Raw genomic sequence first — 70,306 nt, forward strand, 5'->3', positions numbered from 1 at the left:
TCCCCTGGTTCAGAGGCTTTCAGATTTGAACTGAGCCATGCTCCCAGCAGCCCCAGGTCTCCAGGCGGCCTGTCGTAGGACTGCGCAGGCCTCCATAATCACGTGGAGCCAATTCTCCTAATAAATCCCTTCTCATCTATCTGTCTCCTATCTATCTCTATCTATCTATCTATCTATCTATCTATCTATCTATCTATCTATCTGCATGCTATAGGTTCTGTCTCTCTGGAGAACCCTAATACAGTTAGGATGCAAATTGGAAGGGACACCACCTGTTAAATAGTCCTGCTGAAAGAATCAATCCTAAATCTTATCAAGACTTGAGATCCAGGCGGGGTGCAGTGGCTCAGGCCTGTAATCCCGGCACTTTGGGAGGCTGAGGCAGGCAGATCACTTGAGGTCAGGAGTTCAAGACCAGCCTGGACAACATGGTGAAACCCCGTCTCTACTAAAATACAAAAACTCGCTGGGCACGTTGGCTCATGCCTATAATCCCAGCACTTTGGGAGGTGGCTGGATCACCTGAGGTCAGGAGTTCGAGACCAGCCTGGCCTACTAAAAATACAAAAATTAGCCGGGCGTGGTGGTGTGCACTTGTAATCCCAGCTACTCAAGAGGCTGAGGCAAGAGAATTGCCTGAACCTGGGAGGCGGAGGTTGCAGTGAGCCGAGATGGTGCCATTGCACTCCAGCCTGGGCAACTAGAGCAAAGACTTCATCTCAAAAAAATAAAAAATAAAAATACAAAAATTAGGCAGGGCATGGTGGCTCATGCCTGTAATCCCAGCACTTTGGGAGGCCGAGGTGGGCAGATCATGAGGTCAGGAGTTCAAGACCAGCCTAGTCAACATGGTGAAACCCCGTCTCTACTAAAAATACAAAAATTAGCCAGGTGTGGTGGCGCACACCTGTAATCCCAGCTACTCGGGGCTGAGGCAGGAGAACTGCTTGAACCCGGGAGGCAGGGGTTGCAGTAAGCCGAGATCGCACCATTGCACTCCAGCTGTGGGCGACAGAGCAAGACTCCATCTCGAAAAAAATAATAATACAAAATTAGCCAGGCATGGTGGTGTGCGCCTGTGGTCCAGATGAGGCAGGAGAATCGCCTGAACCCAGGAGGTGGAGGCTGCAGTGAGTTGAGATTGTGCCACTGCACTCCAGTCTGGGCAACAGAGTGAGACCCTGTCTCAAAAAAAAAAAAAAAAAAAAAGAGTTCAGAACAGTGTGGATACTGTGCTGCCTTTTATATCAGAGTGGGAAAAACTATATATTTGCTTTTGTTTATTTCACATAAAGAAACACAAGAAACTAAGCCTGGTAGGAGAATGGGTACGATGGGAAAGTGCACAGTGGAAAACAGAGGTGGATACAAGCCTTTCGAATGTGTTCCTTTTCATACTTTTTGAATTTTTGAAATGTGATTGTATATAGATTCACATTTTAATTTTAAATGTAATTAAAATTTAAAATTCATTACGGCACTATTCTCTCATCCTGTACTATGGGCTCTACCCTTTTTGTTTGTTTGCTTTTGTTTTGTTTTGAGGAGACAGAGTCTCGCCGTGTTCCCCAGGCTGGTCTAGAACTCCTGGGCTCGAGCGCCCCGCCTGGGCCTCCCAGAATGCAGGACTACAGGCGCCGCCACCACCCGGCCTCTACTCTAAATGCATAGAGGCCAGGATGACCCAAGGTCACCATCGGCCCATGCTGCCTGGCAGGGTATTGAGGCCGGAAGGGGACCCTGCGGACAGGAGAGACCATTTGTGATCTGTGGGAAGCAACTAAACCAGCGTATTCGCGACAGGGGAGCTCTGTGCCGTCCCGCGGCCCCACCCCGCTCCGCCATGGGAAGCCGTAGCTTGGCGCTGCCCACAGTGACGCGAGGGACCCCGAGGGCACCCGGGCCGGGGTGGACACGGGGGTGGGACTGGGCGCGGCCGGCAGGGGGCAGCAGCGCCGCGCCGCCCGCTCAGTTCCACAGGTGCGCCGAGCCTGGGGCCATCGGCTCGCGCCGGCCGCCGTCCCCAGCGAATCGCCGCCTGCGTTCTGCCGTTTCTCCGCCACCGCAGCCAACCGGGGATCGGGGGGCCGCAGCCATCCGCAAGCCGCGGGGCGGCGGGACCGGGCGGGCCGCTAGGGACGCCGGACGCAGGGAGCCCGCGGGCGGGGCTTGGGCGCCTACATCTTTGCTCCCAGGGAGGGAAGGGACAGGAAACTGAGGCTGTTTCCGGGGCTCACCCCAGGCCAGAGAGAGCAGGGCTTGGGAGAGTTGGCGTGGCCCGGAGGCGGCGCCCCCTGGAGGCCGGTGCGCTCTGGCTCTGCAGCCGGGGAGATTAGGGGTGGAGGCCGACCGACCCCACTCGGCCAGGACTGGTCGGCGCCGGGAGCTCACCGGGAGGCAGGTGCCGACCCCCGAAACCCACTCCAGACAAGCGAAGAAAACAGCTCTGTGTCCCAGGACGAGCACATACCTACTGTCACCCACTGTGCGACCTGGAAGAGTTACTGACCCTCTCTGGGCCTTAATCAGTCATCAGAAACACAAACGCGTAGATAAGATGGTCTGTAGGCCTCTCCCAGCTCTGCTATTCTGTGAATCTAAGAAACTCTAGTCACTCCACCAGTCCCCACCCCGGGCTGGCTTAGCTTTAGGGAGGCCTGGCTGAGCTGGGGCCCTCATCCAAGGTCTTTGCACGGTTCTTCAGCAAAGGTGTTTTGGAAGGCCGGGTCCCACCCCTTCCCGGCAGAGGAAGAGGCTATTGGCTAAAAAGCCTGGACAAATTCAAAACCAGCAGCTCGGCCCTGGTTTTTTCGGAGCACAGCCAAACCCAAATCACACCTCTGCACCCACCTAGCTCCAGAGATCTCGGCAGCATTTACAGCCCCTAAATGTTATTTTTACACCCTTTCCAGGCAGGGAAGGACAGAGGAGGGTAAGCTATTTTTAGGATGACTGCTATTTAAAGTAACATACTGGCCTGGCAAGGTGGCTCTGAGGGCCTGTAATCCCAGTGCCTTGGGAGGTACAGGCAGGAGAATCACTTGAGGCCGAGAGTTCAATACTAGCCTGGGCAACAAAAGGAGACCCCATCTCTATTAAATAAACAGCCGGGCGTGGTGGCGCGCGCCTGTCGTCCCAACTACTGGAGAGGCTGAGGCGGGAGGGTCCCTTGAGCCCAGGAGTTCAAGATTATAGTGAGCTATGATCACACCACTGCCCTCCAGGCTGGGCAGTGAGACCCTATCTCAAAACAATAAATTAAGTAACCTAGACTATGTATGTGAAAATCATATTTCCAACCCTAGCATGCTGACTTCATCTGAGCTTACAGATGCATTTTCATACAGTCCTCCCCACGGGCTCAATTCCTGTGACAGCCAAGGATGGCACCAGTCATTGAAATCCTGACCATGGGAAAGGGTCATTTGGGATTCCGGAATGGGTGGCTGAAGCAGTTTACAGAATTGCGTTCTGGTGAGCTTTAAGAATGGAACAGGCTCCGGGTGCAGTGGCTCACGGCTGTAATCCCAGCACTTTGGGAGGCCGAGGCAGCCAGATCACTTGAGGTCAGGAGGTCAAGATCAGCCTGGCCAACATGGTGAAGCCCCGACTTTACTAAAAATACAAAAATTAGCCGGGTGTGGTGGCGCGCGCCTGTAATCCCAGCTATTAGGGAGGCTGAGGCAGGAGAATCACTTGAACTGGGATGGTGGAGGCTGCAGTGAGCCAAGATCGTGCTACTACACTCCAGCCTAGGCAACAGAGGGAGACTCAGTCTCAAAAAAAAAAGAAAAGAAAAAGAAACAGGGACATCTTCCTGAGGAAGGCTCGGCCGCTCTTCCTGAAGGTGAGGCTGGTTGCATAGTCTTTCAAGGTCGCTCGCAAGCTGAGGCTCCTGTAAGTTTTCTCTTTTCAGCTAGTCTTTTCAAACGAACACACCTCCACCTCGCTTTCTTCCTTCCAAATGAAGAGCTGATCTAGAGCAGGCGTAGATTCAGATTTTGGGGCAGTCCTGAGGTTTATACATATTTGAAGGGTCTTCTTAAGGAAAAAAGAATAAAATCTGACAAATACACATTTCCTCTGAAATGGCAGCTTCAGTAGCGCTGCTGAGTTAGCCGAGCCCTCCATTCCAGTGGTCACTTCCAGTCTAACAATTCCATCATTTTCTCTTCTTTTTTCAACTCTTTCCCTCTTCCTGCCCATTTTGTTGTTGTTGTTGTTTTGTTTTGGATGTTTGTTTGTTTGTTTTTGAGACGGAGTCTCACCCAGGCTGGAGTGCAGTGGCATGATCTTGGCTCACTGCAAACTCCACCTCCTGTGTTTAAGCGATTCTCCTGCCTCAGCCTCTTGAGTAGCTGGGATTACAGGTGTCCGCCACCATGTCTGGCTAATTTTTTTATTTTTAGTAGGGATGGGGTTTCAACATGTTGGCCAGGCTGGTTTCGAACTCCTAACCTCAAGTGATCCACCCGCCTCAGCCTCCCAAAGTGCTAGGATTACAGGGATGAGCTACCATGCCTGGCCATAATATTCCCATTTTAATATGCATAAATTGTATTTTTGTGTCTACACACACACACATACATACTCCAGTAACAATGGGCACATCTAGTGCCTAGATCAGGGCTACTAAATATTATTCTCTACTGAAAGGAGCAGAGCTCCCTGGAGAAATGGCTGAGCTCAGGCATGACACAGGGAAACTATAAAATGAACCTAGAACATTTTATTGCATAAGAAAGTAAGGAAGAATGGCCAGACGCAGTGGTTCACACCTATAATCCCAGCACTTCGGGAGGCTGAGGTGGGCAGATTGCTTGAGCTCAGGAGTTTGAGACCAGCCTGGGCAACATGGCAAAACCCCATCTCTACAAAAAATACAAAAATTAGCCAGATGTGGTGGTACATGCTTGTAGTCCCAGCTACTAGGGAGGGTGAGGTAGGAGGATCTCTTGAGCCTGTGGGGTCAAGGCTGCAATAAGCTGTGATGGTGCCACTGTACTCCAGCCTGGGGAATGGAGCAAAAAAAAAAAAAAGGAAAAAGTAAGAAAGTTCTCAATTATAGAACTTTATCAGCAGCCAACTTAACAGGGCTTCCATGCCAGATCTGGAATAGTGTAAGCATCACAATAAATAGTGCTAGTAATGGATTATAGCCCATTGAATACAACCTGAATCCCTGAGTCGTACTGCTAGAAGGAAAAAAGGGGCCAGGCACAGTGGCTCATGCCTATAATCCCAGCGCTTTGGGAGGCCGAGGCGTGCGGATCGCCTGAGGTCAGGAGTTCGAGACCAGCCTGGCCAACATGGTGAAACCCCATCTCTACTAAAAATACAAAAATTAGCCAGGCGTGGTGGTAGGCGCCTGAAGTCTCAGCTACTTGGGAGGCTGACACAGGAGAATCGCTTGAACCCGGGAGGTGGAGGTTGCAGTGAGCCGAGACTGCACCATTGCACTCTAGCTTGGGCAACAAGAGCGAAACTCTGTCTCAAAAAAAAAAAAAGGGAAAAAGGAAGGCAGGAGGGAAGGAATTGTTCCTTCTTGCAGCAAAATGGCAACTAACAAATATGGAAGAAATTGTAGAATTCGAAAACCACCATTTTGGCCAGGCACAGTGGATCATGCCTGTAATCCCAACGCTTTGGGAGGCTGAGGTGAGAGGATTGCTTGAGCCCAGGAGTTTGAACCATATTGGGCAGTATAGTGAGACTTTGTTTGTATAAAAAAATGTTTTTAATTAGCTGGTTGCAGTGATGCACACCTGTAGTCCCAGCTACTTGAGACGCTGAGGCTGGAGGATTACTTGAGCCCAAAAGGTCAAAGCTGCAGTGAGTTGTGATCATACCACTGCACTCTATCCTGAGTGACAGAGCAAGACCCAGAAAAAGAAAAAAAAAAAGCAAGAAAGAAGGAAGGAAGGAAGGGAAAAAAAATCACCATTTGATGGTTGTATTTTCCAAAATATTTTCCAATGACTTCTCTTATCCTATATATTCTTTTTTATATTGTGACTTTGACAATCTTCTATCAAAAGTTGGGATCTCTGTCTCCTCCGCTTAAAACCAGGAGGTGTTTTTTGTCACTGTTGGAACCAACAAAGTATGGCAGAAATGATGCCATGTGACTTCCAGAATCTTCCATTTATTCCGTGGAATACTTACCCCAGAAGTTGAGGCCAATGGGAAGAAGCCCAAACTAGCCATAGGAGAGCACCAGCTGAGCCCTGGGGCTGTGCAGAGAGGTGACCCCTGGCGGCCCGTCAGCTCCAGCTCCGCCTCCAACTGTGACAAGGACCTCACGAGAGACCCCAAGCAGAACTGCCCAGCTGGGCTCTGCCCAAACTCCTGACCCACAGACACTGGGAGAGATCATAAATTTGTTTGTTTGTTTTGGGTTTGGTTTCGAGATGGAGTTTCGCTCTTGTTGTCCAGGCTGGAGTGCAATGGCACCATCTCGGCTCACTGCAACCTCTGCCTCCCGGGTTCAAGCTATTCTCCTGCCTCAGCCTCCCAAGTAGCTATGATTACAGGCATGCGCCACCATACCTGGCTAATTTTGTATTTTTAGTAGAGACGGGGTTTCCCCATGTTGGTCAGGCTGGTCCCGAACTTCTGACCTCAGGTGATCCCCCGCCTCGGCCTCCCAAAGTGCTGGGATTAAAGGTGTGAGCCACCACGCCTGGCCCCATACATTTTTATTTTTGTTTCAAACCACCACGTTTTGGGATAATTTGCTACACAGCAATAAACGGAACAGCAATCATGATAGTAATAGCAGATTCAGACAAAAGTCCTCAGTGGATGCAAGCACTAATGGTAAAGTTTTAAGGAGGAGTGAAGACTTTTACATAAAGTGTCTCCTCTCCAAATATGTGTTAATTACTAAGGGAAAAATGGTAACTTCACAATGGCAAATTCTGGCAGAAATCAACTTAAGTGATCAAAGTCAGTATCATATTGAGACAAATTAACATTGTATGCATCAGTATGCTGGCAAATGTGTAACAGCTGGCTGGTGGGGACATGGATTTGTAACATTTGCTGATTTTTGTGGCACAAAAACTCCCACAAGCCTGGTGTCGTGGCTCATGCCTGTAATCCCAGCACTTTGGGAAGCCGAGGCGGGAGGATGGCTTGAGGCCAGGAATTTGAGACAGGCTAGACAGTATAGCATGATCCCATCTCTACAAAAAGTAAAAAGATAAAGGAAACTTAGCCGAGGTGGTGATGCACGCCTGTAGTCCCAACTACTTTGGATGCTGGGCAGGAGGATTGCTTGAGCCCAGGAGGTTGTGGCTACAATGAGCAGTGATCCTGCCACTGCACTCTAGCCTAGGCAATGGAGTGAGACCCATCTCAAAAAAAAATTCCCATCAAGACCAATTTCAGACTCCTAAAGGTTTAACAACAAGCTGGAAGTATAACACTTGGCCCCATTCATGTGTCCCTGGTGTGTACACTGAAAAGGACAAAGCCTCGCTGCTAAGGTGCTCCTCTCAAAAATGTATCCCCTGAGCCTCTTCCTAGGGAAACATTAGATGAACCTGAAATGAGGGATAGTCTATGAAATAACTGGCCTGTACTCTTCAAACATGAGGTTCCAAAACACAAAGGAAGACTAAGAAGCTGTTTCAGACTGAACGAGACTAGAGATTTGACAGCTAAATGTAGCTTGTGATCCTGGATTGGGTTCTGGACCAAGAACAAAACAAAACAAAACAAAACAAAGCTCAGCAGGGCCAGAGCCAGATATTAGCATCTTTTCAATGTTAATACTTTTCTGATTTGGTTGGATGTACTGTGGCTCCATAGGAGAATGTCATTGTCTTTAGGAAATACACACTGGAGAATCTAGGAATAAAAGGCATAATATCTGCAACTTAGTCTCAAGTGGTTAGAAAAAAATAGGATAGAGAGAGAGAGAGAGCAATTAGACAGAGAAAGAATGATATATCGAATCAAATGTTGTAAAATGTTAATAACTGGGGGAACCTGGGCAAAGAGAATGTTAGAGGTTTGTGTTGTTGTTGTTATTTTTGTTTGTTTTTTTGAGACAGGGTCTCGCTTTATTGGCCAGGCTGGAGTGGAGTGGTGCGATCTCAGTTCACTACAACCTCCTCTTCCTGGGCTCAAGCGATCCTCCCACCTCAGCCTTCTGAGTAGCTAGGACCACAGGCATGTCCCACCATGCCCAGCTAATTTTTGTATTTTTAGTAGAGATGAGGTCTGGCCATGTTGTCCAAGCTGGTCTCGAACTCCTGGGCTGAAGCAATCCACTCGCCTCGGCCTCCCAAAGTGCTGGGGTTACAGGCGTGACCCCCTGTGCCTGGCCTGGTAAGAGTTTTTTGTACTATTCTTGCAACTTGTTTGAAATTATTTCAAAATAATCAGATAAATGCTCCATGGACATTTAGTTCAACAGGACTAGGCCTATGCAATGAGGAATAAAGTCAAGAAGGAAGAACCAGCAAGCTTTGTAAGTTGAATTTAAAAGCTTAAAGACTGGATGTGGTGGCTAGTGCCTGTAATCCCAGGTATCCGGGAGGCTGAGGCAGGAGGATAACTTGAGGCCATAGTTTGAGATCAGCTGACCAGCCTGGGTAACATAGTGAGACACTGTCTCTTAAAAAAAAAACAAACAAACAAAGGCCGGGTGCAGTGGCTCATGCCTGTAATCTCAGCACTTTGGGAGGCAAGGTGGGCGGATCATGAGGTCAGGAGTTCGAGACCAGCCTGGCCAACATGGTGAAACCCCGTCTCTACTGAAAATACAAAAATCAGCCAGGCGTGATGGCGGGTGCCTGTAAACCCAGCTACTTAAGAGGCTGAGGCAGGAGAATCGCTTGAACCCGGGAGGCAGAGGTTGCAGTGAGCCGAGGTTGCGCCACTGCCCTCCAGCCTGGGTGACAGAGTGAGACTCTGTCTCAAAAAAAAAAAGAAGGAAGAACTGGACACAAAGGCAAGACTATTGCTGGCTCATTTTGCCAAATCAGAGATCACAGCAAGTCCAGGTCAGAGGCTGTCTGCGTCTGCCTGTGTTGGAGGTCCCCTGCGGAGTTGGGACCTAAAAGAGATCTTCAGGGATTGGGTAAGGCACTGAATCACCTGCAGAGTTAGACAGGACCCTAGAGGTTGTCTTCTTCCATCCAGGCACAGCTTGTGGTTGCTGACTCCTGGTCGCAAGGCTTTTCCCAGTTCCAGGAACCAAATGGTGATAAACTAGGAATGGGGAGAGGGCTTGCTGCTGTCTGAGAGCTCAGGTACGGGTCATGGAAGATGGATGAGAGGACATTCGCATCTGCCTGGGGCTTTTAAGGAATTCTTTGATTCCCTGCCATCCTTGAGTTGGGTGAGGACAGAGCTGGCTTCTTGAACCCTTCTTCCAAGGCCAGGTGAGGAGCTGGACTCTGATCACATGAGGTCTTTTATTTGGGGGGGCTCTGCTCTACTCCCCTCTGCCTTGGCAGCTGGCTGAACAGACACAGTGACAGCCACTCATTCAATGCATTGTTTATTGAGTACATTCAATGCATTGTTTATTGAGTACTAACTAGCTTTGGGCCCAGGCTCTGGGTTAGCAGCATGCGTGAAACAATCAGAAACAATCATGAGCACCTGCCCACATGCGGCTTACAGTCTGGCAGGGCGAAACTGTAGACACAGAAATAAATATCCGATTATAAATTGTGATTAGAGGCATGATGGAAAAGAGCAAGGCTCCCTGAGAGAAACAGGGCGGGCATAGGAAAACCTCTCTGAGACAGTGACATGAACCTGAAACTTGAAGGGTAAACAGGAGTGGGCAAGACAAAAGGCGAAAGAAGGAATGTTCCAGGCAGAGAGAAGGAGAAAAGACCCAGGCACAATATAGAGCCGAGGACATTTGAGGAAGAAAGGGCCGCTGGGGTTGGGGCCGTCGGGGTGACTGGGAGAGGAAGGCGCTGGAATGGATCCAGATTAAATCGGATGCTGTTTGCCCTGTGGAGACATGGGGTGTGCCTCTAAATGCACTGGGTTGTAAGCAAAGGAATGACCTGGTTTAATCTGATATTTTAAAAGTCATTCTAGGCCAGGCGGGGTGGCTCACGCCTGTAATCCCAGTGCTTTGGGAGTCCGAGGCAGGTGGATCACGAGGTCAGGTGTTCAAGACCAGCCTGGCCAACATAGTGAAACCCCATCTCTACTAAAAATACAAAAATTATCTGGGCATGGTGGTGCATGCCTGTAATCCCAGCTACTCGGGAGACTGAGGCACGAGAATCCGCTTGAACCCAGGAGGCGGAGCTTGCAGTGAGCAGAGATCGCGCCGCTGCACTCCACCCTGGGCAACAGAGCGAGACTCCGTCTCAAACAAAACAAAACAAACAAACAAAATGTCATTCTACACTGTGAAAAATGAGCTGGAGGAGGCAAAGGGAAGAAAGGGGAGATCAGTGAGGAGGCTGTTGTCATAGCTCAGGCAGGAGCGTGGTGGCTTGGACTTGGCAGCAGCACGCAGGTAGAGCGCCACTGTTGGAGTCCGGATGCGGGATGCGTTCTGATGTAGGGAGTGGGGGACAGCGCAGCATCAAGATGCCACCGTTGGAGTCCGGATGCAGGATGCGTTCTGATGTAGGGAGTGGGGGACAGTGCAGCATCAAGACGCCACTGTTGGAGTCCAGATGTGGGATGCATTCTGATGTAGGGAGTGGGGGACAGCACAGCATCAAGACTTGCACTGAAAATTTCTGCTTTGAGCAACTGGGTGGAATGGATGGAGGTGTCCTTCACCAGCTATGGGAAAGGCCAGGGAAAGGTTTAAAGGGCTGAGTGTGGTGGCTCATGTCAGTAATCCCAGCACTTCGGGAGATTGCGGCAGGAGGATCACTTGAAGCCAGGAGTTGGAAATCAGCCTGGGCAACGTAGCAAGACGCTCTTTAGAAAAATTAAAGTAGAGAAAAAGAAAGGTTTAAAGGGAAGAGACTGAGGGTTCAGAATTGCACCTCGTCAGTTTCTGAGACGCCTGTGAACTCTCCAAGTGCATAAATAAATGTGGGAATCATTAACAAATAAATGGTAAGAAAAAGCAAAGGAATGGATGAGACCACCCAGGAAAAGTGTAGAGAGAGAAGAGAAATAAAGAGGAGAGAGTTAAAGAGACCAGAATAGGCCAGGCATGGTGGCTCATGCCTGTAATTCCAGCACTTTGGGAGCCCAGGGCGAGTGGATCACCTGAGGTCAAGAGTTCGATACCAGCCTCGCCAACATGGTGAAAACTTGTCTCTACTGAAAATGCAAAAATCAGCTGGGTGTGGTGGCGCATGCCTATAATTCCAGCTACTCAGGAGGCTGAGGCAGGAGAATTGCCTGAACCCGGGAGGCGGAGGTTGCACTGAGCTGAGATCGCACCATTGTACTCCAGCCTGGGCAACAAGAGCAAAATTCCACCTCGAAAACATAAAAAAATAAAGAGACCAGAATAGAAGACAGCCCAGGACTGAGTCCTGAGGAAACAGCACAGAGATCAGAGAAAGGAGGAGACTCTGAAATAGGGAAACTGGAAGAAATGGCCAGAGAGAGGAGAAAACCAAGAGGGTCAATGTCACTGAGGCTGAGAGAGAATATTTCCAGAGGATGAATTTGGTCAGCCAGTCAAGTGCTTCTGACAGGGTTGCTCCATAGAGAGGCCATTGATTTGATGGGGACATGGAGCTGATTCAAGAACGAGTGAGAGGAAGTGACAGAGTGTGTGAGAACACAGCTTGTAGAGGGCTGGCTAGCTTCTCCTCACTTTGTAGCCACATCCGCTATGAACTTATCCCATCTCTTCTTCCAGATTTCCATGAAAGTATTTTTCTCAATCTCCAACAAGGCACTGTACCTGCAGGAAGAGGAGGAGCCCAGCTCAGCCTCAGGGCAGGGGTTGGGGAACGGGGCAGGGAGCCTGAGGGGACATTAGAGCCTTGCAGAGCACTCTCCCCGGGCCAGCAGCAAGGACTAAACAGCCATGATGAGAAGGAACCCCGAGGAACCATCGAGGCATCTGCCTCAAGCCTCCAGAGAGGCAAACACAAGTTGCGGGCTGGAAGGAGGCGGGGGACCCGGGAGGACACGGGACACTCACTTGATAGAGTTCATGGCCAGCTGTTTGAGGGTCCTCAGGTCAGCCTTCATCCCCACAATGCCCATGAAGACCTCATAGAAATCGTAGGACAAGCCTTTGGCACCAAAGATAGCTGGGTCATCAGAGCTGATCACCATGGGGTGCCCAGTGGCCATCAGAGTGGCTACAGGGTGGTTCCTCAAGTCAGATACCAGTTTCAGCACCTGCCCAATAGGAGGCAAGGGAGAAAGATGAGCTCTGATCCCTAAAAAGAGTAGTCACAAGTGAGGTGAGACCTTGAGCTCCATCAGCTCCCTTCATCTTCCCATCACTATCTCCCCAGTATGGGGATGACTTCTGGGCAGAGTCACGAGGAGGCACAAGGAACAGAGCCAGTCCTCGTGCTCCTCCTCATGTTTCATCAGCACCGCAAACATCTGGTCACTTCTTTTCCTGCTCAGAGAAGCGCTAACTGAACACAGACACAAAGGACCCCAAGAAACCGTGGGGAGCAGCATCCCATGGCCCGTCCCACTTCACTGGCCTCCCGCCGTGTCCTTTTTGCTTTGTCTACAGTTTTGCCCAAAATTCCACCCTACTGGGGACCCTCACTGCTGCCTCATTCTTATTGGTGGCTTAGGCAAAAGGCCCCTCCTGAATAACTTTACTAACAGGGGTAGGAGAGTGGAGGGATGTAGGTAACAAGAGAGTTAAGGAGAGATAAGTTATACAGGAAAAAGTTGAAGAGAGCAGAGGTTGTGGTTAGGGGAGATCATATGGGATTAGCCGCATGGGCCACACATACCTGGTTAGAGATGGGACAGACTTCTATGGGGATGTCCTTTTTCCAGGAGTAAGCCCTGACTGCGGGGTGTTTGCTCAAAGCAAATCCATGGCCGATTCTGGTAGTGTTCAGCATCAGAGCATCCAGAATGTTCCTGTCTATGGAAGTGCCCTGCCAGTCTGAAGACAGGGGAATGGTCTTCCATGGGGGATGGATGGGTCTGACCCACCCGCCCCGCTGACCATCATCAAATAAACAGCCCCCCAAGCACAAAAATGAAAAGAAACTAACATTAACACAAATACACACACACAGTTTCCTTTTAACAATGCTAAAAAGAGGTATGATATGGCTTTATTAAATTAATCATCTAATTTATTAATTTATCAATTTATCATTCTAATGAGAAAGTTGAAACTTAATAGCTTCTATAAATTGACCAAGGATGTTCACATAGTAAGTAGCAAAACGGAGTTTTTTTTGTTTTTTTTTTGAGACAGAGTCTTGCTCTGTCGCCAGGCTGGAGTGCAGTGGCATGATCTCAGCTCACTGCAACCTCCACCTCCCAGGTTCAAACAATTTTCCTGCCTCAGCCTCCCGAGTAGCTGGGACTACAGGCGCACGCCACCACGCTCAGATAATTTTTTGTATTTTTAGTAGAGACAAGGTTTCACCATGTTGGCCAGGATGGTCTCGATTTCTTGACTTCGTGATCCACCTGCCTCGGCCTCCCAAACTGCTGGGATTACAGGCGTGAGCCACTGCACCCGGCCTGCAAAACCAAGTTTTAAACCTTGGTCTCTCTGACCCCACAGTCTGCTTTCCTTCTTCCTCTTTTGTGGCACTTTTTTTTTCTTTTCTTTCTTTTTTTTTTTTTGAGACGGAGTCTTGCTCTGTCGCCCAGGCTGGAATGCAGTGGCGTGATCTCGGCTCACTGCAAGCTCCACCTCCCGGGTTCAAGTGGATTCTCCTGCCTCAGCCTCCTGAGTAGCTGGGATTACAGGTGCCCACCGCCACGCCCGGCTATTTTTTGTATTTTTAGTAGAGACGGGGTTTCACCATGTTGGCCAGGCCGGTCTCAAACTCCTGACCTCAGGGGATCCACCCGCCTAAGCCTCCCAAAGTGCTGTGATTACAGGCGTGAGCCACCGCGCCAGGCTCTGGGACTCTTATGCTTATGATCTTTACAACAATGTGTTACAGGTTCTCTTATTTACAACATCAGTATAACTACCTGTATGTGCTCACTTTAATTTATATATTTAATAGTACTGTCAAGACGTTATCACTTGCTAGGTGACCGCAGACATTCTTGTGGACTCCCTTCTCCCCTGCCGTCCCCATCATACCTTCCTTCCTTCCTTTCTTTCTTCCTTCCTTCCTTCCTTTCCTTTCCCTTTCCTTCCTTCCTTTCTTCCTCCTTCCTTCCTTTCTTTCTTCCTTCCTTCCTTTCCTTTCCCTTTCCTTCCTTCCTTTCTTCCTCCTTCCTTCCTTTCTTTCTTTCTTTCCTTCCTTCCTTCCTTCCTCCTTCCTTCCTTCCTTCCTCCTTCCTTCCTTCCTTCCCCCTTCCTTCCTTCCTCCTTCCTTCCTTCCTCCTTCCTTCCTTCCTTCCTTCCTCCTTCCTTCCTTCCTCCTTCCTTCCTTCCTCCTTCCTTCCTTCCTTTCCTTTCCTTTCCCTTTCCTTCCTTCCTTTCTTTCTTTTTTTTTTTTTTTTTTGAGATGGAGTCTCGCTCTGTCACCCAGGCTGGAGTGCAATGGTGCAATCTCGGCTCACTGCAAGCTCCACTTCCCGGGGTTCATGCCATTCTCCTGCCTCAACCTCCCAAGTAGCTGGGACTACAGGCGCCTGCCACCACACCCGGCTAATTTTTTTTTTTTTGGTATTTTTAGTAGAGACGGGGTTTCACTGTGTTAGCCAGGATGGTCTCGATCTCCTGACCTTGTGATCCGCCTGCCTCAGCCTCCCAAAGTGCTGGGATTACAGGCGTGAGCCACCGCGCCCGGCCCCATCACACCTTTCTTGCAGCTAGGGCCTTCGGTAGAGGATGAAAGGTCAGATGTGCCTTTCTCAGTCTCCCTTACAGCTAAAATAGCCTTAACACTGGACTGGGAGGTTATTTGTTGGGGAGCTTTGGGGGATTCCTCCCTGATAAAAGGAGATCCACTGGGAGGCTGTCTCCTATTTTGTTTCACTGGATGTGGGTCACCCCAAATGTGATTCACCATCTGACAACCAAGTGGGGCAGAATCACCCACGCAATGGGCATAGCACAGATTGCTTCTTACGTGAGATAACAAATGTCCTTATTGTAAAATCGGTGGGATGCATGTACTCTATTCTTGCAGCCATAAGCATTCTAATGGATTCACATATAAAATATGAACTTCCAGCTGGGTGCGGTGGCTCACACCTATAATCGCAGCACTTTGGGAGGCTGAGGCAGGAGGATTGCTTGAGCCCAGGAGTTCAAGGCCAGCCTGGGCAACATAGAGACACCCTGTCTCTACAAAAAATACAAAAATTAGCCAGGCATGGTGGCATGTGGCTGCAGTCCCAGCTACTTGGGAGGCTGAGGTAGAAGGATAACCTGAACCCAGGAGGTGTAGTGAGCTGTGATCACGCCACCACACTCTAGCCTGGGTGACAGAGGTGGAGGCTGTAGTGAGCTGTCATCACTCTACCGCACTCTAGCCTGGGTGACAGAGTGCCCATGTCAAAAAAAATATATATATGAAAACTCCACTTTTCTAATAGAAATAAAACTCAAGAATTTCCATTGCTACGTAGCACATGTATTTTGGTGGATTTTCACTGGATTTTAAAGACTTCTTCTTCTTTTTAAAAATAAGGATGTTGGCCAGGCGTGGTGGCTCACACCTGTAATCCCAGCACTTTGGGAGGCCGAGGTGGGCGGATCACAAGGTCAGGAGTTCCGGACCAGCCTGACCAACATGGTGAAACTAAAAATACAAAAAATATTAGCTGGGCGTGGTGGCAGGCACCCGAGTAGTCCCAGCTACTCGGGAGGCTGAGGCAGGAGAATGACGAGAACCTGGGAGGCGGAGCTTGCAGTGAGTTGAGATCGCATCACTGCGCTCCGGCCTGGGGACAGAGCGAGACTCTGTCTCAAAAAAATAAAATAAAATTAAATTAAATTAAAAAATAAAAATAAGGACATTACTTTTAGGTATTAGATACCCAAGTCCTGGCAAAATCATCTCCAAGGACCATACATCTTGGAACCTGTTAGGTCCTGTGCTGCGATGTTTTGTAGGGTCAGAATTATTTCACACACATAAGTATGATTTTCCCCAACCAGACCACAAGCTCTTCAAGGTTAACAACACCCTCGCCCAACCCCCTCCCCCTCAAACAATTCTTCTGCTCTCCTAGAGCAGACTTTGATCTAAATTGGATCTAAATTGACTCGAAATGTCAGGAAAAAGAGATTAATGCACAAGGTCCCTTCCTCTGAGAGATGGTGTGATAGAGCAGAGCTTAAGCCTGGGTGGGAAATGAAGCTGCCCACCACTCTCTCCACCCCTCCTTGGTCTTCCGAGGGTGACAGGTGGGATGCTGAAGAGAGCTGCCCGCCTGGTCCCGGCCTCCATGTAAACAGCCTCCTCCCAAATCTTCCTTTGGATCTGAAATTGCAGCCGTGATCTTGCTTAGTTAGGGTTTACACATTTTAAGGACTGGAATACAGGAGGGGCTGAGATGACTGAGTGAGCCCAAGGATGGAGTTCTGGGGAAGAAAGATGTGGCTGGGCTAATGGCATTTCAGGAGGAACAGCACCAGGGCCTGCATGGGGCACGGCAGGGTTTCCTCTCCTACAATAATGAGGGACAGAACATCCTAAAGACAAGGAGCAGACCTGGTTCTCCTCCCTCTTCTGCCAATTTCCAGCTGTGTGGCTTTAGGCAGATCAGTTAACCTCTCAAGCACAATTCACTCGGAGGATGGAGAGGGTCAGAATGGGTTCCAATTCATACACATTGTATACAGGCATCAAGATATCACATGAGGCCGGGTAATCTCAGCACTTTGGGAGGCCGAGGCGGGCGAATTGTTTGAGGTTGGGAGTTCAAGACCAGCCTGGCCAACATGGTGAAACCCCATCTCTATTAAAAATACAAAAATTAGCTGGGTGTGGTGGCAGACGCCTGTAATCCCAGCTACTCGGGAGGCTGAGGCACGAGAATCACTTGAACCCGGCAGCCAGAGGTTGCAATGAGCCGAGATCACACCACTGCACTCCAGCCTGGGCGATACAGTGAGACTCAGTCTCAAAAGAATTTTTTTCCGTGGCTCAAGCCTGTAATCCCAGCATTTTGGGAGGCTGAGGTGGGTGGATCACTTGAGGTCAAGACCAGCCTGACCAACATGGTGAAACCCCATCTCTACTAAAAATACAAAAATTATCTAGGCATGGTGGTGCATGCCTGTAATCCCAGCTTCTCCAGAGGCTGAAGCAGGAGAATCACTTGAACCCGGGAGGCAGAGGTTGCAGTGAGCCAAGATCGCACCACTGCACTCCAGCCTGGGTGACAGAGTGAGACTCCATCTCAAAAAACAAAAAAATTGACCAGGCGCAATGGCTCACACCTGTAATCCCAGCACTTTGGGAGGCCGAGACAGGTGGATCACAAGGTCAGGAGATCGAGACCATCCTGGCTAACACAGCGAAATTTCATCTCTACTAAAAATACAAAAAATTAGCCGGGCGTGGTGGCGGGCACCCTGTAGTCCCAGCTACTCAGGAGGCTGAGGCAGGAAAATGCGTGAACCCAGGAGGCGGAGCTTGCAGTGAGCCGAGATCATGCCACTGCACTCCAGCCTGGGCCACAGAGCGAGACTCCATCTCAAAAAAAAAAAAAAAAAAAAAAAAAATTTTTTTCCTTTTTGTGTAGAATGGGATCTTACTATGTTGCCCAGACTGGTCTCAAACTCCTGGGCTCAAGTGATCCTCCTGCCTCTGCCTCCCTAAGTGCTAGAATTACAGATGTGAGCCACTGTACCAGGCTAAAACAATTTTTTTTTTGAGACAGGGTCTAGCTCTGTCACCCAGGCTGGAGTGCAGTGAGCCTGGGCTCAGGCAATCCTCCCACCTCAGCCTCTGAGTAGGTGGGACCACAGGTGTGTACCATCATGCCTGGCTAATTTTTGTATTTTTTTGTAGAGACAAAGTTTTGCCATGTTGCCCTGGCTGGCCTCAAACTCCTGGGTTTAAAGAGATCCACCCACATCAGCCTCCAAAGTGGTAGGATTACAGGCATGAGCCACTGTGCCTGTGCCCAGCCTAAAACAAATTTTTATAGCCAAAGTAGGATGATGTGAGTTTGCAAGATTATGCCCCTACCATGAAAAATTAAAAAAATAAAAAAAAGAAGAAGAAGGATTCAAATTCAGACACCACTGCATACCAGCTCTTTAACCCTGGATCACTATGTTTGGAGCCTTGGGCTCTTCATCTATCAAATGGAGATTAAAAACCAGGGAAACAATTAGAAATACATTAGAAAAGGCCAGGCATGGTGGCTCACCCTTGTAATTGCAGCACTTTGGGAGGCTGAGGCGGGCAGATCATGAGGTCAGGAGATCAAGACCATCCTGGCTAACACGGTGAAACCCCGTCTCTACTAAAAATACAAAAAATTAGCCAGGCGTGGTGGCAGGTGCCTGTAGTACCAGCTACTTGGAAGGCTGAGGCAGAAGATTCTCTTGAACCTGGGAAGCCGAAGTTGCAGTGAGCTGGGTGACAGAGGGAGACTCTGTAAAAAAAAAAAAAAAAAAGAAGAAGAAGAAGAAGAAAAGAAAAAAGGAAGGAAGGAAGAAAGAGAAATTAGAAATAATACATGTAAAGTGGCTGATTCTATTATCCTTGTTATTCCTTCTCCATGGGGCTGTTGTCAGGATTAAATGAGACAGAGCACAGGAAAGGGCTCTGGAAACGCCTGTAGGCTCTAACCCTGAGGCATGGGCCCATGGCCAGGAGCTCTCCCATTGACCACCTCCGCTGCCCCTGCTCGCATCCCGCAGGCTCACCTGTTTCTCCAGCGTGGAAGAAGTAAGGCAGCTTAACGCCACTCTTGGCGGGGATCATCAGAGCTTCCTTGTAGTCCTGCAAGGAGTGGCCAGTGTCCTCATGCCCCACCTGCAGGACAGAGAGGGACAGGGAGGCGTCTGCAGGGCATGTGCCTCACTTGCTGATGGCGTGCCCTGCAGCCTGTGCACACCCTTCCTTGTACCCTGCCACCACTGCCGGGACCTTTGTCACGCGGCCTTTTTAGAATGACCAGGAGCAGGCCGGGCGCGGTGGCTCACACCTGTAATCCCAGCACTTTGGGAGGCCGAGGCGGGCAGATCACGAGGTCAGGAGATCGAGACCATCCTGGCTAACATGGTGAAACCCCGTCTCTACTAAAAATACAAAAAATTATCCAGGTGAGGTAGCGGGCACCTGTAGTCCCAGCTACTCGGGAGGCTGAGGCAGGAGAATGGCATGAACCCAGGAGGCGGAACTTGCAGTGAGCCGAGATCGCACCAATGCACTACAGCCTGGCCAACAAGAGCAAAAAATATATATATATACTTTTTAGAGACGGGGTCTCACCGATTTGCTCAGGCTGGTCTAGAACTCCTGGACTCAGGTGACCCTCCCACCTTGGCCCCTCAAGGTGCTGGGATTACAGGCATAAGCCACGGCCCTGGCCTAATCTAGATTCTTTTTTTTTTTTTTTTTTTGAGATGGAGTCCTGCTCTGTCACCCAGGCTGGAGTGCAATGGTGCAATCTCAGCTCACTGCAACCTCTGCCTCCTGAGTTCAAGCGATTCTGCCTCAGCCTCCCAAGTAGCTGGGATTACAGGTGCAGGCCACCACGCCTGGCTAATTTTTGTGTTTTTAGTAGAGATGCAGTTTCTCCATGTTGGCCACGCTGGTCTTGGACTCCAGACCTCAGGTGATTCACCTGTCTCGCCCTCCCAAAGTGCTGGGATTACAGGCGTGAGCCACTGCGCCCGGCCTAGATTCTTTATGAGATTGCCAAGCTGTCACCTAAGAAATGTCCTGGTTGTGCTTTGATTTGGTGGGGAGGTATGGGACAATGACAACACCTACGAATGTGTAGCTTCAAAAACTGGTGTGGCCAGGCATGATGGCTGGAGAGGGAGGGACAAATATCACTACCTTGAGGATTTGCAAAGGGCTGGCTCCATCCTGGACTCTATTTCCAGACATTACCCCCCAATCCCCACCCCGCGTGCTACAGGGGCTGGTGAGGGTTTTAAGAGCCACACCTAGGTGAGCAGTGTGGGATAGAAAAAAGGGCACGGGCAGGGCCATGGGGAATGAGCCCATAACTGTGGTCCAAACTCCCTGAATGCCATCCTTATTCTGGAACTTTCCTTGTTAGCTTGTTAGACAGAACTGGCTGTCTGCTCTCCCTTCTCCAGTGATGGCTGTCTCCTGTAGGTCTCTGAAGAGGGTCAGTGCTGAGCTCTGAGCAGCCCTGCAGGGTCAGCAGCCTGAGCCTGCCCTGGGATTTCAGGGTACCAACAGGAACATTACGCTCCCTTCCCGGGGAGTTGCTGCTCCACCCAGACAGGCATCCTCACATGTCCCCTTAACAGGCAGCCCTTCTGTTCACAGCATGGGTTACCAGGTCAAACCCTGCCACCACCGTGGGGAACTTGGTTCGGAGCCCCATGGCCGTTCGGATGGATTCTGCGATGACAGCCACATCTTTGGATCTGTGAGAGAGACAGAGAAGCCAGGAGACAGTGCCCAGCACAGACAGAGCACAAACCCCAGAGCACTCCCTCCGTGCAGGGCTGGGCCGGCCCCAAGTGTGCAGGACCCATTTCCCAAACCTGAGGCACCCCTGCCCTCCTGACCCCACCCCGACCAGGCCATTGTGACCCCTGAGAGATATGTAGCCCAAATCCATTCTTATCAAAGACGCTTGCTGGCTCTGGGGGCACCTGTAGTCTCTGAAAAGTAGGTGGGGTCAGAGGACCCACGGGAACAGTTTTATTTGTCTGCGTTTAGAGGAGGCCAGGTGGCCTTGTTCCCAGCTCTCCCTGCATCTCTGTTGGGGGAGTAGACATGGATGCAGCTCAGGGGCAGCTCTCTGTCCACTGGACACCTGCAAAGGGCCACAGGTCACCCAAGTCCCTGATGGGTCGGCTAGACCCAGTAACCATCTGGCGTCCTGCTGATTAAGTCAGCAAGACCCTGGGCACTGCAGAACCCTACAGGGGCAAGGCAGGCAGCATGACAACAAAAGCCCCAAAACACAGGGTCTGGCGCAAGCCCATGACAGGCTCAAGGTCTTTGCCCTCCCACTGGCTCTCCTGCTCTAATCCTTGGCTCTGTGGGGACAAAGCCTTCCTGGCCTGCCCCACCCATGTCCTCTCCCCAGAGCCTAGGCGAACCTGGGGGTGCTGATGTACTCAGCTCAGCCCTCACACCTCCTGCCACTGGCCCTGGGAAAGGGAACCTAGCACCAGGAAGCCTCTGAGCAGAACGTGGGCCCATCCCGCAAGCTCCCTCCTAGGGGGACCGGCACAAAGCCAGAGCTCAGCTCCTCCAGGCCCCAGGCCCCATGGAAGGGAAGGGGACTCAGGAAGACTGGGCATGGGAGGAGGCTCCTGGGGAGTCAGTGCCCTCCAGAGCCCAGGCTCGCGGGTGAGCTGAGCAGAGGGAGCCGCTGCCGGATCCCTTCGGTGCCCGCCCGGTGCCTGACTCCGAGGGACCCCACTGGCTGCTGCCCTTGCAGCTGCGACCATGGACGGGTCCCAGCCTTAGACTGGCTGCTCTTTAAAGTGACGGGAGGGGTCTTGTCTGGTAAAGTCAGAAGGACAATTAAGCTGCAAAGCTTTCTGTGCTTCCCTGGGAAAAAGAGTGGGTCTTTCAGCCACGTGCCAGGCCACGCACATGGTACTACTGGAGGTCCCCACACGCAGACTTGAGCCAGTGCCACTCAGGGTGTCTCCCTGATCAAGGACTCACACACAACCACACACAGAACCCAGAGGCAAATTGAAACCAAAAACGGGCCAATTATCCAAACATTCGGGCAAAACCATTACGCTCATAAACGAGTCACCAGGCCAATGTGGGGTCACAGCTGAGAATTATCTGGGCAATTCACACATTCTTCATTTCAGTTTGGGGGTGAAGACCTGAACTAGAAGTGGCTTCAGGCAGCAATTCATTGCTGGGTCACTGCACTTACCTACTACTGTGCTCACACACAGAGGCACAGCACAGCTCCTTGGCACCACTGCTGGGCCTCTCCCGGCCTCCCAGCCCCGCTTCTCACCCCTCCCCTCCCAGCCTAGCAGCACTGCCTGCATCCCAGTCTCCCAACCCGAGCTCTTCAGCAATATTGTCTCTCACCTGTGATCCGAATAAATGATTTTGATTCCAATAAACTCAGGGTGAGTTTCCACAAACTTCTGAGCTACTTCCTGGTAAGTCTTCACTGACCACTCTTCGTCATGGTGCTCTCCACTGAGCTCATACACCTGGGAAGAAAGCACAACCAGGAGCTGTCAGATGAGCAGCGAGAGACACCCTTCCCAGCCACCCCCTTTCCAGCCACCCCTGCCCAGCCACCTTTACCCAGCCACCCCTGCCCAGCCACCCCTGCCCAGCCACCCCCTTCCCAGCCACCCCTTCCCAGCCACCTTTGCCCAGCCACCCCTGCCCAGCCACCCTTGCCCAGCCACCTCCTTCCCAGCCACCGGCTCTCAGCCACCTCCTTCCCAGTCAACTCCTTCCCAGCTATCAACAAGCTCTGGGAAAAGTAGATGGGGTCAGGGGACCCACAAAACAGTTTTATTTGTGTTTGGATTAGGCCAAGTGGCCTTGTTCCCAAATGTCCAGCCAGGCTGGACTTGTGCTTCCCTTGTTCAGGTCCTCTACGGCCTTGGGCATTGTCTCTGCTGCTGCATGGGGAATTCCTAGCTGGCTCTGGGATAACCCTGATGCTGATGCCCGCCTGTCTCCTTCATTGCTGGGTCACCGCACTTAAAACAGCGCCTGGCACACATGAGGGTAGGTGGCCATTAAGCATGTGCATAATGGTTGAAGAACAGGTCACGGGGGGAGAGGATGAAAGCTGGAAAGAGTGATCTGAGAATGACGTCATTCCCCACTACCTGCTCACCTCCCCACTGCTTCCCTAACTCCAGGTGCAGCAGCTGCAAGGCGGCCACCGCCACCAGGGACAACAAGGGGGACACAGTGAGAGCAGAGTGGGGAGAGCTGGGAGTGGGCAGGTGACAAGGAAGCTAAGGGAAGGGAGGTGTGTAATGGGGAAAGGTGGCTCACACCTGTAATCATAGCACTTTGGGAGGCCGAGGCAGGGGGATCACTTGAGGTCAGGAGTTCGAGACCAGCCTGGCCAACATGGTGAAACCCCCATCTCTACCAAAAATACAAGATTAGCTGGGCATGGTGGCACGTGCCTGTTAATCCCAGCTACTGGGGAGGCTGAGGCAGGAGAATCGCTTGAACCCGGGAGGCAGAGGTTGCAGTGAGTCAAGATCATACCACTGCACTCCAGCCTGGGTGACAAAGCAAGACTCTGTCTCGAAAAAAAAAAAGTGGGGGGGCCCTCTCTCTTCCTCGGCGCTGCCTACAGAGGTGGCAGCCATCTCCTCCTTGGCATCATGGCCACCCTCAGACCACTTGTGAAGCCTGATTGTCAAAAAGAGAACCAAAAAGTTCATCTGGCACCAGTCTGACCGATATGTCAAAATTAACCATAACTGGCGGAAACCCAGAGGTATTCACAGCAGGGTTCGTAGAAGGTTCAAGGGCCAGATCTTGATGCCCAACAGTGGTTATGGGAGCAACAAAAAAAACAAAGCACATGCTGCCCAGTGGCTTCCAGAAGTTCCTGGTCCACAACGTCAAGGAGCTGGAAGTGCTGCCGATGTGCAACAAATCTCCCTGTGCTGACATCGCTCACAACGTTTCCTCCAAGAACCGCAAAGCCATCGTGGAAAGAGTTGCCTAGCTGGTCATCAGAGTCACCAACCCCAATGCCAGGCTGCGCAGCAAAGAAAATGAGTAGACAGCTCATGTGCACGTTTTGTGTTTAAATAAAACCGTAAAAACTGCAAAAAAAAAAAAAAAGGACTGAGCGCGGTGGCTCACGCCTGTAATCCCAGCACTTTGGGCGGTCGAGGTGGGCAGATCACGAGGTCAGGAGTTCGAGACCAGCCTGGCCAATATGGTGAAACCTCATCTCTACTAAAAATACAAAAATTAGCCGGATGTGGTGGTGTGTGCCTGTAGTAGTCCCAGCTACTCAAGAGGCTGAGGCAGGAGAATCACTTGAACCCAGGAGGCAGAGGTTGCAGTGAGCCAAGATCGCGCCATTGCACTCCAGCCTGGGCGACACAGCGAGACTTCGCCTTAAAAAAAACTAAAAAAAAAAAAAAAAGATGTGGGAATTTCTGCAGAGACTGTGGGGTGAAGGAGATAGGGAGCAATAATATGGAGATGTCGATTACTTCTATGGCATCAATTAAGTCCTTACGATGTAAAAGGAACAGGGCTGGGCTTTAGAAGGGATGAAAAAATGCTAATAGACAAGATAGCTGCCCTCAGGAGCGACAATATGGTCAGAGAGATAGACTTGACCCACTAAAAAGAGCTCACGCCTGTAATCCCAGCACTTTGGGAGGCCGAGGCAGGAGGATCACTTGAGCCCAGGAGGTCAAGACCAGCCTGGGCAATGAGTGAGTTCCTGTCTGTAAAAAGGAATGAAAAAAAACAAAAAACAATAGAATAAGTGCTAAAGAGAAGCACATGACCTCTCAGAAGAAGAAGCAGTTTGTTGTGACTGGATGGGTCAGAGAAGGTTGCTAGTCCTGACCAAGGGAACGGTGGCTCCACACAGAGCCAAGAGCTGCCTGGGGGTGGGGGTTCAAGGAGCCGAGGTTGAGAGCTGCAGTGGGAGCCAGGAGCTGTCCCCTCACTAAGGGAGAAATGCCCTTCCTCCTCCCGGGAGTCGGCTCTTGCCTCTGTGGCATCTCAGGAAATGGGCCCTTGGGAGTCCACCTTCTCTGTTTATTTCCCACCAGCCCCTTGCCTCACTCCTGTCTCCCCAGCCTTGGGGCCTCCCACACCCCTCCAGGCTGCGGCCATTGTGTGTCCTTTGTCTCTGGGCAGTCCCTCAGATCCCCGTGTTCCCCCAGGTCTGCAGAACAGCACTGCTGCTCTCTCATCTCCAGGGTGCTGCCCCGCTGCCTAGGCAGGGGCAGTGGGGGAGCAGGCAGTGAGGCTCTCCACTGGTCTTTGCTCTTCTGTTTCCTCTGCTGCCCCCATGAAGCCTGGCACGTCACACAGCCCCCCCACACCCTGCACCTGGCCAGGCCACTCACTCTGCTCGGGCAGTTTCCCTGACTGCCTTACCTGGCACAGCCAGGCTCAGGGCTACTGAACTCTAAGGCTGCCAGAGCGTGCCAGAGGGAAGAACCTTAGGTACTGTTCATTCAGGATCTAGTATTGTCCATTATTATTATTATTATTATTATTATTTACTGAAGGGGGTCAGAATACGTCACCCCAAATAGGCCACTTTAGCAGAAGGAATATTTTTAGCTGAAGGCAATTAAGAAGCAGCAAATGAAGAAAGAGCTCTTTGCCCACCTCATCTGCCTAAATTTCCCTTTGTGAAGGTGTCGCCCTCCCCTCTCCCATACCAGGAAAATCACCCTTACCACTGGAAACAGAAAGTTGTTACCAAGATGAGTCTGCACAAACCAGCCTTATAAAATTGCCCTTATCTTCCATTAGTTTCCCCCATATGTTTACCTGCCCACAATTTACTGTCCCTAGAAGCCCAAATCCCTTTTCCTTCATCTTGTCACTTCTTCACAATTTATTACCAGTTGTTAAAATGGAATATAAGCCCCCAGTCTAACTTCTTTGGTGCTTCACATCTTTTCAAGGAAGGCCACCATCTATCTGTGCACAGAACAAATTTTTAGTCCGTGTGCGGTGGCTCACGTCTGTAATCCCAGCACTTTGGGAGGTGGAGGCAGATCACCTCGGGCAAATCACCCGAGATCAGGAGTTGGAGACTATCCTGGCCAACATGGTGAAGCCCCATCTCTACTAAAAATACAAAAATTAGCCGGGCGTGGTGGTGGGCGCCTGTAATCCCAGCTACTTGGGATGCTGAGGCAGGAGAATCTCTTGAACCCGGGAGTTGGAGGTTGCAGTGAGCTGAGATCATGCCACTGCACTCCAGCCTGGGCGACAGAGCAAGACTCCATCTCAAAAAAAACAAAACAAAACAAAACAAATTTTTTTAACTTTTTTTTTTTGCAACAGTCTTGCCATGTCGTCCAGGCTGGAGTGCAGTGGCACAATCTTGGTTCACTGTCTGTTTCACTCTTATTCTCTCATGGATATACAGTAGAATTTTCCTGAAGCTGCAGCATGTGTGATATCATTCTGACCGATAATGCCGATAATAGATTATGTGTTTGTATTTAGAATAATTTCTTTCTTTTTTTTTTTTTTGAGACGGAGTGTCGCTGTGTCACCCAGGCTTGAGTGCAGTGGTGCAATCTCGGCTCACTTTAACCTCCACCTCCTGGGTTCAAGCAAGTCTCCTGAGTAGCTGGGATTACAGGCACATGCCACCACACCCAGCTATTTTTTTGTATTTCTAGTAGAGACAGGGTTTCACCATGTTGGTCAGGCTGGTCTTGAACTCCTGACCTCATGATCTGCTCGCCTCAGCCTCCCAAAGCGCTGGGATTACAGGCGTGAGTCACCGCGCCCGGCTAGAAAATTTCTTAATTTTGGCTGGGTGCAATAGCTCACACCTGTAATCCCAGCAATTTGGGGGGCCAAGGCGAGTGGATCACCTGATGTCAGGAGTTCAAGACCAGCCTGGCCAACACGGTGAAACCCCCTCTCTACTAAAAATACAAAAATTTGCTGTAATCCCAGCTACTCGGGAGGCTGATACAGGAGAATCACTTGAACCCAGGAAGCGGAGGTTGCAGTGAGCCAAGATTGTGTGCCATTGTACTCCAGCCTAGGCAACAAAAGCGAAACTCCATCTCAAAAAAAAAAAAAAAAAGAAAGAAAGAAAATTTCTTAATTTTAACATCTAATACAGGATATATCAATAGATATAATCCACATAAATAAAAGGCGTTTGAAATTATCAAAAATTTTTAAGAATATAAAGAGGTTCTGGTACCAGAAAGTTGGAGAACCGCTGCGTTAACCCAACCCACAATTGTTACCTGCAGTTGTCTTGGACTCATCCAGCTGGTTCACAGCAGGGAAGAATAGGGTTCTGTCCTGGCCTTGACCACCCTGTCATTACTGAGTCTCCTGCCCACACCCCGCAGCTAGACTGGAGGCTCCTCCAGGGTAGAGTCCTTGCAGTTTTACTCTCCCCACCTCCTCTCCTATGGCACCAGAGCAGCAGCTCCATAAATAAATATTAATTCAAGGAGAGTGCTGTCCACAGGAGTTTTAAAAGTACTAAGGCCCAGGCAGCAAGGGCAAATAGACAGATGTTGGAGGAGCGATGGGTGGTAGCAGAATAGAAGGAAGACAAAAGAAATAACCTTTAAAAAATATTAACAAATGACAGCTCTGCTTAAAAGAAGATCTCTGAGGCCTGGCATGGTGGCTCATGCCTGTAATCCCAGCACTTTAGGAGGCCGAGGCAGGCGAATCACCTGAGGTCAGGAGTTCAAGACCAGCCTGGCCAACATGGCGAAACCCCGTCTCTACTAAAAATACAAAAATTAGCCGGGCGTGGTGGCAGGCGCCTGTAATCCCAACTACTCGGGAGGCTGAGGCAGGAGAATCACTTGAACCCGGGAGGCAGAGGTTGCAGTGAGCCAAGATCGCACCACTGCACTCCAGCCTGGGTGACAGAGTGGTTCATGGGGAAATTTGGGAGCAGAGTGCTGTAAAGGTCATACAACTGGTTTGTATCAGAACAGAAACAAGGACTCGGAATTTCTTTTTTTCTTTTCTTTTTTTTTTCTGAGACAGGGTCTCACTCTGCCTCCCAGGCTGCGGTGCAGTGGCATGATCTTGAACAGCCTTGAACTCCCAGGCTCAGGTGATCCTCCCACCTCAGCCTCTTGAGTAGCTGGGACCACAGGTGCATACCACCATACCTGGCTAATTTTGTTTTGTCTTGTTTTGTAGAGACAATGGTTTTGCCATGTTGCCTAGGCTGGTCTCGAACTCCTGAGCTTAAGGGATTCACCTGCCACCATCTCCCAAAGTGCTGGGACTACAGGCATGAGCTACTGCACCTGGCCAGTGCTGGCAGTTTCACTGAGCTTTCACTACCAGAGTATCATTCACTTAAGAAGTGTTGAGCTTCTACTACATACCAGGCATATGCAGGGGGCTTTATGCCATAATCTCATTTAACCCTCAAAACTACACTATGAGGTAGGTCTCATTTTACAGATAAGGATTTTGAGGCTTTAAAAGTTTGAGAAGGCTGAGCATGGTGGCTCACGCCTATAATCCCAGCACTTTGGGAGGCCAAGGCGGGCGGATCACCTGAGGTCACGAGTTTGAGACCAGCCTGACCAACATGGAGAAACCCCATCTCTACTAAAAATAGAAAATTAGCCGGGTGTGGTGGCACATGCCAGTATTCCCAGCTACTCGGGAGGCTGAGGCAGGAGAATCGCTTGAAACCGGGAGGCAGAGGTTGCGGTGAGCCGAGATTGCACCATTGCACTCCAGTCTGGGCAACAAGAACGAAACTCCGTCTCAAAAAAAAAAAAAAAAAATTGAGAAACTCAGCCCCCCTGCATAATTAGTGGGTCTGGAGGCCGACCACATTTCAGAATTTTGCTTGCCCTGAGTCATCTCCTGTCATCAGGAGGCCCCTGCCCCCTCCTGTAGAAAGGTGACAGTCACTAGAGTGACATCTCAGCCTTGGCGGCACATTGGCATCACTCAAGGAGAGGAAAAATGCCTGTGTCCCACCCCACAGCAACCAAATCAGAATCTGTGGGGTAGAAGCTTGGTGTCTGTAATCTCCCAGGTGGTGCTAGGGTGCGATATACAGCTGGGGTGAAGATCTGCCACTGTTCCAATCTGACAGACAAGTAAATAGCACAATGACAGCATAGTCGGATGAGTCCTGTCAAAAAGGGAGCAGTTAAGACGGTGCGTGTTCTCGTAAAGCGATACCAGCAACATGACACAGGGTTCGCTTCATATAGCAAGGAGCCAAATGGAATTTTGAATGAAGGGTCTGCTAAGAATCCAGGCAAAAGCATGGGGACTGGGGAGCACGGGTACGGGGAGCACTAGAAATGCTTACTGTATGAATGACAACGTCTTAGAAAACGTCTGGGAACGACTGTCACAGGTTCTCTGCCACCGACGTGTCTCCCATAAGCTCTCCCCTCCATAAGTGCCAGCAGGGCCATCCCCCGTGGATAACCCTCCGGGGTCTTGGAGGAGCCCCATGCTAAACACTCAGGGGACCCAGTCTGGGCCTCAGACTCTGCCGTGGGGGGAGGGGCCGGAGCCCAGGAGATAAGACCCGCCTAGCGACTGTTGCTACCGGCGAGCAGCCTTTGTTACTGAGCATTAGGAACACAATGGGAGGCTCAGCGGCCAGGATGGTCCGTCCACAGCAGCCCCGGCCGGAATTAGCCCGCGACCAGGCAGGGGGAGGCGAGGCGGCTCAGCAAAAGGATTCCAGTGAAGACTGTTTTTAGTTGTTAATGTGTTGGTGGCTCCCCCACTCTGGCTAATGGGGGGCATTAAGACCTAGACTCTCCGTGTCAAAAGCCTTTGTTCCAGGGTCAGACCCGAACAAATGGTCACATCCCCTCCCCCTCCCCCTCCACCAGAATCCCAAATCCTAGCAGCCCAGCACCTTCTCCAAAGGCTGGCTGGGGGACGGGCGGAGGCGGGCAGAGTGAGGACAGAGGACTTGAGCTGGGCAGGCCCCCAAGTCTCTCCACCTCCGGCTCTGGAAGGAGAAAATGGCCACCTGCAGAACAAGGGGGAAGATGGAACAGGAAGCCAGTGCTCTGGCCCTTCTCTTCCTCCCTCCGATCCAACCGCTCAGCAACTTCTCCCACGTGCCTCCCCACCAGGCTCAAGATGAAAGTCTCTGTCTCAGCGCCTCCTCCCTCCCCTCCTCTATCCTCTTCCCCTCCACCCACGAAGATCCCAGGGTTCTGCAAGGGTCGGAGTTCCCTACGCACTCCCACACCAAGACAGTTGTCAGGATTTGCCCAACAGGAAGTTCTCCCCTACCAGGGCCCAGTTCCATTCCAGGGAATCCATCTCCCCTCTGGAAAAAGGAAAATTGAAGCCAGATGCCCTCTGGGATCGCCATTTGAGGTGGGCGTGGCTATTAAGACGCTCAGAGAGCCCAGCGCGGTGAGGAAAGCGACGAACTTAGGAGCCCTGGTCTGGGTCTAGTCACCCCTTGCTACCTGTGTGACCTTCATCAAGCTCTTTGACCTTTCCAAGCTTTAGTTTCGATATCAATAAGATGAATTAGTAGCTGGGCATGGCTCGCGTCTGTAATCCTAGTACTTTGGGAGGCCGACGTGGGTGTATTGCCTGAGCTCAGGAGTTCGAGACCAGCCTGGGCAATATGGTGAAACCCCATCTCGCCAGGCGCGGTGGCTCACGCCTATAATCCCAGCACTTTAGGAGGCCGAGGCAGGCAGATCACCTGAGGTCGGGAGTTCGAGACCAGCCTGACCAACATGGAGAAACCTCATCTCTACTAAAAATACAAAATTAGCCAGGCGTGGTGGTGCATGCCTGTAATCCCAGCTACTTGGAAGGCTGAGACAGGAGAATTGCTTGAACCCGGGAGGCAGAGGTTGCGGTGAGCCGAGATCACACCATTGCACTCCAGCCTGGACAACAAGAGTGAAACTCTGTCTCAAAAAAAAAAAAAAAAAAAAAAGTCAAGGTGAAGCAGTTCCTTCCTCAAAGTGTGGTCTGGGTCAGGCCACCTGCATTAGAATCCACAGGAAGGGGGCTGGGAGAGGGGTGCTAGTTATTTTTACAGCTTTCTGATCCTACCAAACAGCACAGAATTAGAACCTGGGAGGTCAGCGTCCAACAGCTGATTTTAAACAGCACCTCCAAATTCTTCATACGCACTCCAATGTTTGAGAACCTCCATCCACATGCATGATGACCACTACTGGGGCCTGCTGAGGATACCAGGCTATGTAAGATCTGGGTTGGTCTGAAATAAGTCACAATTTACCTGGGAAATCAAGGCTTATACATTATGGCATAAATAACACAAAGCAATGCATTCAGGCTACTGAACAGAACTACATTACAGGGAACAAAGGAAGGAGTGAAGTGGAAAACCATGGTCCCAGAAAGGATGAAGGAGGGGCTGCTGACCTGCCAGCTGGGTGGGGCTGAAACTGCTCAGGAGAGAAGGGTGAGCCTCAGCGGACTGGAGTCCAACCCTGAAGAGAGGCTTCCAAATAGAAATTAGCCAGGCGCAGTGGCTCACGCTTGTAATCCCAGCACTTTGGGATGCCAAGGTGGGTGGATCACTTGAGGTCGCGAGTTGGAAACCAGCCTGGCCAACATGGTGAAATCTCATCTCTTCTAAAAATACAAAAATTAGCTGAATGCGGTGGTGTACACCTGTAATCCCAGCTACTCGGGAGGCTGAGGCAGGAGAATCACTTGAACCCGGGAGGCGGAGGTTACAATGAACCAAGATCACGCCACTTTACTCCAGCCTGGGCAACAGAGAATGTCTCAAAAACAAACAAACAAACAAACAACACAAGAATCACCTGCTCTGGGAAATGCAGTTTCTTCCGGCCTACCTAGGCCAGGAGCAAAGTCAGCTCATCAATTTTTGCCAGCGCCTCCCTTTTCAGAAATTCTTTTCTCAATGAAAGATGAGACCCTCTCTTTTCTTTTAAAAGGATGATTTGTGTCCTGTGTCTTATCTGTCTGCTCTGTCCACAAAACTGATGAAAGCTCCACTGCAAGGCAAAGTTAATGTTCCTCTCCCACTTCTCAAGAACTCAGAAATGGAAATATAACTCTGCACTCAGAGAGTTAAAATAGAAAACAAGCAACAGATCCAAGTGGCGACATGCAGATCACACAAGAGATCGGACTCTCCAGGATCCAGCCTTGCCGCTAAACTCACCAAGGGTATTAACATATCTAAGGAAAAGTCCAGGCATGGTGGCTCGTAATCTTTGGGAGGCCGAGGTGGGTGGATCACCTGAGGTCAGGAGTGCAAGACCAGCCTGGCCAACATGGTAAAACCCTGTCTCTACTAATAATACAAAAATTAGCTAGGTGTGGTGCATGCCTATAATCCCAGCTATTCCAGAGGCTGAGGCAGGAGGTTCCCTTGAACCCAGGAGGCAGAGGTTGCAGTAAGCCAAGATGGTGCCATTGCACTCCAGCCTGGGCAACAAGAGCAAAACTCTGCCTCAAAAAAAAAAAAACAAAAACAAACAAACAAACAAACAAAAAAACCCCCGTATCTAAGGAAAAAGGTGGGTCAGTCCAGGATGTCAAGCAAAGGGAGAGTTGAGACCCACAAACTGGAATAACTTGAATAACGAGTGGATCAGCTGAGGTCAGGAGTTCAAGACCAACCTGGCCAACATGGTGAAACCCCGTCTACTGAAAATACAAAAAATTAGCCAGGCATGGTGGTGTGCACCTGTAGTCCCAGCTACTCGGGAGGCTGAGGCACGAGAATCGCTTGAACCTGGGAGGTGGAGGTTGCAGTGAGCCAAGATCATGCCACTACATTCCAGCCTGGGCGACAGAGAGAAACTCTGTCAAAAAAAAAAAAAAAAAAGAAGAAGAAGAAGAAAGAAAACAAAAGAGAGTTTCCTGATGAAGCATAAGTGTCTGGTCCGAATGATAACAGCATTCTGACTTTCTTGTTTACACATCTATCCCTTATGAATTTGTTCAGTGTGTATTGATCCTGCGGAGCCCTATCACTTCTGGGTCTACAAACAATAAACTTCAGAGCCTATAAAAGACTACACAATATGCTAACAAAACTAAAATACTGCCACCATGTGGGCCTCTCCACAAGCTTAACAGTCAGTCCCCAAGGCATTTGTGTATCCGATCAATATGTAAATGAACGAGCAGACTCTCTTGGATACGATGTGGAGAAGACTCTACCAAAGGTCACTTTCCCCAAGCCACTGAAAACCTTTAACCAGCTCAAACCCTTCTGAGCTCACCACATAGAACACCCAGGGATCCTGCCCACTCCCACAATACCCTATCTCCCTCAGCCCAACAAAAACATCCTCAGGAAAGTTCTCTCCAATCAACTCACTGAAATAAAACTCTAGCAGTATTTGAGCACCTAGGGCTGCTCTCCTCGAAAGATCCCTCCCCCACCAACACGGAGCCTGGGGTCAGTCCATCTCAGAGTACCTAACCTCAGTTATCCTTTGCTTCTGGCCAAAATGCAAGACCCAAAAATCAGATTTTTTTGATGACGCTCCCTTCTTTTGGTCTCTTTCTACTCCTTTCCATTTCACTCTCTCCAAACTTCCTTCCTTAAAATCAAAATTTTTTTTTCTTTTTTCTTTCTTTTTTTTTTTTTGAGACAGAGTCTCGCTCTGTCATCCAGGCTGAAGAGCAATGGCGGTATCTCTGCTCACTGCAAGCTCCTCCCCCTGGGTTCAAGTGATTCTCCCGCCTCAGCCTCCCGAGTAGCTGGGATTACAGGCGCACACCACCATGCCAGCTAATTTTTTTTTTTGAGACAGAGTCTCACTCTGTCACTCAGGCTAGAGTGCAATGATGCAATCTCTGCTTACTGCAACCTCCGCCTCCCAGGTTCAAGCAATTCTCCTTCCTCAGCCTCCCAAGTAGCTAGAAGTACAGGCATGCGCCATCATGCCCAGCTAATTTTTGCATTTTTAGTAGAGACAGGGTTTCACCACGTTGGCCAGGATGGTCTCGATCTCTTGACCTCGTGATCCTCCTGCCTCAGCCTCCCAAAGTGCTGAGATTGCAGGCATGAGCCACCTCGCCCGGCCACCAGCTAATTTTTGTATTTTTAGTAGAGATGGAATTTCGCCATGTTGGCCAGGCTGGTTTCGAACTCCTGGCCTCAAGTGATCCACTAGCCTTAGCCTCCCAAAGTGCTGGGATTACAGGCGTGAGCCAGTGCGCCTGGCCTCCCCTCTCTTTTTAACCTCTCCACACTTCTTCCTTCTGTATGCAAAAACAAGTCTCTCCATCCTAAAAAGAAACCTGTGGACCCTGTGGTTCCCTCCAGCTATCTCGACGTTCTTTCTCTCAAATCACAGTCAGAGCCTTTAATCAGCCAAACCTGGCTCCAATTCATCACCTGCATTTCATTTTTCTTTCTCTTTTCCTTTCTTTGTGTGTTTGTGTGTGTGTGTGTGTGTGTTTTGAGACAACATCTCGCTCTGTCACCCAGGCTGCAGTGCAGTGGCGCGATCTTGGCTCACTGTAATCTCTGCTTCCCAGGTTCAAGTGTTCTCCTGCCTCAGCCTCCCAAGTAGCTGGGACTACAGGCTCCTGCTACCACGCCCGGCTAATTTTTTGTATTTTTAGTAGAGACAGTGTTTCACCATATTGTCCAGGCTGGTCTCAAACTCCTGACCTTGTGATCCACCCGTCTCGGCCTCCCAAAGTGCTGGGATTGCAGGTGTGAGCCACCGTGCCCGGCCGTGTGTTTCATTTTTCTACTCCCAGAAATGGGGTTTCTCTTCTCAGCATGTTACTGAAACTGTTCAAAGGTGACCTTGTAATTTCCAAATCCCATGGACAATTATCTATCTGCATGTCTCTTGCCCTCACCCTGCCATGTGGTTCCCTTTATTTTTGAAACCCCTTCTTTTGGCCCCTGAGATGGCTCTATCCCAGTTCTCCTCCTTCTCAGCTCGTGTCACGAGGCCCTGAGTATCATGGCAGAGGGGAGAACGGGGAACCATGAGAAACAGGGGGGAAAAGGGCAGCGCGGAATGTGTTCCCAGTTTTGCTGGAGCCTGCCCAGTCCATTTCAGGTTTCCTTGCTCATGGCGGCCCCTGGAAAGGCACATGATCCCTTGCACCAGAGACCTAGGTGGTCAATTCATGAGAATTCAGTCTTCTACCAGCTAAGATCTGAGTCAGGCCAGAGCAAAGGAGGTGGGAGGGACGGAGAGGAGAGCTGGGCTCACCGGCAGCAGCCTGGCTCTGATCTCCATGTAGAGCACGTTGTCCTCGTAGAACTCCTGCATGCTCTGGAAGACATAGTCTCTGAACACTGGTGCGTAATGGATGAGACCAGAGATGGTGAAGAAGATGGTTTCAAATTTCGACCAGACAACATTTTGGTTTGTGTAAATCACCTCTGGGTGCTGGGTCACCAGAGTGAAATTCCTCAGCAAGCTGTCCAAGACACAAAGTGGGGAGTGGCAGAGGCATGATCCAGGACACTGCCCCCAGGCACCCATAGGACTGCTACCCACCTTGCATATCCCAGCTAGCAGCTCACAGGATGTACCCTAGAGTGGAGATAAGGAAGGGGCAAAGGGGAGCATTCCCAGGCTCACGATATAAGTGTGGGTCCTGTGGCCAGGCAGCCCACTGCCTGCTTAAACCCTAACCCCAAACACAGGAGACTGCTTAAGAGGAGAGCTCACCAGCCAGTCTCTCCTGGCTCCTTGTTCTCCCTCTGTATGCTTGGCCAGTCTGACCCCACTGTACTTTCTAGACCAAAAAGCTCTCTCTCTCTCTTTTTTTTTCTTCCTATACCCACTGACAGGAAACTAGACCAAGCTCTTTTGGGGGGATGTTATGGACTAACTTGTGTCCCCAAGCCCCCAAATTCAAATATTGAAGCCCTAGCCCTCATTTGGAGAAGGGAATTTTAAAGAGATGATTAAGACTAAATGAGGTTGTAAGGATGGGGCTCCACTCTAATAGGATGGGTGTCCTCGTAAGAAGAGGAGGCCAGGCGCGGTGGCTCATGCCTGTAATCCCAACACTTTGGGAGGCCAAGATGGGTGGATCATTTGAGGTCAGGAGTTCGAGATCAGCCTGGCCAACATAGTGAAACCCCGTCTCTACTAAAATACAAAAATTAGCCAGGCGTGGTGGTTCGTGCCTGTAATCCCAGTTACTAGGGAGGCAAGAGAATTGCTTGAACCCTGGAAGCGGAGGTTGCAGTGAGCTGAGATCGCACCACTGCACTCCAGCCTGGGCGACACAGCAAGACTCATCTCAAAAAAGAAGAAGAAGAAGAAAAGACAGCAGGAGTGCACACACAGAGGAAAGGCCATGTGAGGACACAGCCAGAGGCAGCCTTCTGCACGCCAAGGAGAGAGGACTCAGGAGGAACCACCCCTGCCCTGGCACCTTGATCTTGGACTTCCAGCCTCCAGAACCATGAGAAAATCAATTCCTTTTTTTTTTTTTTTTTTTTTTGAAACAGGGTCTCACTCTGTTGCCCAGGCTGGAGTGCAGTGTCACAATCACAGCTCACTGCAGCCTCAATCTCCCAGGCTCAAGCAATCCTCTTATGTCAGCCCCCTGGGATAGCTGAGACTATAGGTGTGCACCACCACATCTGGTTAATTTTTTATTTTTTTGTTGAGATGGGGATCTCACTATGTTGCCCAGACTAGTCTTTCTTTCTTTCTTTTTTTTGTTTTTAAAAACAGAGTCTTGCTCTGTCTCCCAGGCTGGAGTGCAGTGGCATGATCTCAGCTTGCTGCAACCTCTGCCTCCCAGGTTGAAGTGATTCTCCTGCCTTGGCCTCCCGAGTAGCTGGGATTACAGGTGCCTGCCAGCATAGACAGCTAATTTTTTTGTATTTTTAGTAGAGACAGAGTTTTGCCATGTTGGCCAGGCTGGTTTTGAACTCCTGACCTCAAGTGATCCGCCCACCTCGGTCTCCCAAAGTGTTAGGATTACAAGCATGAGCCACCACGCCTGGCCACCCGGCTGGTCTTGAACTCCTGGGTGCAAGTGATCCTCCCACCTCAGCCTTCCGAAGTGCTAGGATTACAGGCATGACCCAGTGTGCCCGGCTTGAGAAAATCAATTCCTATTGTTTAAGCCCCCCAGCCTGTGGTATTCTGTTATGGCAGCTCAAGCAGGTTAATGAAGGGAGTGGAATGGAAATAACTCGAATCAGCACCCAGGTTTGTATCCCTGACTGGCCATTTACCAGCTGTGTGTCCTTGCATAAGATAGTTAACCTTGCTGAGCTTCACGTTTCTCATTTCACAAAGGGAAGTAACCTCAGGGGAGCACTCTGTAGACATTTCTGTGATCAAACTAATTGTCACTTATAATATTACTATACAAGGCCAGGCACAATGGCTCGGCTCATGCCCGTAGTCCTAGCACTTTGGGAGGCCAAGGCGAGAGGATGGCTTGAGCCCCAGAGTTCAAGACCAGCCTGGGCAACACGGCAAAACCCCATCTCACAAAAAAATACAAAAAATTAGCTGGGCATGATGGTGCACACCTCTAGGGTGCTGACACAGGAGGATTGCTTCAGCTGACACAGGAGGCTGACACAGGAGGATTGCTTCAGCCTGGGAGGTTGAGTCTGAAGTGAGCCGAGATTGTGCCACTGCACTCCAGCCTAGATGATAGAATGAGACCCTGTCTTAAATAGTAGTAATAATAATGATACTATACAAGTCTGTTAGGAAGTTGCTGCATCAGGTTTTCAAGAAGATTTATCTTCCAGCTAGGTTGTCATCACTTCGGAGCTAGGAACTTTTATTCTCTCTGGTCTTATTAAGCATCAGACAAATCTCATTTGCTACAGCAATAGTGTTGCTGGCTAGGCACGGTCACTCATGCCTGTAATCCCAGCACTTTGGGAGGCCGAGATGGGCAGATCACCTGAGGTCAGGAGTTCAAGACCAGCCTGGCCAACATGGTGAAACCCTGTCTCTACTAAAAATACAAAAATTAGCCAGGCGTGGTGGCACATGTCTGTAATCCCAGCTACTCAGAAAGCTGAGGCAGGAAAATTGCTTGAACCCGGGAGGCAGAGGCTGCTGTGAGCCAAGATCACGCCACTACACTCCAGCCTGGGTGACAGAGCAAGACCCTGTCTCAAAAAATAATAATAAATAATAATAATAATAATAATAATAACAAACAAAAATACTGTTGCTGATAATGTTTTTTGTAGATTTTAAATGCACCAGAAAACTACTATGGATAGAAAAGGTGTTGAATGCTTTTGTGGAGCAAAGTATCCTGTAAGGTTAAAAGAAAAAGGTGCTCATGCTTTTTTTTTTTTTTTTTTTTTTTTTGAGATAGGGTTTTATTTTGTCACTCAGGCTGGAGTGCAGTGGCTCCATCTCAGTTCACTGTGGCCTCAACCTCCTGGGTTAAAGTGATCCTCCTGCCTCAGCCTCCCAAGTAACTGGGACTACAGGCACAGCACCACGCCTGGCTAATTTTTTGTATTTTTGGTAGAGATGGGGTTTCACCATGTTGACCAGACTGGCAACTCCTGGGCTCAAGTGATCTGCTTGCCTTGGCCTCCCAAAGTGCTGGGATTATAGGCGTGAGCCACCGCACTCAGCCTTGCCTCATGTTTTATTAAAGCTAGATTTTTATCTATAGGTTTGTACCAAGGGAGACACCTACCCACTACCACCCCATGACAGGCCTGGGACATGTGCTTTCTCAACTACTACTCACCTGTCGTCAAACTCAGTGACGTTCTGCACCCGCTTCCGATAATCCTCCAGCAGAATCCACTTGGAACATTTTTCTGATGTACGGGGAGTTGGGTGAGCAAATCTAAACTGCATGATCCCCTTCGGGGTGAAACAGATGTGGCAGTGAGGCCTGTAGGTGACATTCCTCACCAGCCAGTCCATAGTCACGATGCCAATGTCATGGAGGTGCAAGGCAGCCCCTGGAGAGGGAAGAAGAACGGTGGAGACAAAGGGGTGAAGTCCCATCCCAGGACTCCAGGGCTTGGGGACAAAGGGGTAAAGTCCCATCCCAGGACTCTGGGGCTGTGAGGACAAAGGGGTGAAGTTCCATCCCAGGACTCCAGGGCTTGGGGAAAAAGGGGTGAAGTCCCATCCCAGGACTCCAGGGCTTAGGGACAAAGGGGTGAAGTCCCATCCCAGGACTCCAGGGCTTGGGGACAAAGGGGTGAAGTCCCATCCCAGGACTCCAGGGGCTGTGGGGACAAAGGGGTGAAGTCCCATCCCAGGACTCTGGGGCTGTGGGGACAAAGGGGTGAAGTCCCATCCCAGGACTCTGGGGCTGTGGGGACAAAGGGGTAAAGTCCCATCCCAGGGCTCCAGGGCTTGGGGACAAAGGGGTGAAGTCCCATCCCAGGACTCTGGGGCTGTGGGGACAAAGGGGTAAAGTCCCATCCCAGGGCTCCAGGGCTTGGGGACAAAGGGGTGAAGTCCCATCCCAGGACTCTGGGGCTGTGGGGACAAAGGGGTAAAGTCCCATCCCAGGGCTCCGGGGCTGTGGGGACAAAGGGGTGAAGTCCCATCCCAGGGCTCCGGGGCTGTGGGGACAGTGTGGATCATAAGAAGACGTGCGAGCAGAAGGATTTCTGTCCAGACATGTTTCTCGGAACTTGTTTAAGGCTCTAGTTTAAGGATGGGGCTTCCATGCCTCACTAATCAGGAGCCAGGGGTGATCTTGTCCAAGACAGGCAGCATGGAAGAGTGAGAGGGCATCAGGCTTGGAACCAGAGAACTGAGGTTCAAGTCGGGGCTCCACTGGCTTCTAGCTCTCCATTGGGAGCCCAAGCCTTTCAATGAGGCCACCCAACACTGCATGACGGGATACACTGGGATGAGCCCCAGGGCCACAGTCCTGTTCACACACTTGTCCTCCATCCTCTCATCCTGCCCCTCAACTCCTCTCCCACTGGCTTTTCATCCCCTGCGCTGGGCCTGTGTCTGTACAGCTTCTGGCCTGCAGGCTTTGCCACTTGAGTCCCCATGCTTGTCCTCCCGACCAGACACCAGCTGTGTCCCTTGCTCCCCTAGGCACAGTGCATGCTGTCCCTCTGCGCTTCTTGCACCCGTCCAGCCCCTGGCCCTGACACGAGCCCCCAGACAGCTGTCCCAGCTGCATGAGCTATAGTGTGTCACCCTCTAATGCCTCCCAGCAACTGGGGATGCTACTTTACTGACCTCATGATTATTATTATTTTTTTAATCTCTATTTAGAACATTAAAAGAAAAAAAAACAGCCGGGCACGGTGGCTCACTCCTGTAACCCCAGCACTTTGGGAGGCTGAGGCAGGCAGATCACAAGGTCAGGAGTTCGAGACCAGCCTGACTAACGTGGTGAAACCCCATTTCTACTAAAAATACAAAAATTAGCCAGGCATGGTGGCGTGCACCTGTAATCCCAGCTACTCGGGAGGCTGAGGCAGGAGAACTGCTTGAACCTGGAAGAAGGGTGTTGCAGTGAGCTGAGGTCGTGCCACCGTACTCCAGCCTGGGCGACAGAACAAGACTCCATCTCAAAAAAAAGAAAAAAAGAAAAAAAAAACAGGTGTTGAGAAGTCTTTGTAAACTGCAAGTTGCTATTATTTTTACATTTTAAATTAACATTTTTGGCCAGGTGCAGTGGCTCACACCTGTAATCCCAGCACTTTGGGAGGCCGAGGAGTGTGGATTGCCTGAGCTCAGGAGTTCGAGATCAGCCTGGCCAACATGGTGAAACCCCGTCTCTACTAAAAGTACAAAAATTATCCAGGCGTGGTGGTGCATGCCTGTAATCCCAGCTACTCAGGAGCCTGAGGCAGGAGAATCACTTGAACCCGGGAGGCAGAGGTTGCAGTGAGCCAAGATAGCACCAGTGCACTCCAGCCTGGGCAACAGAGTGAGACTCTGTCTCAAAAAAAAATTTTTTTTAATAAAAGAAAAAAATTAACATTTTTTGGGGAACAGGGTCTTGCTCTGTCGCCCAGGCTGGAGTGCAGTGGTGCCATCATAGCTCCCTGCAAACTCCACCTCCTGGGCTCAAGCGATACTTTCCACTCAGCCTCCAGAGTAGCTCGGATTACAGGTACACCACCACCCCTGGCTATTTATATGTGCAGGATGCTAATTATTTCATGTTTCATGGAGGTGTGTTTATACTACTCCAGGATGCTATATCACATTGTATCCTATGTGGTAGCTTAACCCCTGGGAAAACTATAAAGGGAACAGCAAAGTCTCAGGGCTGGATGCTTTTCCAATCCTGACTGTCTGCGAGTCCCCCAGGAAGCAGGGGTTTTGGTTTCCAACACCCTTTTCCTAGTCTACCCATAAGGACAGAGGAGGAGAACAGCTGAGCGAGGCTTTCTCTGCTCCATCTAGAATAGCAACAGCCACAAGCACAGTAATAGCCCCAAGATGAGTCCCTCTACCTTCCCAGCACCCCAAGCCACCCCTTTCCAAACCTTACCTTTTGGCATCATCCTTAGAATATTAAACACTTGACTTCTCTCAATGAGATGCTTGGCCTGGAAAAAGTGCATGCTGGGTGGGAATATTAGGGTCCTCATGGCCTCCTTCATCTCAGCGATTTTGAGCATCATGAGCCTCTCATTGGCCTGCTCCTCCTTGGTGTTCAGCACCAGCCGCCCCCCTAGCCGCATCATCTTTTCTTTCAACAACAGATGCGCCCGTGTTTCATCTATGGATAGAGCTGAGCCGAAGAAAGACATTGCCACAGCCAACAGCAAGAAGCGCAGGGCTGGCCACTCAGATGGGCCATCCACCAACATCGGGATGCCTGGACGAGGAAAGGGCTCAGATGGAGACTCCACGGGACTGCAAAGGAGAGGGGGGAGTGAAAACCTACAGATTTAAGGGTGGAACTCTGATCTTCCTTTTCTCGCCCTGCTCTCAGATTACCAGAAGGCAGGATATTGAAGGATTCTTCTTCCAGACCCCAGAGAAAAGACCTACAGGTACAGACAGGTAGGGGTTTCCCAAATTTTTTTTTTTTTTTGAGATGGAGTCTCGCTCTGCTGCCCAGGCTGGAGTGCGGTGGTGCAATCTCGGCTCACTGCAAGCTCCACCTCCCAGGTTCACACCATTCTCCTGCCTCAGCCTCCCGAGTAGCTGGGACTACAGATGCCCGCCACCACGCCCGGCTAATTTTTTGTATTTTTGGTAGAGACGGGGTTTCACCATGTTAGCCAGGATGGTCACAATCTCCTAACCTCGTGATCCGCCCGCCTCGGCCTCCCAAAGTGCTGGGATTACAGGCGTGATCCACTGCACCACCTGGCCTTTTTTTTTTTTTTTTTTTTGAGACGGAGTTTCACTCTTGTTGCCTAGGCTGGAGTGTAATGGTGTGATCTTGGCTCACTGCAACCTCTGCCTCCCAGGTTCAAGTGCTTCTCCTGCCTCAGCCTCCCAAATAGCTGGGATTACAGGCATGCATCACCACGCCCGGCTAATTTTGTATATTTAGTAGAGACGGGGTTTCTCCATGTTGGTTAGGCTGGTCTGGAACTCCTGACCTCAGGTGATCCGCCAGCCTCAGTCTCCCAAAGTGCTGGGATTACAGGCATGAGTCACCGTGCCAGGCAGGTTTTCCCAAATTAAAGGTCACCATGAGGTCAAACAAGCCCTGGCTCATGCATAAAGACACTGCAATCTGATTTTTAGTGGTTCACTTTTATTTTATTTATTTTAATTTTTGTTTTTTTTAAGACGGAGTCTCACTCTATCACCCAGGCTGGACTGCAGTGACGTGATCTTGGCTCTCTACAACCTCCGCCTCCAGGGTTTAAGCGATTCTCGTGCCTCAGCCTCCCAAGTGGCTGGGACTACAGGCACGTGTCACCATGCCCAGCTAAATTTTGTATTTTTAGTAGAGACCATATTGGCCAGGCTGGTCTTGAACTCCTAGCCTCAAATGATCCGCTCATCTCAGCCTCCCAAAGTGCTGGGACTACAGGCATGAGCCAACACACCCAGCCAGTGTTTTACTTTTAAATATAACCAGCATGCCTGTGGTCCCAGCTATTCAGGAGGCTGAAGCGGGAGCATCACTTAAGCCCAGTACTTTGAGGCTGCAGTGAGCTTTGATCTCACCACTGCACTCCAGCCTTGGCAACAGATCAAGACCTTGTCTCTAAAACAAATTTTTTTTAATTTAAAAAATAAAAATACAGCTGGGCGCGGTGGCTCACGCCTGTAATCCCAACACTTCAGGAGGCCAAGGCGGGTGGATCGCGAGGTCAGGAGTTTGAGACCAGCCTGGCCAATATGATGAAAACCCGTCTCTACTAAAAATACAAAAATTAGCTGGGCATGGTGATGCGTGCCTGTCGTCCCAGCTGTTTGGGAGGCTGAGACAGGAGAATCACTTGAACCCAGGAGGCAGAGGTTAGAATAAGCTGAGATTGCACCACTGCACTCCAGCCTGGGCGACAGAGCAAGACTCAATCTCAAAATAAATAAATTAATAAAATTAAAATAAGACCAGATGCTGGCACAAGCAGGTGGATTGCTTAAGCCCAGGAGTTCAAGACCATTCTCAGCAACATGTTGAAACTCCATCTCTACAAAAGATACAAAAATTAGCTGGGCATGGTGGTGCACACCTGTAGTCCCAGCTACTGGGGAGGCTGAGGTGGGCAGATCACGAGGTCAAGAGATCGAGAGCATCCTGGCCAACATGGTGAAACCCCGTCTCTATTGAAAATACAAAGATTAGCCGGGCGTGGTGGCACGCACCTGTAGTCCCAGCTACTCGAGAGGCTGAGGCAGGAGAATTGCTTGAATCCGGGAGGTGGAGGTTGCAGTGAGCCGAGATCGTGCCACTGCACTCCAGCCTGCCAATAGAGTGAGACTCCGTCTCAAAAAAAAAAAAAAAATTAATTAATTAATTAATTAAATAGCAAAGAAACAACAGAATGAAGAGACAACCTATTTTTTTCTTTTCTTTTCTTTTTTTTGGGGGGGACGGAGTTTCACTCTTGTCACCCAGGCTGGAGTACAATGGCGCGATCTCGGCTTACCATAACCTCCTCCTCCCAGGTTCAAGCGATTCTCCTGCCTCAGCCTCCTGAGTAGCTGGGATTACAGGCACGTGCCACTGTGCCCGGCTAATTTTTTTGTATTTGTAGTAGAGACGGAGTTTCACTATGTTGGCCAGGCTGGTCTTGAACTCCTGACCTCAGGTGATCCTCCTGCCTCGGCCTCCCAAAGTGCTGGGATTACAGGCGTGAGTCACCATGCCCGGCCAATCTCTTGAATAGGAGAAAATATTTACAAATTAGTTATCTGATGGGGAGCTAATATCCAGACTATATAAGGAAATCAAACAACTCAACAGTAAAAGAACAAATAATCTCACTTAAAAAATGGCCAAAGACCCAAAGACATACAAAACGGCCAATACATATACGAATAAATGCCCCAAATTTTTTCTTTGCTTTGCTTTCTTTCTTTCTTTCTTTTTTTTTTTTTTTTCCCTTGAGACAGGGTCTTACTCTATTGCCCAGGTTGGAATGCAGTAGCGTGAGCCCACATGGTTGGACTCCAAAGCTCACTGCAGCTGCAACCTCCCGGCTTCAAGGAATCCTCCCACCCTAGCCTCCTGAGTAGCTTTTTTTTTTTTTCTGTAGAGACAGGGTCTCACTATATTGCCATGGCTGGTCTCAAACTCCTGGGCTCAAGCGATCCTCCTGCCTCTACCTCCCGACATTCTGGGATTACAGATCTGAGCCACCAGGCCCAGCCAACATTTTTTCTAATCATTGGGGAAGTGCAAATCAAAACTACAATGAGATCATCTCACCCTACCTCAAGAAATGGCTATTACTTAAAAGGCAAAAAAAAACAGATGCTGGTGAGGATGTAGAGAAAAGGGAGCTCCCATACACCACTGGTGGGAGTGTAAACTAGTACAGCCACTATGGAGAACAGTATGGATATTTCTCGAAAAACTAAAAATAGAACTACCATACGATCCAGCAATCCCATTACTGGGTATCTATCCAAAGGGAAGGAAATCAGTATGTCAAAGGGATACCTGTACTCGGATGCTTATTGCAGCACTATTCACAATAGCAAAGATATGGAAACAACCCAAGTGTCCACCAACAGATCAACGGATAAAGAAAATGTGGCAAGTCCATCTACCGAAGCACCAGGGAGTGTCGTGGATGCCTACGAGCAGGTCCAAAAAGGACTCCTAAAGCCGAAAGGCGTTGCAGAGCTCAGAGTGACCAAACGGAAGAAGAAAAAGAAGGACAAAGACAAAGCTAAACTCCCAGAATCAATGGGAATGAACAAAAAGAACGAGGAGCAGAAGCAGCACGGCCTGGACAAGCGGACCCCGGCCCGGGCAGCCTTTGAGAAAATGCAGGAGAAGCGGCAATGGAAAGGATCCTCAAGAAAGCATCCAGGCCAGGCTTGGTGACTCACGCCTGTAATCCCAGCACTTCAGGAGGCTGAGGCGGGCAGATCACCTGAAATCAGGAGTTCAAGACCAGTCTGGCCAACACGGTGAAACCCCGTCTCTACTAAAAATACAAAAAATTAGCTGGGCGTGGTGGTGTGTGCCTGTAATTCCAGCTATTCAGGAGGCTGAGGCAGGAAAATCGCTTGAACCTGGGAGGGAGAGGTTGCAGTGAGCCAAGATTGTTCCATTGCACTCCAGCCTGAGCAGCAAGAGCGAAACTCCGTCTAAAAAAAAAAGAGCATCCAAAACCCACAAGCAGAGAGTGGAGGACTTCAACAGACACCGGGACACACTCACAGAGCATTACATTCCCAGTCAGCTGGACGAAGTAGCCACCTGCCCCCAGTAGGGAGCAGCATCGAGGGTTGGCAAAAGGCCATGCTGGGGTTGTGTGTGTTTCCTTTGGTATATTCTAGAAACATGGCTTTACACACACCCTTGCATCTTCTGCTACAAACCGCTTTTCGAAGCAGTGTACTCGCATTCTGGAACTTGATTAAAGTAAAATTGTCCTTGTACTCAGTTTAGGTTTCTTGGCAACATGTAGAAGATACACCCTTTTAGTTTGGATGGAAAGTTTCTAAGTTTATTCAGAGGTAAAGCCCATTTCTGTGTCCGTACCATGTAAAAATGTTTTTATCCCCGAGTTGCATCGAACGCTCTGAGGCCAGCCAGCTATCTTCTCCAGGATGAGATGGACTCCAGAGGATAAGGAGCTAATGCCAGGGTGGCCAGTAGTATGCAGAGCTCCGCAGGACCCAGCATGGGTGCCCCTCCAAGCTTCCTCTAGCTTGGGGCCTATGCTGGTCCTGCAGGCCCCAGGGAAGCCATTTGCAACTCTGTGGCCTTCAGACTTCCTCCTCAGCCACTGGCCACTGAGACAGCACAGCCTGGGTGGCAGAACAGCCACCTAAGGCAGGAATGGAACAGACACACTTTGTTCCTTTCTGAGCCCATTCCCCAAAACCCTCCTTCCAGGTACTTTTAATGGGTATTGCCATGGCAGACATTGCTAATGGATCACAGCATTCTTTGAAATGGAGCCCAGATACAGCCTGCCTCTCAATCCTCAGCTGGGGGCTCCTAGCAGACTCTTGTATTTATTCACAGTTGACACATCACACAGAGCCTGTCTGGCATTCCTACCCTAAGGACGCCTCAGGGGTGACAGGACCAGGGCAGAGCCCCAGGACAAACAGACATGGGTGCAGTCAAATGGGAGGGCCCAGGCATCCGTCTTGGAGGGCTGGGATTTTGTAGGGCCTGTGTGTCCTGGTTGAGGATCAAACCGCATAAGCTATTGGGAGAAACGATCTCTGTTGACATATATATTGAAAGAACAATGGAGGCAGAAGAGAAAAACCAAGTATGGAATTTGGGGTTCTCCTGTGTAAATTACACAAGAAAGCAGAAGCCAGTTATTTAAAAAAGAAAGAAAATGTGGCATATATACACAATGGAATACTACTCAGCCATTAAAAAATGAAATCATGGGCTGGGCGCGGTGGCTCACACCTGTAATCCCAGCACTTTGGGAGGACGAGGCAGATGGATCACGAGGTCAGGGGTTCGAGACCAGCCTGACCAACATGGTGAAACCCTGTCTCTACTAAAAATACAAAAATTAGCTAAGCATGGTGGCGGGTGCCTGTAATCCCAGCTACTCAGGAGGCTGAGGCAGGAGAATTGCTTGAACCCAGGAGGCGGAGGTTGCAGTGAGCCAAGATCATGCTATTGCACTCCAGCCTGGGCGACAGAGCAAGACTCCGTCTCAAAAAAAAAAAAAAAAAAAAAAAATGAAATCACGTCATTTGCACCAACATGCACGGAACTAGAAGACATAATGTTAAATGAAATAAGCCAGACACAGAAGGACAAACACCGTATGTTCCCACTCATATGTGAGAGCTAAGAAAGTTGATCTCATAGACATAGAGAATAGAAAGATAGACACCAGAGACTATGAAGGGTTGGGGTAGACACAGGGGATGAAGAGAAGTTGGTTATGGGTACAAATAGACAGGCACTTCAAGAGGCTCAGGCAGGAGGATCACTTGAGCCTAGAAGTTGAAGACTGGCCTGGGCAACAAAGCGAGACCCCCCATCTCTACAAAAAATTTAAAAATTATCGGCAGGCAGATCACGAGGTCAGGAGTTCGAGACAAGCCTGACCAACATGGTGAAACCCCATCTGTACTAAAAATACAAAAATTAGCCAGGCATGGTGGCGTGCACCTGTAATCCCAACTACACAGGAGGCTGAGGCAAGAGAATCGCTTGAACCTGGGAGGCGGAGGTTGCAGTGAGCTGAGATCGTACCACTGCACTCCAGCCTGGGGAAGAAGCCAGACTTCGTCTCAAAATAAATAAATAAATATAATAATAAAAATTATCCATGTGTGGTGGTACACACCTGTACTCCCAGCTACTCAGCAGGCTGAGGTGGGAGGATCACTTGAGTCTGGGAGTTCAAGGCTGCAGTGAGCCATGATGGTGCCATTGCACTCCCCTCTGGGTGACAGAGTGAAACCCTATCTGCCCCACTCCCAGGAAAAAAAAAAACCCTACAGTTAGATAGAAGAAATAAGTTCTAATGTTTCATAGTAGACTAGGGTGACTATACCTAGCAACAATATTATGTATATTTCAGAGTAACTAAGACTGGGAGTGGTGGCTCATGCCTGTAATCCCAGCACTTAGGGAGGCCGAGGTAGGTGGATCACAAGGTCAGGAGTTCAAGACCAGCCTGGCCAACATGGCAAAACCCTGTCTGTACTAAAAATACAAAAACTAGCCATGTGGTGTGGGCCTGTAATTCCAGCTACTTGGGAGGCTGAGGCAGGAGACTTGCTTGAACCCAGAAGGCAGAGGTTGCAGTGAGCTGAGTTCGTGCCACTGCACTCCAGCCTGGCAACAGAGCAAGACTCCACCTCAAAAAAAAAAAAAAAAAAAAAAAAAAACACATATATATATAGAGAGACAGACTCAAATAAAATGGATTAAAGTTAAAATAAATAAATAAATAAATAACAAATATAACCAGAGCACAAGATCATAAGACATGCTTCAACCTGAGAAAGAAACCAAAACAAAACACACAGAGATAAGGAACTGAGAGGAAACAAAGCAACACAGGAAATAAAAGAAAAATCTGAAAGAACTGTAATTAACATCCTTAAAGACATAAAACATTGTGTGTGTAAAACAGGAACAGGAGGTGATTTAAAAAAATGAGAATTAGAACTTTCAGAAATTAAAAATAGCAAAGCCGAATGTTTAAAAATGTACTAGCAATATTAAAAATGAAGTTAAAGAAAATATTTTTAAAAGTAAAGCAAAATAGGAGAAAAGAAAACGAGATGATTATTGGTTGCGGAAATCCAACACCCAAATAACAGACATCTCAGAAGGAAAAAGAAAAAAAAAACAGGTGAAGGAAATAAGCAAATAAGGAATACAGGAAATTGCCCCAGAACTGATAGTCTCTAGATTGAGTACCTTGCACAGCACAGTCAATCATTCAGTGGCCACACCAAGGTACAGCATCTTGGTATTTCAGAGCATTAGCATTAGAAAGGATTATCAAAACTTGCAGAGAGCAGCCAGTGCAGGATGGCAATGAGCAGGGACTGAAGGAAGGAAATGTATTCAGCATCTCCCTACACAAGGCTCTATGCTGCTCCTTTACCTGGGTTATCTATTTGAATTACATTTAAGAAGGGGCAGTGGCTCACACCTGTAATCCCAGCACTTTGGGAGTCTGAGGTGGGCAGATCACTAGTGCCCAGGAGTTCGATACCAGCCTGGGCAACATAGCAAAACCAAATACAAAAATTAGCCACGCGTGGTGGATTGAACCTGTAGTCCCAGCTACTCATGAGGCTGAGGCATGAGAAGCTCTTGAATCTGGGAGGTGGAGGTTTCAGTGAGCCTAGATTGCACCATTGCACTCCAGCCTGGGCAACAGAGCAAGACTCTGTCTCAAAAATAAATACGTAAATAAAATTTTTAAAATGAAAATAAAACAATTGTTTCTATACACTTGAAAGTATGATACAGCATACTGGAACATGTCAAGACTGTAAATTAGGAGACCTTAGGAACACCCTCAAATTGTATCATTCTAACTGTGCAACCTTGGGCAAATCACTAACGTCTCCAGATCTTAGTGTCCTCACCTACAAAAAAGGTAACTTGGACAAGATCAGTGGTTTTCAAAGTGCAACGTGAATATCATCAGTGGCATAAATACAATCTTAGGTGGCTCACAAATGGGTAGGAATTATGTTGACAGGTAATTTTAAAACGTGTATTAGCACATCAAACCCATGATATGATAACTATTATTGTTTTTGTTGAAAAATTTTTAAGTTAAAGAAAAATATTAAGTAAATAGAGGTGCAAGGATATGACAAAAATGGAAAGGTTGCTACTCATTAAATCATTTTAATATCCAAGATTCTTCCCAGCTCAGTTATTCTGTAGTATATCAGATAGCAAAGAAAATTTTAAGAAGGAACTAGTATCAGCAATATGCAGTTATGGTAGAAGCTGTACCCCCAAAATCAGAGTGCTGGACTTCAGAAGAACCCCTTTAACTTCATTAAGTCCTTGACTCTCTTTTTTGACCACGGTGTTTGCCTGCTACTAAAATCTCTAGGGCAGGAGCACGGTGACTTCTACGTCACCATCCCACCTACCCCATGCCGCATTCTCCATCAACAGCCCCGCCCCTTGTCCCTGTCTGCCTGGTGACACATAACAAAGGCCATCAAGCTCCCAAATCTTCAACTCCATCCTCTCCAAGAAGGACCCCAAAAGCATTTGTGTCCCAGCAACTGAACTTTTCCAGGCTGCCAGACAGAAGTTTATCTAATGCTGGTCAAGACCCGCGTGGTTGAATACTAGAAAAAGCAATCCCTGTTCACAATTTATTGCTATATCTACTTCATCTTCTCTCCTCCACAAGATTTTCCTTTTACTTTTAAAAGAGGATGCATGAAAACTTCATGAAGTAGTTTGCTTCCAGACTAAGAAGAAAGGAGGCCGGGTGTGGTGGCTCATGCCTGTGATCCCAGTCCTTTGGGAGGCCGAGGCAGGCGGATCACCTGATGTCAGTCGTTCAAGACCAGCCTGGCCAACACGGTGAAACCCCATCTCTACTAAAAATACAAAAATTAGCCGGGCGTGGTGGCGGGTGCCTGTAATCACAGCTATTAGGGAGGCTGAGGCACAAGAATCACTTGAACTCGAGAGGCAGAAGCTGCAGTGAGCCGAGATCGTGCCACCACACTCCAGCCTGGGTGTAATCACAGCTATTAGGGAGGCTGAGGCAGGAGAATCACTGGAACTCGAGAGGCAGAAGCTGCAGTGAGCCGAGATCGTGCCACCACACTCCAGCCTGGGTGTAATCACAGCTATTAGGGAGGCTGAGGCAGGAGAATCACTGGAACTCGAGAGGCAGAAGCTGCAGTGAGCCGAGATCGTGCCACCGCACTCCAGCCTGGGTGTAATCACAGCTATTAGGGAGGCTGAGGCAGGAGAATCACTGGAACTCGAGAGGCAGAAGCTGCAGTGAGCCAAGATCGTGCCACCGCACTCCAGCCTGGGTGACAGAGTGGAGAAGGCCACAGGCATCTGTGGTCCTGAGTAAATGCCCTTGGGCCCATTTTCAAAAGCCTGCTGGGAGAAAACCTGTTACTCCTCCACTGAGAGTCTCAGACTCATCTCAGATGGAGACAGGGAGAAGCGCAGGTGGATCAAGCCCAAGCTCCGGACTTCCCAGCTACCTCCTGAACCTCATCATCCCACAGCTCCCAAAGGACCCCAGTTACCTCGGAACAGCTCCAGAAACTGAGGGCTGTTTGCTCAGTGCCCCAGCATCTGTGCAGAGCACCGGAAAGGCTCACCAACTGTTTCACTTCCTGTTGGGGTAGGTTTTATTTCCCTTCAGTGTGCACCAGGGATCCAACGAGAGGCCGGGGAGAGGGGCTCTGCAGTGCTGAGGCAGCCGGAGCGGCAAGTGTGTGGCTTACATGCATGCTTGCTGTGTGCATTTGAGTTTGATGTGGGGGGCTTGTGCGCATGTTCACATGGGTGTTTGTGTGTTCGTGTGTGTTTCAGTTTATGTGCATGTGGGTTTTTTTTTTTTTTGTAGACAGAGTTTCACTCTTGTTGCCCAAGCTGGAGTGCAATGGCGCAATCTCAGCTCACTGCAACCTCCGCCTCCCGGGTTCAAGCAATTCTCCTGCCTCAGCCTCCCGAGTAGCTGGGATTGCAGGCGTGCGCCACCATGCCCCACTGATTTTTTGTATTTTTAGTAGAAATGGGGTTTCACCATGTTGGCCAGGCTGCTCTCGAACTCCTGACCTCAGGTGATCCACCCACCTTGGCCTCCCGAAGTGCTGGGATTACAGGCGTGAGCCACCCGTGCCTGGCCGCATGTGGGTTTATTTGTGTTGGAGGGAGGGTGTGTGTGTGTTTGTGTGTGCTGTGTCTTTGAAAGGTCCACAGCATGTTAGTTTTGGAAACAAGCACCGCAAAGAGGCACTCCAAAATCTGTTCATGAACTCTGGGAAGTTCTCCTTCCTCAAAATGTGATTGTGGACTGTGGGGCAACCCATTAGACAGAGGGTAAAAAGTAGCTATAATAAAATATATGTTTTAGGGGAAATCAGGGATGTGGGGACAGGACAGTAGAAGGGGCAGGAGGTGGGAGACAAGAGCTGGGGTGTGAAGAAGACCAGCAAGAACAACGCTCCAAGGGACAAGTGGAGCAGACAAGGCTCCTGTGCCCAGGACGGTCAGAGTCAGACCTCGCTTTGTGCCTGGCATTAGCACTGTAGCAGTGGGGCCTCGACCAAGTTGTTTCAACTCTCTATACTTCAGTTTCCTCATCTGAAAATGTGGATAATAAAAGCACCCACCACAGAGTATCCATTGTCAGAATTAAAGGAAAAACACATGCAAAGTACCTGACACATAGTAAGCTCTTGATAAATATTAGCCGTGACTATTCTTAGAAGTAACTATTGGGATGCCTCATCCAAGCCAATTAGAAATGCTGACATGGGAGGCTACACCAGGGACCTCCATGTCACACGCACGGTCTAAAGACTCGATTGCACCCCACTCCTCCCCAGTCCCACTCAAATCTACCCCCAGACCCCAAATCTACCCCCCAAAGCCCACGGCACTTTCAGTTCTGCAGCTCCCATACATCTGGAGCCTTGGTGCTCCTTTTTGTCATTTTCTCCAAAAAGTACCAAGGTCATTCATTTAATAAACAGGAAGAAATCCCAAAGTGAAAACACAGAGGGGTCAGGGAATCCCTCATCAAGAGTTCAAGACTAGGCTGGGCTCAGTGGTGCATGCCTGTAATCCCAGCACTTTGGGAGGCCGAGGCAGGTGGATCACAACGTAACGGGTTCGAGACCAGCCTCTACTAAAATAAAAAAGTTAGGTGTGGTGGTGCGCACCTGTAATCCCAGCTACTCGGGAGGCTGAGGCCGGAGAATTGCTTGAACCCGGGAGGCGGAGGTTGCAGTGAGCTGAGATTGCACCATTGCACTCCAGCCTGGGTGACAGAGTGAGACTTTGTCTCAAAAAAAAAAAAAGAAGAGTTTAACACTAAGTTTTTGAAAGTCAGAGGAAGCAGAATGACCACAAGTAATAAGGAGAAACAAGATGGATTCCAGTGCTGCACAAAGGGAAACCACCAATTCTGAAAGTAAATCATGTGAAGGGTTTTTTGTGTTTCTTTTTAATACTTTAAGTTCTAGGGTACATGGGCACAACGTGCAGGTTTGATACATAGGTATACATGTGCCATGTTGGTTTGCTGCACCCGTCAACACATCATTTACATTAGGTATTTCTCCTAATGCTATCCCTCCCCCAGCCCCCACCCCCCGACAGGCTCCGGTGTGTGATGTTCCCCTTGAAGGGTTTTTTTAAATACCAGGTCAAAGCTAAAGATCAAGCTCTTCTTTCCAAATGCTTTGGCTAAAAGTAGGAGCTAATTTTCACATCTCCGAAGGTGGCTCCAGGACTCCAAGTCACATCTTGGCAAGGGTGTGGCAGCTGGCTGAGGGCTGCAGGTCCTTGTCAGGCAGAACCTGCCGGGTTCTGGGGAGTGGAGACTCAGATGTTGAGGTGGAAGCAGAGACAAGAGCTGGACACACTTACCTGGATGTGGGGTTGGGAGCGGTGAATCAGAGCCCAGTTAGATCCCGGAGGCCGGCAGCAGGCTCTGCAGAGGTACAGGGGCACCTCATTCAGAAGGGGCCATTTATTGGCCCTCTGTGGCTAAAACCAGCTCCAAGCAGGACTTTTTGTGGCTGGAGTCGCCTCCAAAGGGGCATCAGCCTCCACTCAGGTGTGACTCTGAGCGTTGCCTAGCTGAAAAGGTGTGATGATAGGGAGCACACGTGAGGCGATTCGGGAAGAATATTTTGCCAAGTGCAGAGGCCGTAAAAACGTGGAACAGGGCTCTGGTTTTTATGCTCTATTGAAAATGATCATCAGAAGCAGAAACTGGGCTTGTGTTCAGAACCTGAAAATCTGCAGGGCAGAAAAAGAGGACAAAGGCATCTTTTAGTGACTACAAAACTAAACCTCAACAGAAAGATGCCCGAAGAGACAGGTGGATTATGACCAAAGAATTGGAGACAGGAGAGGTTTTCAGAATTAAAGATCATCTATGGCTACACAAACATTTGAGAGGTATTTTCATTAAAACATCCCTTTCTTCACACCAATATCATGAATTATATGCTATGCACAACCTATAACAGAGTATAGCAGAGTTACCAATGGTTTAAAGTGCTGCATATATGATTGTTATATGAGGTAAATAAGATTCTCTGACCCCCAGAGTTAAGAAAATGGAAATAATAATTGCTAAGGCATATTAAGAATTATATATGTATGTGTGTGTGTATATATATATATATAACATTTAATCCCTACAGCAATATATACCTATAAATGAGTATATACGAATATATGTGTGTGTGTGTGTGTGTATACTCATTTAATCCTTGCAGCAATCTTATAAGGTAGGGACTATTGCAATCCCCACCTGAGAAAGGCGTACCCTGAAGCACCTGGCAGTAAGGTAACTTGCCCACCGTCACACAGCTAGTAACAAGCATAGCATGGTCTTGCAGGCCCAGGTGGGTTCCACCACACCGCTTTCCCTGGCAGCAAGGAAGGGGAACTAGTGGGGGAGTCTTCGAACTAGTGGGGGAGTCACCGGGCACAAGGAAGCAGATCCCTGGAGGAAGACACAATTAGCAAAGGTGGAGCCCAGGAATAGACGTTACCGGGCATAAGTGATTTTTCTGGACACTGGAAGCTTGTGTTTTGAAACACCAAAGTATTTTTAGGAAGCAGAAAAGTTAGCTCTTTCATTGAACTGCTATGTGGTTTTGAAGAAAATGTCTTAATGTCCATGAAACTCAAAGCTTTAATCTGCAAAAAGGAAAAAATGCCATGTGTCTCCTACTAAGTTTTTTTTTCCAAGTAAGGTTTTTTTGTGTGTGTATGTATGAAATAATATATGTGAAATTATTTTTTGAGACAGAGTCTCGCTGTGTCACCTAGGCTGGAGTGCAGTGGCGCAATCTCGGCTCACTGCAGCCTCTGCCTCCCAGGTTCAAGCAATTCTCTGCCTCAGCCTCCCGAGTATCCAGGATTACAGGCACCTGCCACCACACCTGGCTAATTTTTTTGTATTTTTAGTAGAGACGGGGTTTCACCATCCTGGCCAGACTGGTCTTGAACTCCTGACCTCGTGATTCACCTGCCTCAGCCTTCCAAGTGCTGGGATTACAGGTGTGAGCCACTGTGCCTGGCTGAAAATATTTTTAAAACTATAAAGCAACTATACAATCACACAGCATAAGTAATTTTCTTTCTTTTTTTTTTTTTTTGAGAAGGAGTTTCACTCTTATTGCCCAGGCTAGAGTGCAGTGGCGTGATCTCAGCTCACCACAACCTCCACCTCCCGGGTTCAAGTGATTCTCTTGCCTCAGCCTCCCAAGTTGCCTCAGCCTCCCAAGTAGCTGGGATTACAGGCATGCACCACCATGCCTGGCTAATTTTTGTATTTTTTTTTTTTTTTTTTTAGTAGAGATGGGGTTTCTCCATGTAGGTCAGGCTGGTCTCCAACTCCCGACCTCAGATGATCCGCCTGCCTTGGCCTCCAACAGTGCTGGGATTACAGGTGTAAGCCACTGTGCCCAGCCCAGCATAAGTAATTTTCCTTGCACAAATCTTTCTAGTATCTTTTCTGGCTTCTTAGGGTGCAGTGAACATAATTTGATCTTTTTTGAGGACTTGGGATCGTTATTATGAGCATTTATTATAATACTTTCTATTGCTATTGCATTATCACTCTATTTCCAATGCCAGTGAGGTGTGGAGCTTTGTTTGCCCCTGTCCTAAATGGCTTTAGACTGCTCTGCTTGTATGTATTTTTTATATAATTTTTCTGTCCCTTCCTATGCAGTTCACTTGCCATTCTGGGTAGGTCTAAATTCCAGCAATCCTCTCCCTCTAATGCGTTACTTCTTGTGGTCTAGGGACTGAGGAACAAGATACTCCAACAGTACCAGTGAGAGCCCCTTCAATTGCTCTATGAGTTGGGGTATATTCACAAGTGCATGGATGGATTCTTAATTAGAGATTGCAGACTGAACACATGAATTAACCTTAGTTCCTCTCCAAAACCTGCACTAAAATGACAGTGGGAAAAAAAATTAAGCATATATTCACAAGGTTGAAGAAAGCAAGAAAGGAGAAAATAGCAAAAAAAACTTGGAAGATGGAAGGTACATAAACAAGTGCCAACAGTTTAGAAGACAAAAACAAACAAACACTGAATCTGAAACCAGCAGTGAGGAAAGAAGCCTTGGATACCTGTGAAAGTGAGGCTGAAGGTAAGTCCAAAGCAGGAGAAATGGAGGAATGGTTGGAAAGCCTTTTTAACAAAAACCTAGAGTCACAGACATTCCTCCCGCTCCCTCTTCGGCAGAGCAGTGAACGTTTGTTTTCAGGGAAAGGTAAAACAGAGTTTCTGGCCTAGTAAAGGATGGGGTTATCATACTAAAAATGAAGACTTTTTCTAAATTTTGCATATTGAACACTGAGTCTTCCAAGCCTTTCTCCCCTATTAGTCTCCCAAACATCAGCAACTTATATCCACAGTCAAAAAGAGGGAAAAGCCTTCTCTAGGGCTTTATCCAGCCTCACTGGAAAGACCTAATGATATTTAAAGGGATGTACCAGGTCACCATCTAGTAAAACTCATGGCAACATAGCTTCCTCCCTCCCTGCTCTTCCCACATACAAAGAGCTTATAACATCCTTTTAGTACCCTACTCTTAAATATAAGCAGACAGCCAAGAGTTACTGCATTTGAGAAATACTATTTTATGACAGAGAAAGAGCATCTCAGAAGAAAAAGAATAAGAGGCAGAAGAAAACTTTATCTAAGATATTAGCCTTAGAGATATAAGAGAAGATATTATACCCACAAAACAACAACAGGATTCTATAGAAAAGGAATAGGCAAAGAATGAAAAAGATGTTCTGGGGCCGGGCGCAGTGGCTCACGCCTGTAATGCCAGCACTTTGGGAGGCTGAGGTGGGTGGATCACAGGGTCAGGAGATCAAGACCATCCTGGCTAACACGGTGAAACACCGTCTCTATTAAAAATACAAAAAATTAGCCAGGTGTGGTGGCAGGCGCCTGTAGTCCCAGCTACTTGGGAGGCTGAGGAAGGAGAATGGCAGAGCTTGCAGTGAAGTGAGCTAAGATTGTGCCACTGTACTCCAGCCTGGGCGACAGAGCGAGACTCTGTCTCAAAAAAAAAAAAAAAAAAAAAAAAAAGAATGAAAAAAGATGTTCTGGAAACAACGATAAGAGATTAAAAACGAAAAACAACAAAAGAGTTGAATGGTGGCTGGGCACAGTGGCTCACGCCTGTAATCCCAGCACTTTGGGAGGCCAAGGTGGGCTGATCAACTGGGGTAGGGAGTTCGAGGCCAGCCTGACCAACATGGAGGAGAAACCCCATCTTTCCTAAAAATACAAAAATTAGCCAGGCGTGGTGGCACATACCTGTAATCCCAGCTACTTGGGAGGCTGAGGCAGGAGAATCACTTGAACCCAAGAGGCGGAGGTTGTGGTGAGACAAGATCACGCCATTGCACTTCAGCCTGGGCACCAAGAGCGAAATATTGTCTCAAAAAAAAAAAAAAAAAGGTAGCCGGGCGCGGTGGCTCATGCCTGTAATCCCAACACTTTGGGAGGCCGAGGTGGGTGGATCACAAGGTCAGGAGTTTGAGACCAGCCTGGCCAATATGGTGACACCCCGTCTCTACTAAAAATATAAAAATTAGCCGGGCGTGGTGGCTCGTGCTTGTAGTCCCAGCTACTCGGGAGGCTGAGGCAGAAGAATCGCTTGAACCCAGGAGGCAGAGGTTGCAGTGAGCCAAGATGGTGCCACTGCACTCCAGCCTGGGTGACAGAGTGAGACTCTGTCTCAAAAAAAAAAAAAAAAAAAAAAGAGTTCAATGACACAGGTAAGGATATCTCCCAGAAAGCAGAGTGAAAGAACAAAGAAAATAAAATGAAAGGAAAAGATTTTTTAAAAGGATGAACAGTTCAAGAAATCCAATATATGAACAATCTGGTGAGTGTGGCTCACACCTGGAATCCCAGCACTTTGGGAGGCCAAGGCGGGTGGACCACCTGAGGTCACAAGTTCGAGACCAGCCTGGCCAACATGGTGAAACCCTGTCTCTACTAAAAATACAAAAATTAGCCGGGCATAGTGGCCCATGCCTGTACTCAGGAGGCTGAGAAGGAGAATCGTTGGAACCCGGGAGGCAGGAGGTTGCAGTGAGCCGAGATCGTGCCACTGCACTCCAGCCTGGGCAACAGAGTAAGACTCCATCTCAAAAAAAAAAAAAAAAAAAAAAAAAAGGGCTGGGCGCAGTGGCTTACACCTGTAATCCCAGCACTTCGGGAGGCCGAAGTGGGTGGATCACAAGGTCAGGAGCTTGAGAGCAGCCTGGCCAATATGGTGATACCCTGTCTCTACTAAAAATACAAAAATTAGCTGAATGTGGTAGTAGCTGGCCTGTAGTCCCAGCTACTCGGGAGGCTGAGGCAGGAGAATCATTTGAACCCAGGAGATGGAGGTGGTAGTGAGCCGAGATCGCCCACTGCACTCCAGCCTGGGCAACAAAGCGACACTCCTGTCTCAAAAAAAAAAAAGAAAGAAAGAAAACTCCATGTTCCAGAAAGAGAAGACAGAGTGGAGAAAATCATCAAAGAAATGATTCAGGCCGGGTGCAGTGGCTCACACCTGTAATCCCAGCACTTTGGGAGGCCAAGGTGGGTGGATCACATGAGGTTGGCAGTTTGAGACCAGCCTGACCAACATGGAGAAACCTCATCTCTACTAAAAATACAAAATCAGCTGGGCGTGGTGGTGCACGCCTGTAATCCCACCTACTTCAGGAAGCTGAGGCAGGAGAATTGCTTGAACCTGGGAGGTGGAGGTTGCAGGGTGAGCTGAGATAGCACCATTGTACTCCAGCCTGGGCAACAAGAGTGAAACTCCGTCTCAAAAAAAAAAAAAAAAAAAAGTCATTCAAAATAAGATGGTAAACCCGGAAAAAAGGAATTTAGGGATCCAGGAAACAGAGGATCCCAGCTACTTGGGTGGCAGAGGCAGGAGGATCTCTGAGCCCAGGAGTTTGAGACCAGCCTGGGCAACAGAGTGAGAAACCATCTTAGGGCCGGGTGTGGTGGCTCACGCCTGTAATCCCAGCACTTTGGGAGGCCAAAGTGGGCAGATCACCTGAGGTCAGAAGTTCGAGACCAGCCTGGCGAACATGGTGAAACCCCGTCTCTACTAAAAATACAAAAAATTAGCCAAGCGTGGTGGTGTACACCTGTAGTCCCAGCTACTCGGGAGGCTGAGGCACGAGAATCACTTGAACCCGGGAGGTGGAGGTTGCAGTAAGCTAAGATGGTGCCACTGCACTCCAACCTACAGTGAGACTGTCTCAAAAAAAAAAAAAAAAATTAAAGAAATAAATATAAATCAAAAGAAAAGGCAGAGGAAATTCCCAGATTGGTGACAAAGGAAGATCTGAAGTCCAGAGCTGTCCACCAGACCTAAGAACAATTGGTCCTTGATCAGCTGGAGATGGTAAAAACCCTCAGGAAGAAAAGTTTTTCAAGATGAAATTGGCATAATACCTAAGGTGTTTGATTGTATTCATTATTCATAAGAGTTTCACATAACCAAAGGAGAGTTTGAATAAATGAAGAAGACATAGAAAACAAAGTGAAAGAAAAAAATATGACAACTGTTAATTCTATGAAATACAGAGAATTGTGCAGGAAAGCAGAAGTTATCCTAAACTATCCAACTCAGTGGTGTCTACACAGGCACATGAAGATAACCAATGAATATAGAGCTCACAAAATTACGACAAATAGATTGGGATGACAGAGAGTCAGAAAATGTGTTTGTGCTGGTCGGGGTAGAAAGAGGATCTTCATTTCTACAGTTGGAAGCCAGCAGATAATGCCTAAAATGGAAAAAAATCAAGAATAGCAATATAAACAGTTACTGATGATATGGAGGGAGATACTGAAAGATTCAACTCAAGAACTTGAAACTCACTGCCTCTAAGAAGCTAACAGTGTTTGGTATTGGGGTCGACCCTTGGGAACCTGACTCTTTAAACCATGGACGTGAGTGCACAGCCCCAGTTAGGGGCCTTCTTCCTGTTTTTTGGCTGTTGAGATGCTGATAAGGTGACCTTGGAGCAGAATGGAGAAATGAACGGTGTTATACACAAACCACAGATGCTACACCCGAGCAGAACCCAACAGACCATCACTAACCAAGGAGGGGAGAACTCCTGACTTCATGACTGTAAGGGGCAAACTGAAAAGTAAGACTGAGGCCTGCAGCAACTCGTGACTCTTGAAGCTATTTGCTCCCTGTCCAGCTTCCCCATTAGATTGCAACACTCATTAAATATTTGCTCAAAAGTTGCTCACAGTTAGTGAGCACTTACTATGTGCTGGACACTGGACTAGAGTGCGTGGTCTACGCCATCTCATGCGGTCCTCAGGACAACTCTGTGAGGGAGGTGATCTGCCCATTTTATAGATGCAGAAGTCCAGGACCCACTAAGTAAAATATTGGAACTGGGGAGGCAGTCTTGGGGCCATGCTGCTCATGGCTCTGTTCCACTGTCTTCCTTGTTGCTTCTCCCTGCTGAACTCCCAGAAACTGCCCAATAAATATTTGTTTTGATTGTCCTTTTTTTGGGAATGCAAATGCTCAAACATATACTCAGTGAGAGAGGAGCTGGTTAGTTTATCTCTGTCCTCATATTGTGACAGTGAATAGGCCAACACTGAGATCTCAAACTCAACTTGGCCCATATTGACTTTTCCATTTTCCCTCCCCACAAAAGCTGTTCTTCTTCCAACTTTCCCCTTCCCAGTGAGTGGCACCTCCATCCACCCAGTTGTTTCTGCCAGAAACCTGATTTCCACTCTAGAAAATGAGGAGGAGTTAGCGGATATCTTCCACATCTCCCACCCCAAACCTCCACCAGGCCCCCATGTTTACCCTTCAACCTGCCCACTCCTTCCATCTCCGCGGTTGCAACCCAATGCAAGGTCCCATCATCCCGCAGCTGCTCACTTCAGCAGCTTCTACTTTTGTCCCCTTTCCATTAATTTTCCACTCTGCAGATCTAAAAACACAAATTTCAGCATGCCCCTCATGTTCCTTCCTGCTGAAAACCTTTCAAAGTCTACCCACTACACAGTGAGTAAAATGCAAGCTCTTTTCCTTGGCCTGCTGGGCCAGCCTCATCATGGGCCTGGGGACCATGTCTCCACCCTCTCCCCCAGCTCCCGACCTGCTGGCCAGCCTTCCTGTAGCCTCTCAAGTGAGGAGGCCCTTCACTTCCAAGGCACTGCTGTGCTATCCCCTTTACAGGCGAGCTCCTTCCCCTCCTTGACCAGTGCAGCTCCCACCCATCCTTCAGATCCCAACGGAAATGTGTCTTCCTGGGGAGGGCTTCAGGGAACACCCCTATAGGAAGTTAGCCCCAGTTCCAGTCTTCACAATACCCTTTTGTCTTCTTCCTCAACATGTATCACAGCTTGTGATTTTGTATTCATGGATTTCTATGACTGTTCGTTTCATATATATTTGCATAGTGGATGGAAAGCTGTTGTTTACCTTGGGGTCTTCATAGTGCCAGGCTCAGAGGAAGGACCCAAACGTCTGCTGTGGGAAGGCACGCATGATTGAAAGTATGGAGGAAAAGAGTGGATGTCTGGGTGTATGAGCGTTTGTTAGACATTCAGGTCTCCTCAACCTGGTGTAACAGAGAAGAGGCAAATGACACCAGGGTGCCTTGCAAGGAGTGGCCAGTCAGCCCAGCCATTCACTGTGTGGCTTCTTGTGTGCCACTGGCCAAAACTTGTCATAAATAGATGAGCCTACAATGCCAGGAGTGTACACAGTGCCTCCTGGAATCGGGCAGCACTCCACTTGTGCAATCACACCACAATCTTGGGAGATCACGATAAATGCCAACAGCAAATGGATAAGCCTGGGCGAGGTCTTCTTGTTTGTTTGCATTTAGCTCTTCATTTTCTTTTTTTTCTTTCTTTCTTTTTTTTTTTTTGAGACAAAGTTTCACTCTTGTTGCTCAGGCTGGAATGTAATGGCACGATCTCAGCTCACTGCAACCTCCGCCTCCTGGGTTCAAAGTGATTCTCCTGCCTCAGCCTCCCGCGTAGGTGGGATTACAGGCATGCGCCACCACGCCCGGCTAATTTTGCATTTTTAGTAGAGACGGGGTTTCTCCATGTTGGTCAGGCTGGTCTCGAACTCCTGACCTCAGGTGATCTGCCCGCCTTGGCCTCCCAAAGTGCTGGGATTACAGGCATGAGCCACTGCACCCGGCTTTTTAAATTTTTTTATTTTTTATTTTTATTTTTTAGATGGAGTCTCGCTCTGTCACCCAGGCTGGAGTGCAATGGCGCAATCTTGGCTCACTGCAACCTCTGCCTTCCGGGTTCAAGCAATTCTCTGACTCAGCCTCCCGAGTAGCTGGGATTATAGGCACCCACCACCACACCGGGCGAATTTTTCTATTTTTTAGTAGAGATGGGGTTTCATCATCTTGGCCAGGCTGGTCTTGAACTCCTGACCTTGTGATCCACTCACCTTGGCCTCCCAAAGTGCTGGGATTACAGGCATTAGCCACTGCGCCCGGCCTAGCTCGTCATTTTCAGTGCAACACTGAAACACCCCTAGGGATCAAGCCCAAGCCACTTGCCTCCATTTTTCTGTTTCTCGTCTCCCACACACTCTTTTTTTGTTTTTTTTGAGACGGGAGTCTCGCTCTGTCACCCAGGCTGGAGTGCAGTGGTGCCATCTCCATTCACCACAACCTCCACCTCCCGGGCTCAAGTGGTTCTCATGCCTCAGCCTCCTGAGTAGCTGAGATTACAGGCACCCGCCACTAATTTAAAAATTAAATATAAAAATTAGTCTGCTGGCTAATTTTTGTATTTTTAGTAGAGAGGAGGTTTCACCATGTTGACCAGGCTGGTCTCGAACGTCTGATCTCAACAGATCCACCCGCCTCGGCCTCTGAAAGTGCTGGGATTACAGGCGTGAGCCACCACGCCCAGACTCCCATACTTTGCAAGCACCGACATTTATCTTTACAACTCTCCATAGTAGTTTTCTTTCTTCCATTCCTATTTTTCATTTTCTTTTTTGCGGGGAAAAGGGAGTGGCTTTTTCTTTATCACTGCTGTCATGCCTGGTGAGACTGTCTGTATTTTGGTCCTTTCCTTTGGCTGCCCCAGGAATCATCATCGATTATGCCAACATCTGTGACTTGCCACCTTCAAAGTGGGCTCTGAATCCAAAGACAAAAGATGGCCCTCTGGGCCAGACGTGGTGGCTCACACCTGTAATCCCAGCACTTTGGGAGGCTGAAGCAGAAGAATTGCTTGAGCCCAGAAGTTTGAGGCTGCAGTGAGCCATAATCACACCACTGCACTCCAGTCCAGGCGACAGAGCAAGACCATATCTCTAAAAAATAATAATAATAAAAACTTTTTTAAAAAGTAGGAAAAAAAAGGCCTCTCGTGCGATTGTGCATGTTTTGGCCAGCCTTTTCTATACATCAGACGTGGGGTCCGTGGCCTTGTTGAGGTGAAGGACTTTTATTTCCACCTGTTGACAGGACAGCAGGAGGACTGCCTGCCCTTCCTGGTCTTATGGTTGCTGTGTTGTTCTCAAGAGCCTTCCTCCAGCAGCAGGGAGGGGAGGACTGGCTGTCTCAGAATCTTTTAAAAGCCCTGCTGCCTGAGGACCTGCATCACCCAGGATTCCATTTCATTTCTCCAGCCACAATCCCTGCCAGTGTTTTCTGCACTCTGGATGAGAAACCTTAGGAAAGCAAATCAGATCGTACCACTTCCCTTCTGAAAACTCCAAAAGCTCCCCCCACCCGCTGCACTGGCCTCTCTTTATTGTCCCCCTGCACAGCCTCCAGCTCCTCGTACTGACCTCTTTGCAGTTCTCCAAACCGGCCAGGCTCATGCTTTGCACAGGCCTTTGCACAGGTGCACACACCCGCTGGGCCTGGGAGAGCTTTCCCTTCCTGCTTCAGGAAGGCCAGGTGTCCTCCCTGGGCTGAGCCCCTGTCTCAGCATGTGGCGCACTGTGTTGAAATGCTCCAGGACCTGAGTGCCTCTATCACTGGGATACACCTCCCAATGGCAGAGGCGGTCTCGTCACCAAACGCTGTGGGTGCCGCTCTCTATGTAACTGCTGGGTCAATGTTTGCCCAGTGGTTGAATGAATGGATGCGAGAAGCTGCTTAGTTCCCGTCTCTCCCTGGGACTCCAGTCCTGCCACGGAGGGAGCATTAGGAACAGGCACTCAGAACTGTTCTTTGACAGGTCTTAGTGACTGATTTAAGCAGGTCCTTTATCTCTAATGTGCATTTCCTTATCACTGTTCTACATCTCCTGGCCTCCTCTTTAAACCAAAAGCTCCATCCAGAGCCTCCAAATGGATGACTATTCAGCAGGACCGCGAGAGGAGCGCTGTTGAGGGGAAAGAGTAGTGGGGGGATGGCGCTGAGACAGAGGGAAGAAGGGTAGAGGAACCCAACTTCTCAGCTGCCTCTTTCGTGCTCTGTCCTTTCCCTTCTAACTCCCTCCCACTCTGTGCACCACCTATTACTGTCCCTATTGTAGAAGATGTGGAAACGCGGGCTTCACAGGTTCAACAGACACTCAGTTCCGCAGCCATCAAGAGGAAGACCAGGTAAAAACAACAGCCACAGCTGAGCTCCACGGATGACCTGGTGTAAGCCTCAGTCGCCTTATGAGGTGGGCAAGCACTTTCCCCCCATTCGACAGATGAAAAACCTGACTTCAGAGGAGCTAATACCCTGGATCCAGGTTCCAGCAAGTGGCTGAGCCAGGCCCACTACACTAAACCTGTCCTTCACTTACAGCCTCCTAGGGGAGGAGAGAGAAAACAGAAGTGGGAAAAGGCCAATTGAGAGGGAGAAGGTTCTGGAGCAGGACTGCAAGGCGACCTCGGCTTCCTGGCCCCTGGTGGCTGTATTTGCAGGTGCATCACACACCCTTCTCAGCCTCTGCTCCCTGCACTGAACATGCTGGAACTCCAACCACACCTCACCTGCCACCTTCCTACCTACTTCTATTTGCCCTTCTCCCACTTTTGCCCAGGGGCCAGTTTCAGCTGCTCACTTTCCAAAGGATCACTTGAGCAGCACCTCCATCCACACAGACTGCAGAAGGCCCAACTGAATGCAGGCTGGATGCAGCCTGGGCTGCGCTTTAGAATCACCTGGGAAACTTTTACAAGCCACGGGTGTCTAGGCCCCGCCCCAGGCCCGTTAAGTCACATTCCTTGGACTTGGGCTCTGGTATATTTGGGGGTGCAGGGGAGTGCTCTGGTATTTTTTAAAAGCTTCCCTAGTGATTATTCTGCACAGAGGACTGAAAGCCACCACACTTCCGGAGACGGGTTCACATAAAAAGGTGAATAGCAACATTCGGCATCATCTACACACATTTAAGATTCAGATTCCTCGGAAGTCACACCTGGGCGCTGGCGACTCCCTCCTGAAGGCCACCCCGAGGGAGTCCAGGAGAAAGAGGAAGGAGACTCCGGAGGAGGAGAGGATGGGAAGGATGGAGAGCAGCCCCTCCCACCTCTTCCCAGTGGTTCCACCCCTCTTCCTCAAACAGCGTGGGTGCTCCCTGCCCGCCTCCAAGAAGCTCCTGCTTTCACCACCACGAGAAATCCCTCCATCTAGCGCATCCAACTGGGAACCGCACTCCGGAGGACAATGCTTGGCTCCCCTTGGCACGGGTATTGTGCCTGTGCTCCTGGGCCAGCCTTGATGCACAGTGAACCTCTGTCTTGGGAGACCTATGCCCTCTTTCCTCCCCTCTCCTTGTGATGATGAAAGTGTGCCTTCAGGCCAATGGTGGCTCAAGCCTGTAATCCCAGCACTTTGAGAGGTAGAGGCAAGAGGATCGCTTGAGCCCCGGAGTCCAAGACCAGCGTGGCCAACATAGCGAGACCCCATCTCCACAAAAAAATTAAAAGTGTGCCTTTACCTCCTCCCGTGTGAAGAGCCGGTAAGGGGTAGACTTTTGGCCCCGTTTTATAGAGAGAAACTGAGGCTCACAAGGAAAAATAATCTGTGGACAGGGATACACCAAGAAGTTCCAAGCTGAGGGTAAATTACCCTAGAGATCTGCAAAAGTTCAAGTGACGGCTGCCATAGAGGAAGTGGGTCCAGATGGGGAACAGGGCCATCTCCGCCTTCAAAACAACCCCAAACAGGGCTTGGAATAAGATCGACCATAGGCCAGGCACGGTGGCTCACGCCTGTAATCCTAGCACTTTGGAAGTCCGAGGCAGGCAGATCACAAGGTCAGGAGTTCGAGACCAGCTTGGCCAACATGGTAAAACCCTGTCTCTAAAAAAAAAAAAAAATCACCCAAAGACCCCCTGATATTTCCCCAGCTTCTTGGCCAAGCAGGGGACGAGGTCAGGGTCTGTCTCTGTAGGATGAAGATTAAGGACTGGGGTCTGTGCATGCCTGTGTGTATGGCCCTCGCCACCCCCATTCAACCAAGAACATCAATTTGCATCTGAAACTGTTCTATAGGTATGCCACAGCAGCCTCCTAGGCGGCATCTCTTCACCCCCAGCGCAAATGGTGAGATTTGGGTGACTCCATCCCCCAAACGCGGAACCTGGCGAGGTCTGTGTTAAAATGTAAATTCAGGAGTCATAAATATTTTTAAAGTTGTAATACAAGCAACAGATTGTCTGGGGGCCAAAAGGATGACCTTTTACATGCAAATGAAAATAATGGATCTTTAAACGCAGTTATTGTCAGGATGATGAGCTGACTAAGACTGGAGGAAAGGAGGCCTCCTGGGTGGGCGCCAGCATGGGATAAAGAAAAGACAACCAGAGCAGAGATGAAAAAGACCGAAAGGGGATGCAAGCACCCAGGAGAGTGGACTGAGAAGTTCTAGGGGCAAGCCGGCGTGCAGAAAGAGGACCAGATTCCTGGGGTCAGTAACTAAGGATGACAATGGAGGACCCCAAGGGGCCCTCTGGGACAAAAATAGGACTGGGATGCACTATCTCAGAAACTGGATGCAGGAGCTCAAGGAAAACACCTTAGCACCGGGGCTTCCATGTCCCCAGCACTTCTCATGCTCGGTGTTTTAACTCTCATTTCCAAGAATATGCTCCACAGCAGATTCCCTGATTGCAGGAACTATGTGGAACCTATGCTGACCTCCCCCGCCCCGGACATTTACGGAAGACTTGCCGATGGAGGAACGGCTGATTCTTTGCTTCTCACTTATTCACCAAACATGTATTGATATCCTGCTCTCTGCCAGACAATGTAATAACATAGCAGGTACTAGGGGCATGGTCCCTGTCCTCATGACGTTTACAAACAGAACATGAATAAATGATGGATTAAATAATTACACGGAAATACATTTAGGATATGGAAGGAAAGGAACAACAAAGGAGAGAGAACCAACCCAGGGCAGGGGGTGCAGGATTGTTTCCCACCAGAAACGACACTCACAATGAGATGCAGGGTGGATAGGAGTTGGCCAGCAGGAGAAGCAGCCTTTCAGGCCCAGGGGAAAGTGTGTGCAAAGGTCCTGAGGTGAAAAGCTTAAGAAACTGAAAAAGGGATTGGGGTGGGGGGGTAGCAAAGAAAAGTGGTGTGCTGGGCATGGTAGCTCACACCTATAATCCCAGCACTTTGGGAGGCCCAGACAGGAGGATCACTTGAGGACTGGAGTTTAAGACCAGCCTGGGCACCACAGGGAGACCACATCTCTAAAACAAATTAAAAAATTAGCCAGGCATGGTGGCATGCATCTATAGTCCCAGGTACTCCCAGCTACTCAGGAGGCTGAAGTGGGAGGATCCCTTGAGCCCAGGAGTTCGAGGCTGTGGGGAGCCATGATCGCACACTGCAGTACAGCCTGGGTGACGAGTAAGACCCCATCTCAAAAAAAAAAAAAAAAAAGGAAAGTGAGTGAAGAATATGCAATGCCAAGTGAGAAGTGACAGCTCATATTAACCCCCATCTGGAAGCTGTGCTCCATCTGATGCAGAGAGAATAGAAAGAAATCCATCCCAGTGGATTGAAATAGCTCCTTTTTTTTTTTGAGACGGAGTTTCACTCATTGCCCAGGCTGGAGTGCAATGGTGTGATATTAGCCCACCGCAACCTCTGCCTCCCAGGTTCAAGCGATTCTTCTGCCTCAGCCTCCTAAGTAGCTGGGATTACAGGCATGCTCCACCACATCTGGCTAATTTTGTATTTTGGGTAGAGATAGGGTTTCTCCATGTTGGTCAGGCTGGTCTCGAACTCCCGACTTCAGGCGATCCACCCCCCTTGGCCTCCCAAAGTGCTGGGATTTCAGGTGTGAGCCACCATGCCCGGCCCGAAATAGCTCTTAAATCTATTTTGTTGTTTATTAAAGCCATGGTTTGTGCTTTCCTGATCTTCCCAGAGTTCTAGGCCTTGCCTTGGCTTTTCATTCTGCTTCTCCCCAGCCCCTGAACCCAGCCTGGAGGACAGCCCTGGTTCTTTGGATGGATGGATGGATGTCTGTTTGATGATGAATGTGCAGTCACTGCCCACCGTGAGTTTTTTGCAGTGGTGATAGAAGGCTTGGAGGGATGGGTACTTATCCCCAGTCAGTCATCAGAGAGCCCTTCAGGAGACATCACTCATTTCTGTCTCATAATGAAACTGAAAGTTGAGACCTCTGTGGAATAAAATAGGAAGGACAGAAAACTTCTGGTCCTGGGGCTGAGGTTGGGTGGTGGGGAGGGGGCAGGAAATTGGCTTCAGCCGAGACCCTGATTGTGCATGCCTTGAGAGGCCAAGCCCTGCGGTTAGCTGAGCTTGCTATTTTAGGTGAGGAGATCAGCCTTCAGAATCAGCTTATGAGTCTTCAGACGCCTGACGACAATGCAGAAAACAGGAGAGGAGGAGGGACTGGCCAGGGAGCCGGAGGCCTCCAAAGGGCCAGAGGAAAGGGCCCTTGTGGGCAACAGCGTAAACACTACCCAGAAGATGAGCGGGGACGACAGTTCAGGCCCTGCAAGAGGAATGTCTTCTGGTCAGAGTGTCAAGGCGGGTGGGTGCAGGGGCTTGGGGCCGAGTGGCAGCTTGCCCGTCTGGTGACTGCAACTGACAGGCACCATTCACATGGACTGGGTTGGTGTGCACTGGGGCTGACCAGTGTCCTACAGAAAAGCTGAGAATGCTTTGGCGGCATTGAAAAAACATTTAGGTTCAGCAATGACACAGATTCACAGATTTAAGCAAAAGCCTCCATTTTCTGGGCCATCAAACTGCCCATGGACAAGTTGTGTACCCACAAGAGACTGTTACCACCCCAACTTGCCTCTAGCCTTAGAGATGTTAGAGTAAAAAACAAAAATCAGTGGTCACATGTAAGGAATGATGTGTGTGTATGAAGTTAGCACGGGTAGCTACAGAGTGCATGGCAGAATATCAGGAATAGACCAATAGTCTCTGAATAAGAGGCCGGTTAAGTAAATTATGGTACCCATTTAACAAGTCCTATGTTTTATAAAGATAGATGAAGAACTTTTTCTATGCACTATAAAAAAAAAACTATGCCAGGCGCAGTGGCTCACGCCTGTAATCCCAGCACTCTGGGAGGCCAAGGCGGGCGGATCACGAGGTCACGAGTTCGAGACCAGCCTGGCCAACAGTGAAACCTCGTCTCTACTAAAAATATAAAAATTAGCTGGGCATGGTGGCGGGCGCCTGTAGTCCCAGCTGCTACTGGGGAGGCTGAGGCAAGAGAATCGCTTGAACCCAGGAGGCAGAGATGGCAGTGAGCTGAAATTGTGCCACTGCACTCCAGCCTGGGCCGCAGAGCGAGACTCCATCTCCAAAAATAAAAAATTTAAAAAAAAAAAGGCAGCTGGGCACGGTGACTCACGCCTGTAATCCCAGCACTTTTGAGAGGCCGAGGTGGGTGGATCACCTGAGGTCTGGAGTTCGAGACCAGCCTGACCAACATGGTAAAACACCATCTCTACTAAAAATACAAAAAATTAGCCAGGCGTGGTGGCAGACGCCTGTAACCCCAGCTACTTGGGAGCTGAGGCAGGAGAATCACTTGAACCCGGGGGGCGGAGGTTGCAGTGAGCTGAGATTGCGCCATTGCACTCCAGCCTGGGCAACAAGAGTGAAACTCCGTCTCAAAAAAAAAAAAAAAATAGTAGAGACAG

The 70,306-nt window shown here is 49.2% G+C and overlaps 2 protein-coding genes and 1 pseudogene across 5 annotated transcripts; 2 read left to right on the forward strand and 1 right to left on the reverse strand.

Annotated features, from left to right (window-relative positions):
* Positions 1-9,235: 9,235 nt before the first annotated feature.
* On the reverse strand, positions 9,236-53,724 carry ADA2 (adenosine deaminase 2). 4 transcript variants are annotated; one of them, XM_054470064.2, is made up of 10 exons: positions 53,538-53,724; positions 41,331-41,660; positions 38,592-38,811; positions 35,096-35,306; positions 22,272-22,399; positions 20,530-20,620; positions 18,917-19,025; positions 12,891-13,048; positions 12,107-12,309; positions 9,236-11,863 (listed from the first exon to the last, which is right to left on the reverse strand). In XM_054470064.2, exons 2-10 carry the CDS (start codon positions 41,650-41,652, stop codon positions 11,770-11,772), a joined length of 1,536 nt encoding a protein of 511 aa, XP_054326039.1. In that variant the 5' UTR covers positions 41,653-41,660; positions 53,538-53,724; the 3' UTR covers positions 9,236-11,769. The 4 variants fall into 4 exon arrangements, with proteins under 4 accessions (XP_054326039.1, XP_054326036.1, XP_054326037.1 ...); XM_054470061.2 differs by having other exon boundaries at positions 41,331-41,698; XM_054470062.1 differs by lacking the exon at positions 53,538-53,724 and adding an exon at positions 51,185-51,251 and having other exon boundaries at positions 41,331-41,698.
* Positions 23,549-23,982, forward strand: LOC129023394 (large ribosomal subunit protein eL32-like; annotated as a pseudogene).
* LOC129023674 (protein FAM32A-like) lies at positions 41,682-45,793 on the forward strand. The gene is made up of 3 exons (XM_063663363.1): positions 41,682-41,838; positions 45,034-45,286; positions 45,588-45,793. The coding sequence occupies exons 1-3, from the start codon at positions 41,682-41,684 to the stop codon at positions 45,697-45,699; spliced, it is 522 nt and encodes a 173-aa protein (XP_063519433.1). The 3' UTR covers positions 45,700-45,793.
* Positions 53,725-70,306: the final 16,582 nt, after the last annotated feature.

This window comes from Pongo pygmaeus, chromosome 23, assembly GCF_028885625.2.
Source record: "Pongo pygmaeus isolate AG05252 chromosome 23, NHGRI_mPonPyg2-v2.0_pri, whole genome shotgun sequence".
In the NCBI taxonomy this organism is placed as follows: Eukaryota; Metazoa; Chordata; class Mammalia; order Primates; family Hominidae; genus Pongo; species Pongo pygmaeus.

Bases quoted from the DNA above. Each gene is read 5' to 3' on its own strand.
- ADA2 (XM_054470064.2), bottom strand. From the start codon at position 41,652: ATGTTGGTGGATGGCCCATCTGAGTGGCCAGCCCTGCGCTTCTTGCTG. The intron at 19,026-20,529 runs GTAACCCATGCT...TCTGTCCTGCAG, and splicing joins TGGTGGCAGGGTTTGACCTG to GTGGGGCATGAGGACACTGG. The intron at 12,310-12,890 runs GTATGTGTGGCC...CCTATTGGGCAG, and splicing joins TCTGTCCCATCTCTAACCAG to GTGCTGAAACTGGTATCTGA.
- LOC129023674 (XM_063663363.1), top strand. From the start codon at position 41,682: ATGGAGACTCCACGGGACTGCAAAGGAGAGGGGGGAGTGAAAACCTAC. The intron at 41,839-45,033 runs GTACAGACAGGT...CATCTACCGAAG, and splicing joins CCCAGAGAAAAGACCTACAG to CACCAGGGAGTGTCGTGGAT. The intron at 45,287-45,587 runs GCATCCAGGCCA...TAAAAAAAAAAG, and splicing joins TGGAAAGGATCCTCAAGAAA to AGCATCCAAAACCCACAAGC.